The following is a 72,089-nucleotide window of genomic DNA, read 5'->3' on the forward strand; positions in this document are numbered from 1 at the left end:
GCCACTTGGTCCCTGTGGGGTACCCTCTGCTCGGCCTTGTAGGATCGTCGATTCAATTCGGCTTCACCTACTTGCTGCTATTGGGTTAGAGGCTTAGTCCCCATATGGAACGAGAATGCGATCCACCCTACTTAAATCTTTTTCCATTTCAGCATTATTGCTTCTCGGCCTTTTGACTATGATCAAGTGTCACATCGACTTTAGCCCTTAGGGGTGTCCCTATTTCCCAGCTGGGACGTTGATAGGCATTTTGATCTGCCCAAGTCACTTGGTCCCTGTGTGGTACCCTCTGCTCAGCCTTGTAGGATTGTCGATTCAATTCGGCTTCACCTACTTGCTGCTATTGGGTTAGAGGCTTAGTCCCCATATGGAACGAGAATGCGATCCACCCTACTTAAATCTTTTTCCATTTCAGCATTATTGCTTCTCTGCCTTTTGACCATGATCAAGTGTCACATCGCCTTTAGCCCTTAGGGGTGTCCCTGTTTCCCAGCTGGGACGTTGATAGGCATTTTGATCTACCCAAGCCACTTGGTCCCTGTGGGGTACCCTCTGCTCGGCCTTGTAGGATCGTCGATTCAATTCGGCTTCACCTACTTGCTGCTATTGGGTTAGAGGCTCAGTCCCCACATGGAACGAGAATGCGATCCACCCTACTTAAATCTTTTTCCATTTCAGCATTATTGCTTCTCGGCCTTTTGACCATGATCAAGTGTCACATTGACTTTCGCCCTTAGGGGTGTCTCTGTTTCTCAGCTCGGACGTTGATAGGCATTTTGATCTACCCAAGTCACTTGGTCCCTGTGGGGTACCCTCTTCTCGGCCTTGTAGGATCGTCGATTCATTTCGGCTTCACCTACTTGCTGCTATTGGGTTAGAGGCTCAGTCCCCACATGGAAGGAGAATGCGATCCACCCTACTTAAATCTTTTTCCATTTCAGCATTATTGCTTCTCGGCCTTTTGACCATGATCAAGTGTCACATCGACTTTCGCCCTTAGGGGTGTCTCTGTTTCCCAGCTCGGACGTTGATAGGCATTTTGATCTACCCAAGTCACTTTGTCCCTGTGGGGTACCCTCTTCTCGGCCTTGTAGGATCGTCGATTCATTTCGGCTTCACCTACTTGCTGCTATTGGGTTAGAGGCTCAGTCCCCACATGGAACGAGAATGCGATCCACCCTACTTAAATCTTTTTCCATTTCAGCATTATTGCTTCTCTGCCTTTTGACCATGATCAAGTCTCACATCGACTTTAGCCCTTAGGGGTGTCTTTGTTTCCCAGCTCGGACGTTGATAGGCATTTTGATCTACCCAAGTCACTTGGTCCCTGTGGGGTACCCTCTTCTCGGCCTTGTAGGATCGTCGATTCATTTCGGCTTCACCTACTTGCTGCTATTGGGTTAGAGGCTTAGTCCCCACATGGAACGAGAATGCGATCCACCCTACTTAAATCTTTTTCCATTTCAGCATTATTGCTTCTCGGCCTTTTGACCATGATCAAGTCTCACATCGACTTTAGCCCTTAGGGGTGTCTCTGTTTCCCAGCTCGGACGTTGATAGGCATTTTGATCTACCCAAGTCACTTGGTCCCTGTGGGGTACCCTCTTCTCGGCCTTGTAGGATCGTCGATTCATTTCGGCTTCACCTACTTGCTGCTATTGGGTTAGAGGCTTAGTCCCCACATGGAACGAGAATGCGATCCACCCTACTTAATTCTTTTTCCATTTCAGAATTATTGCTTCTCAGCCTTTTGACCATGATCAAGTGTCACTTTGTCTTTAGCCCTTAGGGGTGTCCCTGTTTCCCAGCTTGGATGTTGATAGGCATTTTGATCTACCCAAGCCACTTGGTCCCTCTGGGGTACCCTCAGCCTTGTAGGATGCTCGATTAAATTCGGGTTCATCTACTTGCTGCTATTGTGTTATAGGCTTAGTCCCCACATGGAACGAGACTGAGATCCACCCTACTAACTTCTTTTTCCATTTCAGCATTATTGCTTCTCGGCCTTTTGGCCATGATCAAGTGTCACGTCGACTTTAGCCAGGCATGTACTGGCCATTGGGACTACAGGGAGTTTCCCGGTGGGCCGATGGCTCAATGGGCCGGTTTCAATGACAAAGTAATGGCTGCGCGGCTCGCCCTCAACTTCACGCAGTGATGTGAGAAAGATGAGAAAAATACAGAGGAGAATAAGTGAAATAATATAAGAGGTTAGTGAGGACTCCTTATGTTATGCTACTTATGTTATTTTGCACAATAGCGTATAGTTTTATATAAAGTTTTTGCGCTTGTTTGAAAAATTAAAGTGGGCTGGTCTGGATGAAGCCCAGGGCCAAATTTTTGTCCCAGTTCAGCCCTGACTTTAGCCCTTAGGGGTGTCCCTGTTTCCCAGCTGGGACGTTGATAGGCATTTTGATCTTCCCAAGCCACTTTGTCCCTGTGGGGTACCCTCTGCTCGGCCTTGTAGGATCGTCGATTTAATTAGTATTCACCTACTTGCTGCTATTGGGTTAGAGGCTTAGTCCGCACATGGAACGAGACTGCGATCCACCCTACTAACATCTTTATCCATTTCAGCATTATCGCTTCTCGGCCTTTTGACCATGATCAAGTGTCACATCGACTTTAGCTCTTAGGGGTGTCCCTGTTTCCCAGCTGGGACGTTGATAGGCATTTTGATTTACCCAGCCACTTGGTCCCTGTGGGGTACCCTCTGTTCGGCCTTGTAGGATCGTCGATTCATTTTGGCTTCACCTACTTGCTGCTATTGGGTTAGAGGCTTAGTCCGCACATGGAACGAGACTGTGATCCACCCTACTTAAATCTTTCTCCATTTCAGCATTATCGCTTCTCAACCTTTTGGCCATGATCAAGTGTCACGTTGACTTTTTCCCTTAGGGGTTTCCCTGTTTCCCAGCTGGGACGGTGATAGGCATTTTGATTTGCCCAAGCCACTGGGTCCCTCTGGGGTATCCTCAGCCTTGTAGGATCGTCGATTAAATTCGGCTTCATCTACTTACTGCTATTGGGTTATAGGCTTAGTTCCCACATGGAACGAGACTGAGATCCACCCTACTAACTTCTTTTTCCATTTCAGCATTATCGCTTCTCGGCCTTTTGGCCATTATCAAGTGTCACCTCGACTTTAGCCCTTAAAAAAATACCAAAAATTTTGAAAAAAAAAATGTTTTTTTTTGTTTCAGTTTCAAAACTTTGTAAATAAGTACGTTTTCTCCTTCACTGATGGGCACTAATGGGGCTACACTGATGGGCACTGATAAGGCGGCACTGATGGGCACCAATGATGTGGCACCAATGAAGTGGCACTGATGAGGTGGCATTGATGGACAATGATATGTGGCACTGATAGGCGGCACTGATAGGCGGCACTGATGGGCGACACGGATGGACGACACGGATGGGCGACACGGATGGACACTGATAGGTGGCACAAATTGGCACTGATAGCTGGCACGGGTTGGCATGGATGGGCGGCATGGATGGGCGGCACAGATGGGCATGGATAGGCGGCACAGATGGGCATGGATAGGCAGCACAGATGGGCATGGATAGGTGGCACAGATGGGCATGGGTGGGCACTGATAGGCGGCACAGATGGGCACTCATAGGCGGCACAGGTGGGCACTCATAGGCGGCATTGGTGTTATACTGTACTAATGGATGCCAATTAATGCCAAACAATAATGCATGCCAATCAGTGATGCCCATTGTGGGCACTGATTGGCATCCATTATGGGCACTGATTGGCATCCATTGTGCTGACTGGCATCCCTGGTGGTCTAGGGAGGATTACCTTTTCCCTGGTGGTCTGGTGTCATCCCTGGTGGTCCAGTGTGGGCATCCTCGGGGGTCTGTGCTGATAATCGATCAGCACAGACCCCCCCCTGTCAGAGGAGCAGCCGATCGGCTCTCCTCTACTCGCGTCTGACAGACGCGAGTGAGGAAAAGCCGATCACCGGCTCTTCCCATTTACACTGTGATCAGCCGTGATTGGACACGGCTGATCACGTGGTAAAGAGTCTCCGTTGGAGACTCTTTACCGAGATCGTAGTTGACGGGTGTCAGACTGACACCCTGCAACAACGATCGCCGCGATGCGCGCCCCCGGGGGTGCGCAGCGGCTCATAATCCTGATCACGTCATATGACGTCCGATCAGGATTATGAAACCACTTTGCCACCGTCAATTCCCTATAGGGCGGGCGGCAAGTGGTTAATGTTTCACTTGAAACATTATTAAAACCCCTTCATCCTGTTGAACGGAATGTTTTTTTTTATTGCATTGGCACATATCCCTTTTGGCACTTGAAAATGGCCAGAATTGATTCAGCCCCCATTGACGTCCCACTAAACAATCCTGGACCCATTGTATTATTCAGAACCAAAATGTCTCCCAAATAAAAAATGCTTGGTAGATTACAGAGAGAAAAAGGCTCAGGCGGTTAAATTATATTAATGTCCCTTGTGCCCCATCCCTTCCCCCAAAACCTATGAGTTCCTTTGAAAACGTTTGTTGTGGAGCTGCCATAATTGAAGGACAATGCCTTTGGAGGCAGACAGAAATATGCAGCAACGGCTTGGGATGGAACGGGGTTGACCTCTCATATGGCCACCAACGTTGAACAATCCAAGAAGTCGGTTTTAGAAGTTTAGCAAGCTCTATAATGCCAAAATGAAGTGGGGGGGAATCAGCATGACAAAGGTCAAGTTGTAAACCCTCTACTTACTTCACAAAAGAACTAAAAATGTAAAGTAGATCTACCAAGAACTAATAGAAAAAAAAAAGAAAGAGCCACCACCCACCAGAATTTAGCCCTCAAGCAGAACTTCAGGCAGATAACCAATTTTCTTTGTCACCTAGCCCATCGAACAACAAATAGAAAATGGCTAGCTGCTACCGAAGATGAAGAGGTGACACAGGATGCCGCAAGGCATCACAATGAAAACAGCAGTGTCACCTCAGCAGTAGTGATGAGTGAATTTTGATGCTTCAGCTTAAGCACCAAAATTCCCTTTGAACTTTTCATCTCTTTTAAACTGTTTTTATTTTCTGAAACTGAAAAAAATTTCTGAAGATTTCTGAAAGATCTGAAGATTTCTGAAAAATGTAATTATCTTTCTTTAGCTTTTCCAATAACTCAAAGAGGGAAAGGAGCTTTGTTCGGTGATAATCAGCTCTTTAACTTTCATAAAAGACCTGTGTGAAGTCCAAACTCCTAAACTAAGACTCCGAAAGTGCAGAGAAGTTGGCGGAACTCAGTGAGGAGAAAAAAAAAGCAGATCACCAGCATATGATGTGTCCATCACTACCCCCTGCCAGTGCCACCTGCCATTGCCACCTGCCAGTGCCCACAGTGCCCACCAGTGCCACCTATCAATTCCCATGAGTCCCACCTATCAGTGCCCACAAGTTCCACCTATCAATGCCCACCAGTCCTGCCTATCAGTGTAATCGATCAGTGCCCATCACTGCCACCCATCAGTGCCCATCACTGCCACCTATCGGTGCCCATCAGTGCCGTCTCATCAGCATACATTAATGAAGGAGGAAAATTTTATAACAAAATATAAAAAATATATATATATATATATATATATATATATATTTTATTTTTTTAAATTCAATGATTTAAATTTTTTAACAAAAAAGAAAAACCGCAGAGGTGATCAAATACCGCACCAAAAGAAAGCTCTATTTGTGGGAAAAAAGTTATAAAAATTTTAATTTGGGTACAGTTTAGCATGATCGCGTAATTGTCATTTAAAATGCATCAGCGCTGAAAGCTGAAAATTGGTCTGGACAGGAGGGAGCTTTAAGCGCCCAGTAAGCAAGTGGTGAAAAATGTACATATAAACTTGGATGTATATTTTAAAATATAAGCAGCATTTCAGATATAAGCGGGTTGGACTATATTTCAACACATTTCGTAAAGCAATGTTCACTTCTTCAGGAGATAGTCAAATCCAGTATATACACCAACATAGGAATCAAGGGGGAAACAAGATCCATAGGATTGTTCCCAGATAGGGCAGAGGCATAGAGGGGCACCCAAGGACACGCTCAGTTTGGGTGTTGAAGATAGGGTGGGCCAGCCAGTCCGGGCGCAAAGGGGGACCCAAGAAGACAGGACTGAAGTAGGTAAAGGGCTGTGTAAGAGCCTGTAGTACAAGTAACAATTGAGAAGTGACATCAGAATAGTGTGTCAGCAGCCCAAAGTAAAAATGTTTAATATCATGACATATGTTATGTTCATTGTGTCAATTTTTAACTTGAATATTTGAATATTTAGAATTTTATGGAAAGTGGTATTAACTTTTTTTTTTCCTAGGCGCAACTCTAAAAAGTCCCATTGGCACATTTTTTCCTCTTGCTATTTTGAAGTCTAAACTCATCTCTAGAATAAACTGTGCTGAGAAAAAAAAAACATTGGGGGATATCTCCCGGACTGCCTATTCAGTTCAATGAGCATCAAGGCCATACCTTCTCTAATAACCAGTTTGTCTCAGATAAAGCCTCAAACTTTAAACATTTCCATAGCTCTTTCATAAAGGTTGAGGAGCTAAGTCCCATAAACCAGTGGTTTGCAACCTCAGTTCTCAAGTACCCCCAACGGGCCATGTTTTCAGGTATTTCTTTACTTTGCACAGCTGCTTTAAATCAATATCAATGACATGGTATTGATAAGAGCTATTTTATCTAAGGGAAGTTCCCAAAACTTGGGGGTGCTTGAGGACTGAAGTTGAGAACCACCTCCGTAAACCGCAGTGTGTAAATGGAAAGAAAATAAGTAATTACATTGAGGCCTTTATAATTCTAAAAACACGTTTTGCACTTTTAGATATAAGACAATTAAATATTAGTACCCCCTGGTCATTGTCAAAAATAATGAGTTACGTATAGTGCTGGTGATTTTCACTAGGAACTATTTTCAGACAATACTTTAGGTTTTATTCATACTACAGCTCATCCATGAAAGGTAAGAACCAGTCTGTCCTGGATAAGACCTCAAACTGTACACATTTTCACAGCTCTTCCATAAAAGTTGACAAGCCGAGTCCTGTAATTCACTATGAGTCTACAGAAAAGAAGTATTCGTGTTAAGGTCTTCTTTAATCCAGAAGGATTACATCATGCAACTTCTGGTATTTAATGATAAAATATGGGTAGAACTGGTCATTGTCAAAAATAATGAATATTGTTGGGTCTTTAGCTTTGTTCACGCAAGAGTCATAGAGAAGGCTTGAAGCACACTCTTCATCTAACGGTGGTGGTCGGGTGTAAGAGTTATTACCCAATGTTGTACGCCCCACCAATACCTTGGCAAGAAACATAAAGTGGTGACCTTCGGGGGAGGCGGGAGCATAAGTGTGAGAGTAACTGGCATCCTTGGCAAAGTAGCTCCCTTTACCGTAAAGGGTTCCGTTCTTGCCTGACACACGTGGATCGAAGTTCTGATTAAAAATGGCCTCTATGTGGTTTGATTTTGTGCCGTGGAACAGGTAGCGCTCCAAGCAATCGTCTTTGGTTTCTCTAAGCATGCTTTGCATGAATTTTTTCTTCCTGTAAAATTTAAAAAGATAAACATATGACTGTTTGTATTAATGAATTTTACAAACAATGTATTCTCTAACGAAACTGCCCAAAAACTACATTTCAGTTTTTGGTAGATGCTGTGGATTTTAATTACGGCAGACATTTCTATGTTAGTGTTGTTTCTGGTGGTAAGGTTTTAAATTGCTATCTTTGTCTTCCTGCCGATAGAGAAGCACTTTCACTTTTGCTCACTTCATTAGCTGAGTTAACTGTGTTTTGTGTACTATTTTCTCCACTGCAGTGTATGGAATAAAAAGAACCTTTTTCTTGTTATCAATTTGTACTCACTGTCTCATCTGAAAGGTCTAGATTGAAGACTCCCTAACATGATTAGCCGCTTGCCAACCAGCCGCCGTATAGCGTTCGTTATACGGCAGCAGGCCGGCACTCCTGTGAAAATCGCCGCAATATACACCTATTGCAATTTTTTTTTACCATAAATATGTAGAAGAATTAATATCGGCATAAACTGATGAATACATTTGTTTTTTTATTTGTTTTTTTTAGATGTGTATTATAGCAAAAAGGAAAGAAAAAGTATTTGCTTGTTTATAGCGCAAAAAATAAAAACCGCAGAGGTGATCAAATACCACCAAAAGAAAGCTCTATATGTGGGGGAAAAAAAAGTACATCAGTTTTGTTTGGGTACAGCGCTGCACGAATGCGCAATTGTCAGTTAAAGCGACGCAGTGCTGAACTGCAAAAAATGGCCTGGCCATTAAGGGGGCAAATCTTTCCGGGGCTGAAGTGGTTAAATAATACCAATTACCGATACCTACCGACACTTTTTTGTTTACACTTCAGCTGTCAACAATGGAGAAAAGCGTTGAAAACTTATTTGCAAATTAAATAAATTTAATTTTTTTGTTAATTTTGCACTTTTTACATGTGAAACATGTAAATATATGTTAAAAAGGAAGTAAGTAAAGACAACAAAAACATAATGAGCTAGTATGCATAGCATATTAGCTCATTATGTATTACTTACCTCAGATTGAAGCCCCCGAAGCTGTCCTCGTCTCCCCCTCCCGCTGCTGACATGTCACCCCGGAGTTACTTCTGGCTAATCACAGCGCCGGAGCCACAATGATGTCACTCCTGCACATGCGTGTGGGAGACACAGGTAACGGCACGCAGACTGATGCAGCGGCACATAGGTGCCATTGTGTAACTTTGCTCTAGTGCGCATGTGCCGATGTCATCGGCACATGTAGGGGACATCTCCTAAACCGTGCAGGTGTAGGAGATATCCTGGTTAGCTACAGGTAAGCCTTATTATAGGTTTACCTGTAGCATAAAGATTAAAAATAGGGTTTACAGCCACTTTAAAGGTTAAAAAATATTAACAAAGCAAACAAAAAAATACATTATTATTAATTATTAATAGTTTATGAAATAGAAGTGAACAAAAAATAAATCAGCAGCAAAATAATAATTAAATGGAGAAGGAGAATAAGGAGTTAATTCGGCTAATTCAAGTAAATTAAGTGTTAATAAGGGGTTAAACAAAGGAACAATTTAAGAAAAAAATAAGAAAAAAACTGCTTGCCGACCACCCCATGCATATGTACTGTGGGGCGGCAGCTCCTACAGGCAAAATCACGTACCTATACATTATCTATAAGAGGTTCTTTCACACAGACCGTGAACTCTTTTATTCATATTTATTTCATGAAACACTGCAGTCAATTCTATTTATGTGCACTATTGCCTCTTGTTAAATAGTCCAATACCTCCTTTACCCACTCCCACACCCTATTTTCCCATATAGCGCAGCACTATTCTATTCGTTGTGCGATCGGATCGTGTTGTCGGAAAATCCGATCGTGTGTGGGCTCCATCTGACTTTTTCTGTCGGAATTTCTGACACACAAAGTTTAAGAGCTGGATCTAAAATTGTCTGACAACAAAATCCAATCGTTTAAATTCCGATCGTGTGTAGACAATTCCGACGGACAAAGGGCCACGCATGCTCAGAATAAATTACGAGACGAAAGCTATTGGCTACTGGCCTGTTTATAGTCTCAACATACTTGGTTTACGTCACCTTGTTCTGAACGATCAGTTTGGGCCAAAATCCGTAGGAAAAAATCAGACGGATTTTGTCATCGGAATGTCCGACCATGTGCACAGGGCATAATAGTTCTCCTTGTATAGTGACCAAGCATCTTCACAGACTGATAAGAAATGATAAGACGGACATACTGTGAGTATTTTATCCACTGGAAGTAGTTCTGTATTCGGAAGACCTCCAGGATGATGTACTTGGATTCTGCCATTGTCTTGTGGAAGTAGGTGTAGATGTATGCGTACTCACTATCTGTGTAGGTTACAAGGCTCTTTTCGTAGATAATGTTTCGATTGGTAATGATCCAGGTCTTGGGGTAGTCATTAGCTTCATCAGGATGGCTTCTAAACATTTCCAGCGGATTCCGAGGCCAGAGAGAATGAGATAAGTTTCTATAAAAGAACAATAAAAAAACGTGCTGAGACATGGAAATACCTGTTTTCTTCTTCGTTCAGCTGGTCATATTGTAGGACCAAAAAAATAAACCAACCTGAATGATCTTTTTATGAGCAATATACAGTGCCTTAAAAAAAGTATTCATACCCTTGATATTTTCCACATTTTGTCATATTACCACCAAAAACGTAAATGTATTTTAGGCTGGGTTCACACTGCTGCGGCTACGAGAACTGGATGTGATTCGCACCGCACTGCAAATCACATGCGATCTCTGTGCGATGCAAGTTCAGCCATACAGATAGTATGGCTGAATTCGCATCGCACCCGCCCCCAAACTCGCACAGGACCCTTTTTTTGGTTCGCAGCAGAATCGGATCGCGTGGGTGTTCACACCATGCAATCCGATTCCTGTCCGAGTTTGCAGATCGCACTGCGATATGTGAACTGATCTGGGGGTGTCATTAACGTTTCACTGACACTCCCAGCAGTTCGCATAGGGCAGTGTGATCTGCCGCCGGGAGGTATGCGATGCGGGAACCCGCCGCGGATTCGTGGCGTTCCCGCATCGCTGCAGTGTGAACCCAGCCTTATTGGGATTTTATGTGATAGGCCAACACATAGTGAATAATAACACTATACTAGTCCCCTTGTATTTCTACATGCTCACGAGTAATGAGGAGATTATGCTGAAAGACCCAGTATATACAGGTCCATTTGCAGAGGTGTTCTGGTAAGTGGCCATCTATGTGGGAACGCACGCTGGTGGAAACGGTGATGGCGTAGGACAGTCATCTACCACTTCTGAAATATAATCTCACGGGGAAAGACGTTGCTCTATTTATATTACTTTCCGCTAGAAGGACTCTTTTTAATTGAAATATGATAATCATGTTTGGCATGTGATGTATATTGGTATAACAAGAGTTTTTTTAGTTGTAAGCTCTTTTAGAGATCTGAGTAACCACTCGGATTGTGTAATGGAGCGCTGTTAGTGTTTGATTCGTAGGGTCAACCACATTGTATAGTATTGTCTTTGTATTTATAACATCTGCTAAGCACTAAAGAGGAGAGAGCACCTTATGGTGCTAATTGTTTAGAGTTTGCAAGTTCAGCTGAACCCATAGGTGCGCTGGGTTCAGGTTTATATTTTATATATTATATTTTATATTTTAGAAATCCCTGAAAATGTGTTTAACACTAACAACAACTTACTAAGCCATCCACAACTCGGCCCCCAGCTACAACACTAACCGTGTCTCAAAATATCAACCTACTTGTTCTTTTTGTTTCTCCCAAGACCTTCTGCTCTCTAGTTCCCCTTATCACCACCTGCCATGCCCGCCTCCAAGACTTCTCCAGAGCCTCTCCTATCCTATGGAACTCCCTACCCCAGTCTGTCAGACTATTTCCTACTCTGTTTACTATTAGACGATCCCTCAAAACCCCTCTATTCAGCCTATTCTGCCTTCACCTAACAACTGTACTTTCATTTTCTCCATCAGCTCATCCCCCCAACTACCTTTTCTATCACTTGGGGGGGGGGGGGGGTGTTGTGCTCGAAGAGGAGATGTGGTAGAGGCTAGGAAGGAGGATGGGGGAAATTTGTGCTGGGGGGTGGGGGAGGATTTGTGCTAGGAAGGAGGATGGGGGGAAATTTGTGCTGGGGGGATTTGGAGTTCGTGCTAGAAGGAGTGATTTTTTTTTGGAGGGGGGGTGAAATTTGTGCTGGGGGATTTGAGGAGAGAGAAGATTTAAGCTGGAAGCGGGGATGGGGGGGGGGGGATTTTCGCTGAGAGGGGGGATTTCAGCATGGGGGCGGATTTGTCCTTGGAGGAGGTATAATGCCCATACATCTTGAGGGGGGTGGCAGTTTCACATGTTCTCCCTGGGCTCTAGATGACCTTGTCCTAGCACTGAGTACATTGTAGCCAATAACGGTCAGTACAGGAGGTTATTAGCTGACAAGATGTCGGGCAGGATCAACAGGTATTTTTTTGCATTTATTAAACAAACATAACAAAATGCTTTCAGTGGTATATTTAACAGACCAAAAGGAAGCCAATAAGGGAAGCTCTTTTTTTAGCGTTTACATATAGTGGAACCTTGGATTACGAGCATAATCCATTCCAGGAGAATGCTTGTAATCCAAAGCACTCACATATCAAAGCAAGTTTCCCCATAGAAGTCAATGGAAACGTTCCGCATTGACTTCTATTGCATGCAATACCACATGTGGCCAGAGGTGGGGGGGGAATCAGAGAGCCTCGGAAATACTCGGGGACAGCTCGGCTGAACTCGGAAACCCTCGGAAAGGCTCGGAAACACTCGGGAATGGAGCATTTCCGAACGGCTCCGAACCGTCCCCGCACCTCTGGCCAAATGCATAACTGCACACCACATTAGCTTAAATTCTGCTCGTTTTGCAAAACAACACTCGCAAACTGAGTCAGAATTAAAAAAAAAAAGTTGCTCGTCTTTCAAAATGCTTGTTAACCGCATTACTCATTAACCAAGGTTTCACTGTACATTGTGAAGTTTGTATGTTACAAAAGGAGACACTATCAAGGAAAAAATTGTTTTGATGTGTGTTTTCACCCTAAGGGCTCATTTACACTTGCTTCAACTTTAACACGCATTGACAACTTCCCACCCAAGGCCATCATATGATGTTTGGTAATTTGAGTGGAGATATCGGTATGATGGGTGCAGCTGTAGGCATCATACAGATATCTTCTTTTTTCTGCCGGCGATTCCCTACACGGTAAAAACAATCATAGTAGCTGTTTAGCCGGGTGCTTGTTTTTACAGGCGGCGGGAGGGGACTCCCCCCTACCACCACCCTCCAGTGCTTCTACCATCTCGACTGTGCAATCGGTGAGCCGGAAAATGAATCAGCTGGCAGGGGCCGTTTACCATAGAAAAGACTGAGGACCAGATGGTGCCCGGCAGTCTCTATGACCTTCGGGGGCCAGCGTGATGTTATGATATCACACATAGCTCCCAACTGTCCCTGATTTCGAGGGACTGTCCCTGGTTTGGAACAAAGTCCCTCTTTCCTCTTCATTTGACCCTCATTTTGGTCTGATCTATATAGTTGTATATGAAAGTATATAAAATGCACTTTTTATCTTTCAAAAAGGGTTTCCCAGTGCTAAACCTTTCATTTAATTTCTAAATTGTTGCATTTGTAAAACCCAGTATAAAGGAATAGCAGTGGTAAAAAAAATACATTTGTGGGTATAACTAAGAATTTTTATTTGTATTATTCCCCTTTAAGGGGCCGTGGCAAGGGATGTGTCCTATCCTATGCCTACATACAGTACTTTTTCTCAGGGCCGAGATGGGGGGGGCAGGAGGGGTGGCTGCCCTGGGCACTGTAGTATCATATAAGGAGGGGAGGTGCCACAAGGAGATTGGGGGGATTGTGCTGGGAGGGAGATTTTAGGGGCAACAGGGGGTATGTATTGTTGTAGGAAAAGGAAAGGATGATGGGAGAAAGAAGATTTGTGCTAGGAGGGGGGATTTGAAGTGGGGGAGAAGATATGTCCTAGGAGGGGACATGTTAAGGGTAGAAGTTTTATGCTAGGAGGAGATACACCTGTATCTACCCTTTATTGCTGGTGTTCTCTAATACAGGCATCTGCAGGTGTTAAAGTGGGCGTTGTGTTCCTCCAGCACAGTATACACCTGTAGCTACCATTTATTGCTGGTGTTCTCTAATACAGGCATCTGCAAGAGTTAGTGTGTGTTGTGTGCCTCCAGCACAGCACAGTGTACACCTGTATCTACCCTTTATTGCTGGTGTTCTCTAATACAGGCATCTGCAGGAGTTAGTGGGTGTTGTGTGCCTTCAGCACAGCACAGTATACACCTGTATCTACCCTTTATTGCTTGTGTTCTCTAATACAAGCATCTGCAGGAGTTAGTGGGTGTTGTGTGCCTCCAGCACGGCACAGTATACACCTGTATGTACCCTTTTTTTGCTGGTGTTCTCTAATACAGGCATCTGCAGGAGTTAAAGTGGGTGTTGTGTGCCTCTGGCACAGTATACACCTGTATCTACCCTTTATTGCTGGGGTTCTCTAATGCAGGCATCTGCGGGAGTTAGTGGGTGTTGTGTGCCTCTAGCACAACACAGTGTACACCTGTATCTACCATTTATTTCTGGTGTTCGCTAATACAGGCATCTGCAGGAGTTAGTGGGTGTTGTGTGCCTCCAGCACAGCATACACCTGTATCTACCCTTTATTTCTGGTGTTCGCTAATACAGGCATCTGCAGGAGTTAGTGGGTGTTGTGTACCTCCAGCACAGCACAGTATACACCTGTATCTACCCTTTATTGCTGGTGTTCTCTATTACAGGCATCTGCAGGAGTTAAAGTGGGTGTTGTGTGCCTCTGGCACAGTATACACCTGTATCTACCCTTTATTGCTGGGGTTCTCTAATGCAGGCATCTGCGGGAGTTAGTGGGTGTTGTGTGCCTCTAGCACAACACAGTGTACACCTGTATCTACCATTTATTTCTGGTGTTCGCTAATACAGGCATCTGCAGGAGTTAGTGGGTGTTGTGTGCCTCCAGCACAGCACAGTATACACCTGTATCTACCCTTTATTTCTGGTGTTCTCTAATACAGGCATCTGCAGGAGTTAAAGTGGGTGTTGTGTGCCTCTGGCACAGTATACACCTGTATCTACCCTTTATTGCTGGGGTTCTCTAATGCAGGCATCTGCGGGAGTTAGTGGGTGTTGTGTGCCTCTAGCACAACACAGTGTACACCTGTATCTACCCTTTATTGCTGGTGTTCTCTAATACAGGCATCTGCAGGAGTTAGTGGGTGTTCTGTGCCTCCAGCACAGCACAGTATACACCTGTATCTACCCTTTATTGCTGGTGTTCTCTAATACAGGCTTCTGCAGGAGTTAGTGGGTGTTGTGTGCCTCCAGCACAGCACAGTATACACCTGTATCTACCCATTATTGCTGGTGTTCTCTAATACAGGCATCTGCAGGAGTTAAAGTGGGTGTTGTGTGCCTCTAGCACAGTATACACCTGTAGCTACCCTTTATTGCTGGTGTTCTCTAATATAGGCATCTGCAGGAGTTAGTGGGTGTTGTGTGCCTCCAGCACAGCACAGTATACACCTGCATCTAACCTTTATTGCTTGTGTTCTCTAATACAGGCATCTGCAGGAGTTAGTGGGTGTTGTGTGCCTCCAGCAAAGCAAAGTATACACCTGTATCTACCCTTTATTGCTGGTGTTCTCTAATACAGGCATCTGCAGGAGTTAAAGTGGGTGTTGTGTGCCTCCAGCACAGTATACACCTGTAGCTACCCTTTATTGCTGGTGTTCTCTAATACAGGCATCTTCAGGAGTTAGTGGGTGTTGTGTGCCTCCAGCACAGTATACACCTGTATCTACCCTTTTTTGCTGGTGTTCTCTAATACAGGCATCTGCAGCCTTTACAGTGGGTGTTGTGTGCCTCCAGCACAATATACACTACCCAATTGCTGGTTTTCCTATCTCCCTGAAGGCCATTACTATGTCTGGAAGGCCAACAAGGAGAGGCAGACAGTCATGAGCCAATAAAAGAGGGCAAGCGGGCTCTGTGTCTAGAGAAAACAGTGCTGGTCGTGGACGCGGTGCATCGTCATCAGCACGTGGCCATGGGACACGCTTGTCCTTATTTTCGGCAGCTGGACATGTTGAGCCGCATCATGCTGAAGACTTGGTAGAGTGGATGACCAAGCCCTCCTCATCCTCTCTCACCCAGGCTCAGGGTACTAGCAAAGCAGCTGCCAACGCGTCCTCTTCCCTCGTCTCAATGTCATCAGTCACTCCTTCCCTAGACCCACCATGTCCTCCTGAGGAGTCCCCCAAACTGTTTGAGCACAGTGTTGGGTTCATGCTCCAGGAGGATAGGATGCCCAGCATTTTGAAGGCTCTGATGATGATACCCAGCTAGAGGAAAGCAGTAGCGTGAGTGCAGAGAGAGGGGATGCTCAAGAAGGACAGCAGTCTGGAAGTCATGTTCCACCAGCTGCATCATACTGCCAGGTTTTCTCCAGTGATGAAGAGGGAGCGGATGATGAGGTCACTGACTCCACATGGGTGCCTGATAGGAGAGAGGAGGAGGAGGCACATCTCCAACTAGGCAGGATGCCCTCCGGGGGCCAGCCTAGGGGCAGCACACCGACTGAATCACACCACAGAGCTCTGCCTGTGCAGGGCGCTGCCTCTGCTTGTTATTCCAAAAGTTCTTTGGTGTGGGCCTTTTTTGAGACCAGTGCATCAGATCGCACATTGCTATTTGCAACATATGTCTCAAGCGTATCTCATGTGGCCAAAATATCAGCCGCTTGGACACCACATGCTTGACCAGACATATGTTGACCTGCCATGCAGCTCGTTGGCAAGCGTACCTTTAAAGACCCACACCAAAGAACAGAGCGGACCTCTCCTTGCTCCTCATCAGCTGGGATCTCCACCCCACTAGAACTTCAGTCCTCTCTGAAACCTGCACTGAGAGGAATGAAGGTGTAGAATTAGGTGTGTCACAGCCAAGTACTTGTGGGCACTCTGCTAGCAGTACACCCACGTCCGATTGTAGCAGGCAAATTTCCCTGCCCAAGCTGCTGGACCATTGAAAGAAGTTCACTGCCAGCAATCCACATGCCCAGCGGTTGAATGCTAGCTTGGCTAAATGGCTAGCACTTCAACTGCTGCCTTTTCAGTTGGTAGACTCGGCCCCCTTCCGTGAGTTTGTGCAATGTGCGGTTCCTCAGTGGCAGGTCCCCAAATTCCTTTATCTCACGGAAGGCGATTCTGGCTCTCTACCGGCATGTGGAAGGCAATGTCTTTGCTTCGCCGGACAGGTCAGTCAGCGCTAAGGTGCATATTACTGCTGACTCATGGTCCAGCAGGCATGGACAGGGAACTTACCTACCTTTCACGGCTCATTGGGTCACTCTTCTCGCAGCTGGGAAGGATGCAGGACAAGGTGCAGTAGTGTTGGAGGTTGTTCCGCCACCACGCCTCCAAAGTGCTACTGCTGGTTATGACACACCTCTCTCCTCCACCCCCTCCCCTTCTTCTACCTCCATGGCCTTTTCCAGTGCTCTGTCCTCGGAACCAGAGGTGCTTCGTAGGCGTTCAAGGGGCTATGCAAGTATGCAGGCAAAAAGATGACATGCCGTGCTTGCGCTAGTTTGTTTGGGGGACAGGAGCCACACTGGGGCAGATATTTTGTCAGCTCTGCAGGGGCAGGCCAAGAGGTGGTTGACCCCATGCCAGCCTAAGCCAGGAATGGTGGTTTGCGACAATGGCACCAACCTCCTCTCCGCCCTCCGACAGGGACAACTGACTCATGTGCCCTGTGTTGTTCACGTCCTTAACCTGGTGTTGCAGCAGTTCTTGGGCAGGTACCCGGGCTTACAGGATGTCCTGAGGCAGGCCAGAAAAGTCTGTGCATTTCTGCCGATCATTTGATTTTTGTGCTCGGCTGGCTGAGCTCCAAAAGGAGTTGAACCTGCCCAAGAACCGCCTTATATGTGACATGCCCACCAGGTGGAACTCAACGTTAGCCATGCTGCAGCGGCTGCACATGCAGCAGAGGGCCATCAATGAGTACCTGTGCGACTACATCACCAGGACAAGGTCAGGGGAGCTCAGTTTTTTCCCCACGCCAGTGGGGCATGATCAGGGATGCATGCACTGTATTGTCACCATTTGAGGAGGCCACGAGGATGGTGAGCAGTGACAGTGCATGCATCAGTGACACTGTACCTCTTGTCCACCTGTTGGAGTATACGCTGCGTGGAATAATGGACAGGGCACCAGAGGCAGGAAGAGGAGGACTTCCTTGCCTCTCAAGGTCCCCTTTATCCAGACAGTGTTCCTGCTGTCCCACCCATCACACAGGAAGAGGACGAGGAGGAGGAGGAGGAGGAGGCTTGCGTCAGCATGGAGGTGGAGCCTTATATGTGACATGCCCACCAGGTGGAACTCTACGTTGGCCATGCTGCAGCGGCTGCACATGCAGCAGAGGGCCATCAATGTTTTCTTGTGCGACTATAGCACCAGGGCAGGGTCAAGGGAGCTTGTTTTTTTTTTCACCACGCCAGTGGGGCATGATCAGGGATGCATGCACTGTATTGTCACCATTTGAGGAGGCCACGAGGATGGTGAGCAGTGACAGTGCATGCATCAGTGACACTGTACCTCTTGTCCACCTCTTGGAGCATACACTGCATGAAATAATGGACAGGGCACCTGAGGCAGAACAGAGGCAGGAAGAGGAGGACTTCCTTGCCTCTCAAGGCCCCCTTTATCCAGACAGTGTTCCTTCTGTCCCACCAATCACACAGGAAGAGGAGGAGGAGGAGGAGGCTTGTGTCAGCATGGAGGTGGAGCCTGGCACTCATCATCAGCAGCAGCAGTCTTTTAGGGATGATTTACAGTCCCAAGAAACATGTGGACTTGTACGTGGCTGGGAGGAGGTGGCTGCGGATCATGTTGTCCTTAGTGACCCAGAGGACTCCGGACCGAATGCCTCAGCTAACCTACGCTGCATGGCCTCCCTGATCCTGCAAAGCCTGCGGAAGGATCCTCATATTCTTCGGATCAAGGAGAGGGACCATTACTGGCTGGCCACTCTCCTTGATCCACGGTACAAGGGTAAGGTTGCGGACCTTATCTTGCCACCGCAGAGGGAGCAGATGATGAGACATCTCCGGGAGGCCTTGCAGAAAGGTCTGTGCAATGTTTTCCCAGAGACTGGGAGGTTACAAACTCCTTGTCCTGGACAACATTTTGCTGAGACTTCGGTCAGTCAGAGAAGGAGCGATGGAGAAGGTGGCCGTCTGACCGATGCGTTCAGACAATTTTTTACTCCACAGCCCCAAGGTATGATTGGTTCCAGCAACCATCGCCAGCGTCTGATTTACATGGTGCAGGAATACCTAGGGACAAGGTCAGACTTGGACACCTTTCCCACCGAAAATCCTCTGGCTTACTGGGTCTTGAGGATGGATCACTGACCAGAGCTTGCACAGTATGCAATCGAGCTACCAGCCTGTCCTGCATCCAGCATTCTATGGGAACGCACCTTCAGTGCTGCTGGTGCGTCTGTCCACCGCCTCGGTTGATCGACTGACCTTCATAAAGATGAATCAGTCTTGGATCACCACCAGCTACCAAGCACCTGAAGCTGATGTAACCGAATAATTTTTTTTGAAATGTCACATCCCTTCAAGACTGCCTATGCTGATGTTAAATGACTGTCCTGTTATTTTTTGTTATCCTCTTCCTCCTCAATGATCCTGCTGATATCTTGGAAGAACACTTTTGGTTCTGGGTGATGCCACCAGTCCAATTTTTCAGCCCCTGTTTAACAAGGGCATGTAATTAAAATTTTTGATGCAATGCTATGCAGCAGGACTCATTCCTGCACTCCAACTAGAGTATATGGGAGAGGTTGCAGTTTTATGGCACCAGCACCAGTGCCTAAGGCCCAATTGTTCAGCCCTTGTTTATCAGGGGCATGTAATACAATTTTTGATGCAATGCTTTGCAGCAGGGCTTATTCCTGCACTCCAACTAGAGTATATGGGAGAGGTTGCAGTGTCGTGGCACCAGCGCCTAAAGCCCAATTTTTCTGACCCTATTTCACAGGGGCATATAATTACAATTCTTGGTATAATATTTCACAGCAGGGCCCGTTCCTGCGCCCCCACCGAGAGTAACTGTGAGGACTTATAGTGTTGTGGCACCAACACCGCAACCACCAAAGGCCCAATTTTTCTACCACTGTTCAACAATGGCATGTAATTACAATTCTTGATATAATCGTTCACAGCAGGGCGCTCCAGCGCCCACCAAGAGTCACTTTGAGGGCTTACAGTGTTGTTGCAACACCAACACCTTAGGCCCCCATTTCTGCAGAGCATATAGGGCAGGCCCCTACTTTCAAACATCCAACTTACAAATGTCTCCTACTTGCAAACGTATGATGAGGGCTTACCACCCTCTCAGTACACAGTACAACATTTTAATCCCCATACTCCCAATAGGCCACAGAGGGGGAGAGGTAATCATCGGGGGAAAAGAGGTGGAAGGGGGTCCAATCGAGGACGTCCCTTCAACCGCGACGATTACCATCTTAGAGATTACAATGAGACATCATATTACTCTCCGTCACCTAGACGTGCCCCCCCGAATTCGTATTATGTGGGGTCTCAAAATCATAATGTAGCTCCAATTTCTACATATAACAGGTTTTCTCCACTAAGAGATCAGAGAGACAATGAAATTAGAAACAATGCCTATACACCATCCACATACAATCCACCCAATAGTAATTTTAGAAATCAGGATTTTTGCGAGGATCCATATACCAAAAAAAGAGGCCAGGATCTAAGAGAGGGTGCAGAGGGGGGAAACGACTACAACGGAGGAAAAAGAAGGCGAGTTTGATAGGAAAGGGTGTTTTCAATCTAAGTAAAAAAACTTTTTCTCAAGCAGAGTTATCTGTATTGGATAAGGGATTAAAATATGCACCCCCCAAACGTCTTAATAAATTTAACACCTTCATAGATGTACACAAATTTATTAGGAAAATTAATGTTCAAAGATATCTGACAACCAATCCATTTAGAACAGGGTATACAGTAGCCACGTTTGGCACTGTACATTCAGGATTATCTAACCCGTCTTTATTTGTACCCCCTGTACCTATAGCTCCGGCGGTAAAAAATTTTAAGGACCTTGTACTCGGTGACCTGGAGAAACTTCCTATTAAACATGTGAATAGGTCCACCCTCTCACAGGCCGGTTTTAATTCTTTGTGTGAACAAAAGGAGGTAGTCGTGCGCCCTGCTGACAAAGGGGGTGGGATTGTTATTCTGGACAAAGAACAGTATAAGGCTGAAATGTGCAGGATACTAGAAGAACCGGGGACATATAAATTACTCCCTAACAATCCCACAAGTCTTTACAAAAGACAACTTAAGAGCCTTGTCGAGAAGGGATATGACTCGAAAATTTTGAATAAGAAAGAAAAATCGTTTTTGATCCCTATTGCTCCAAGAATTCCCACTATATATTATCTGCCAAAGATTCATAAAGATGCGATTAACCCCCCCGGCAGGCCTATAGTGAGTGGTATCAATTCTATCACCTCACGTATAGGTCGATATATAGATTTTGACCTGCAACCTTTATTGAAAAAAACTCCTTCGTATCTTAAGGATACAGGAGCGACAATTAGGAAATTGGCAAATATAACTCCCCAGGATGAATGCATTATCGCCACAGCAGATGTGGCTTCTTTATATACTTGCATTCCACATAGAAGGGGTATAGAAGCTGTCCGCTATTTTTTGGATCAAGAAGATTCTCTAGCGTCATTTCAACGTGACTACCTTATTGAACTGCTCGAGTTTGCAACCGAGCATAATTATTTTTGGTTTAATGGGAATTACTACTCACAGCAGAGAGGTGTAGCAATGGGGGCCAAATTTGCCCCCAGTCTTGCCAATTTATTTATGGCAAAGTGGGAGGAGGATGTCGTCTATGCCCACCATAACCCTTCGTTGGCTTTATGGGCAAGATACATAGACGACATCCTCCTCCTATGGAATGGCACACCTGAATCGCTAAGAGAATTTTTTGATATTTTGAACCACAATGATAGGGGTATTTTATTATCATTAGAGATGAGTACCTCTAAGATCAACTTTTTGGATCTAGAAATTGAAATAGTAAACAATAAATTTGTGTTCAAAACACATTTCAAGGAAACAGATCGGAACAGCTTCATTCCCCTAGATAGCTGCCACCACAGAGCGTGGCTTAATTCCGTTCCACGAAGCCAGTTTCTACGTCTTCGGAGGAACTGTACAGATCTAGAGACATTCAGAATACAAGCTAAAAACCTTAGGCAGAAATTTGAAGATAAGGGGTATGATAGAGCAATTTTGGATAGGGAAATATGTAAAGCTGCGGAAATCAATAGAGAGGACCTCATTGCTGAGAAAACACAAAATGTACCTGATGATACTTATAGATGGTCTATGTTAACAACGTTTTCATCACAGCATAGACAGATCAAGTCTATTATAAACAAACATTGGAGTATACTAAAAAGTGATTCTGTGTTGGGCCCCAAGCTACCCGAACAAGCCAAGATACTTTTCAGGGGAGTTCCATCCCTACAGAATAGTATAGCCCCCAATATCCTAGATCCACCTAATCATCCATCCTTTTTCCACAACATGACGGGTTTCTACCCTTGTAAAAAGTGCAGTGTATGTAGATACAATACCTTGGGGAGACGTAAGGCCACTGAATTTACTTCTACAACCACTAATAAGACACACAGTATTAAGCCCTTTTGCACCTGTGATACCAAGTATGTGGTATATTTAATCACCTGCCCATGTGGCAAGCAATATGTAGGAAGGACAATCAGGACATTTGCAATCAGGGTAGGCGAACATATATCTCTTATCAAAAGTAAAGATTCAAAACACACTGTCCCTAGACACTATAAGCAGTGTCACAACAGTGATCCTACAGGAACAGAGTTTTTGATTATTGATAAGTATACGCCACCCTGGAGGGGGGGTGCCATGACCAGGGGCGTATCCAAGTTAGAGACGTATTGGATATACACTATCAAGTCCTACTCCCCGTTTGGTCTAAACGTGGAGTGGGACATCAATGCATTCATCGACCATGGTTGATGCATGGCGTTGGGTCCCACTCCCCGTTTGGTTTGGACTTGGTGTGCAATATGGATGCATTCATTGATGATAGTTGAGGTTTGTCCATCTCTTTTATCTATATCTTTATTTTATTTTATTTTTCTCCTCCTTTTTTGGTATATACGGTAGAAATATGTGGGGAAAATGTACTTTGTGCGTACTCGTAGATGGTTAAAGGTGACTTGGGTTTGGTCCACCTAATATGTCAGCACATATTACTTTCGGTCTCCTTTTGATTAGGCCATTATATCAATAGAGCGCCATATTTGAGCATATATATATACACCTCAAAACTTATGACTATATTTAATTTTACTAGTTTTTATATATTTTTAACTTTTTTTCAATTTTTAAAATTCGATTAAAAAACCCCTTTTTTGCGTAGGCCATCGTTTATATAAGAGTGTTACGATGTAATAATCGCCTATCCGATTGGATTCGGTCATATTTTTCTATTCATTTTTCCGGTAATACCTTTAGGTAGATTTTAACAACTTCTTTGGGTAAAATTACTGGAAAAAACATTTTCTTCGAAATTTGCCTTCTTAATTTACTTTTCCTGTGAAATATGGCTATACAAGCTAATATGCGATTATAGGCACTGTGTTCCTATTGGATGCAGCGTCCGAATGTTTAATGTTTTTCATTTATATATATTTTTTATCTATTTTTTACCAATTTTTCCTACTAGATATATCCCTCAGCTCAGAGTATATACTCTATATTTTCCCTATTTAATATATATAAGAGATTTGTTTTTGCACCGATCTGTATATCACCTTAGAGATGGCGTTTTTTTACACGTCTATTTATGTTTTGAGTACGGGGACACGGAAGTGACGTTATGGCGCCGGGATGTTGACCCATGTTCGCACTCCATTGGATAAGGTTGGTGCGTTCCAGGCTGACCACTTCCGTTCGTGAGATACGCGGGGGGGTCACGTTTATTTTACTTCCGCTGAGGTTAAAAGATCGGCTGAACATTTCAGTGTTTATGCCTGCGTTCCATTTGGACGTTGCTGGCGTACGTTAGGACGTTCGCTTTTGTTGTTTAGATACACGGAAGCGATTCGTCCAATATACATAAGAGTATGGGACGTACCAGTTGTTTGACTAGACCCTTCACATTATTAAAAAGAGGCGTGAAACGCACGCCGGCTGCCATGTTGGATACCGGAAGTGATGTGTGGTGACACTGATGGAGGAAATCCAGGCCTGATTGGGGGTCTGGCTATATAAACTGGAGGGCTGCCTTGAAGTTGTACCCCAGATGATGTCTGCTTAAGACGAAACGCGTCGGGACTTCACTGCAGCCTGAGATTTTATTGAAAAAGCGCTTATGTTCTTTGTACACGTGAGTTTGATAATTTTTTATTAAATTACTTGAAACGAAAAATGGAGTTACACTATTGTGGTCCCTGCTTTCTTCCTCTATATCTATCCCATTACCTATGATGATTTATGTGGATGGAGACACACCGCAGAGGAAATAGCCACACTTGAAAGTCTTCCAGAAAAGGACAACACCCCAAAAATAGCCTATGTATATCTACAAGCATATATGATCCTCCAAATATAATTTTGAGTAGGATCTATTAAATCTGGTAAGCCCCCATTTTATGTGGTGGAGGGTTCACGCGGTGATTGTGTGATCATTCCTTGGAGAAGGTGTAGGACTATTTTTCACTTCATCGTATCACACACAGAAAATCTGAAAATTTGGAGAACTCTTCACTTGTTTCCATGCTGTTTTTCCATTTTTGGATATATTTTTTCATATATTTGTTTGGACATTCTAGCTTTACATACTTAGCAATGAGTGTTTAAATGTTTTTTTTTTTTTTTTTTATTTTTTTTTTGCACAGTCCAATACATATATTGATTACATTGGTCACATTGTAATGTGGTAAAAACAAATAAGCGCTACACTGTTTTTTACAAAATCCTACTTGCAAACGGAAGGAGACAACAGGAAGTGAGATGAAAAAAGGCGGACGGCCAAAAACATTATACAGGGATGATAACCCGTCCCTATGGACGGGTTAAAAAAAGCTTAAAAATAGATTTTTTGACTGGAGCTACACTTTAAAAATGTACCAGTTCAAAATTACAAACAGATTCTACTTAACACAACAAACCTACACAGTCCCTGTCTTGTTTGCAACGCCTGTATACTGCTGTTCTGAGTATATAGGGCCTGGGAGCCCCACCCCTTTCTTTTTTTTTATTTGGGTACGGGGTTCCCCTTAATATCCGTACAAGACCCAAAGGGGCTGGTAATTGGCAGGGGGGCTACCCATGCCATTTTTCTCAATGATTTTCATCTGTATTGCCGGAACCAGATATTACATTAAAACCGCAAGCAGTTTTAAATTATTTTTTTACGCTAAATGTCATTTTGTGAAATAAACATGGGAAACATATGGCACTTCACAGGCATACTATAGACACCCCCCAGGCATGACATTTAAAGGAATATTTCACTTTTTTTTCACTTTAATCGTCATTAAAATCAGTGCTCCTGAAAAAACAGCCGTTTAAAAAAAATTTAGGCATTGACCCATTTCCCCTGGGGCAGGAGCCAGGTCTGCAAACACTTTTTAGGACAATATTTTGCATATTAGCCATTAAAATTAGCACTTTTTATTTTGAACGTTTGAGTCCCATAGACTTCAATGGGGTTCTAAAGTTCGCACAAAAGTTCTGGTGCGAACCGAACCGGGAGGGTGTTTGGCTCATCCCTAGCTGGCAATGCTATTGAGAATTTAATATTTCTCTTTGTTGTTCATCACCACTATATACTTTAGTGAAGTCTGCTACATCATGTGTGATCCTCTTACCGCAGCTTATGACCGATTACGATGGGAGATTGGAACACTGGCCGTTTTCTCATCCTCCTCTTGGTTTTGGTATCCATGTTAGTTTGCACCATGTTGACCAGGTGAAGGGAATAAACAAACTGGGCGTTTTTGCAAAAGACCTCTTCTTGATGCTCCCGGAGGCCTTCTTCTATGCATTTCACAAACTCCTGCATGGAAACAGTGAAAAAAAAAAAAAACGCTCAACCAAATCCCAGTAATTTTTTTATGTTCACGATATTTAAATGAGCTTTTCATTCTTTTATTTAATATAATCTTTTAATAATATTTTTAATTTTCACAGTTGCACTTCTTATTTAACGATTTGCTGTACCAAAATGTAAGCATTAAACATTAGCCGCCTTAACCAGTTGTAGACGTCTGAAGCTGGGCATTTAAGTTTGTTGTGATGCCCAAGGCCAGTAGCAGGGTCTTTTGATTAGTGCTGACATCATCAGTAGCCCATCCTGTGTCCTCCCCATTGTTGAAAGTTGTCTGTAAGTTGGAGACAAGTTGGTCATGGTTCTAGGAGTGCTGATGGAGCACATTCTAGAACAATGCAGCATTGTATATACACTAGATTACCAAAAGTATTGTGACGCCTGCCTTTACACAAACATGAACTTTAATGGTATTCCAGTCTTAGTCCATAGGGTTCAATATTGAGTTGGCCCACCCTTTACAGCTATAACAGCTTCAACTCTTCTGGGAAGGCTGCCCACAAGGTTTTGCTTTGTGCACTGGTCCAAAACATTTGGTGGAGTGGGGGGATTATGGTGTGGGGTTGTTTTTTCAGGAGTTGGGCTTGACCCCTTAGTTCCAGTGAAAGGAACTCTTAAGACGTCAGCATACCAAGACATTTTTGGACAATTTCATGCTCCCAACCTTGTGGTAACAGTTTGGGGACGGCCCCTTCCTGTTCAAACATGACTGCGCACCAGTGCACAAAGCAAGGTTCATAAAGACATGGATGAGCGGGTTTGGAGTGGTGAAACTTGACTGGCCTGCACAGAGTCCTAACCTCAACCCGATAGAACATCTTTGGGATGAATTAGAGTGGAGACTGCGAGCCAGGCCTTCTTGTCCACATCAGTGCCTGACTTCACAAATGCGGTTCTGGAAGAATGGTCAAACATTCCCATAGATACTCCTAAACCTTGTGGAAAGCCTTCCCAGAAGAGTTGAAGCTGTTTTAGCTGCAAAGTGTGGGCCAACTCAATATTGAACCCTACGGACTAAGACTGGGATGCCATTAAAGTTCATGTGTATGTGTAAAGGCAAGTGTCTCAATATTTCTGACACTGGCTACTAATCTTTAGTGGGGCCATCAGCTTTTAAACGCATTCACAGCACAGAAACATCAGCCACCTTTTGGCGTTTGGACATTAAAGCCGGCCCCTTTTCTGCTGCACATATGTGTTACACAGGCAGCAACAGGGTAAACTTGGAAACTCATTAATAGAAGGTTTCAAAAATCGTGGGCCTTTAATTGGGCTGTAATGCCAGAGGCCGTTAGCAGGGGCTTCTGATCATGCAGGACTGTTATTGGCTGAAGAGTGGTGATGTCATCGGGAGCCTATTGCTACCAGCTTCCCATCATCAAAAGTTAACTGTGAGTTAAAGGTGACAGCTTGGCCCCAGTTCTGGGGGTGCCGATGGAGTACATCTTAGAACAATACAGCGATGCATATGAAGCCGGGTAAAGCCCCGTCCTGGGAAGAGGGAGAGATAGTGGCATGGGAGCATGTGAGGGCTAACTGATCACCAATGGAGTAGGCGTTAACATTTTCAACAATACAGGAGGGGGGGGGGGGGTTAACACCTTTTTCTGCCATGACCACCAATATGGGGGTGGTTGTTAACACCTATACTGCCATGACCACCAATACAGAGATGGGAGGTGGGGTTAACACTTTCACTGCCATGGCCACCAATACTGGGAAGGGATGGAGGGGTTAACACTTTAATTGCCATGACTGCCATAATAGAGGATGGGGAGTGGTAACACTGTCACTGGCATGCCCATCAAAATGGGGGGGTTAACTTACCCTGCCAGGACCACCAAAGTACAGGTGGTAAAATATTACTGTCTTGAACATGAATACAGGGAGGATGGGAGAGGGGGGTTAACACTTTCACTGTCACGACCACCAATACGGGGGGGGGTTAACATTTTGACCGCCATGACCAAAAATATAGGGGGAATGGGAGAGTTAACTGCCATGACCACCAGTGTGGGGGAGGCTTAACTTTCACTGCCATTGACTATCAATTTAGGGTGAGTGTGGTTAAATTTCACTGTCACTGACCACCAATGCAGGATAGGGATGAGGGGTGTACCTTTCACTGCCACTGACAACCAATGTGTGGTCATTTTATTAGTACTGACACCAATGCTGGGGGTTATTATTACTGTATCCACTGACATCAGTGCTGGGGGTTATTATTACTGTATCCACTGACATCGGTGCTGGGGGTTATTATTACTGTATCCACTGACATCGGTGCTGGGGGTTATTATTACTGTATCCACTGACATCAGTGCTGGGGGTTATTATTACTGTATCCACTGACATCAGTTCTGAGTGTTATTATTACTGTATCCACTGACATCAGTGCTGAGTGTTATTATTACTGTATCCACTGACATCAGTGCTGAGGGTTATTATTAGTGTATCCACTGACATCAGTGCTGGGGGTTATTATTACTGTATCCACTGACATCAGTGCTGGGGGTTATTATTACTGTATCCACTGACATCAGTGCTGGGGGTTATTATTACTGTATCCACTGACATCAGTGCTGGGGGTTATTATTACTGTATCCACTGACATCAGTGCTGGGGGTTAACAAAAATGTTATACTCACCTGCTCTTTGTAATGGTTTTTGCACAGAGCAGCCCCAATCCTCCTCTTCTCGTGTCCCCCGCAGGCGCTCCTGGCCCCTCCTTGTTACCGAGTGGCCCCATAGCAAGCTGCTTGCTATGGGAGCACTCATGTGTGCAGCTCACTATAGAACGGGCTCTGGGAGTCCATAAGACACACAAAGAGCGTCCCCACTCCCTTCTCACTGGCCACAATTGACAGTAGCAAAAGCCAATGGCACCCACTGCTGTGTCTCAGCCAATTAGGAGGAAGAGATCCAGGAGAGAAATTGCTCTTGTGTACATTCCTGGATAGAGATGGGTCTCAGGTAAGTATTGGGGGAGTCTGGGGTTGATGCTACACACAGAAGGTATATAGAATGCATGTAGGTAAAAAAACATTCAGCCTTTACAACCATTTTTAACCATTTTCCAGTCTCCCTTACCGGACTATATTCCACCCATTTGTTCTCTCCTTCTTCATAGTAATATTTGTAGTTAGTGTGGAACTCGGTGTGGGACAGGCTGAGGTAGAGAGACGTCGGATACGATCAAACGCTTGGCTGTTTTGGATGGACATGGTGGTGACGTCACTTAGAATTGGCATTTCAAACCCACTGCTAGGAGAAAGAAGATCAGCGTGAGATTGACAAGAGAGCAGACAAAAATTAAATCAAAGTAAAAAGTAGATGTGATCCCAATCGTATAATCATATAAAAGCTATAAAACTGAAATTTAATCTGCTTCTTTTTTGCCTTCCGTGCTTTCATTCCCCTCCCTCAATGAGCAAATTTTTTATTTTTTTTATTTTAGGCCTGTGTCCTTGTGCATCATCCCAACAAGGACACAGGCCGCAATAAAAAAATTTTTTTTAGTTTATCTTCTATGCCCCTATTGAATGACCCTCACTTTCTGTCCCACTGATGGTGGTCAATAAGTCAGGAAGTGAAGGTAAATCTCCCCAGTAGATATACACAAACAGCATTAAAAAGAAATTGCAAGCAGTCTGGCCTCTATCATAGGAGGATGTAGCCAGGGCCGGTGCTTCCACGAGACCCTAGGTGCTGCCTAGGGTGCCCGGACACTGGTGTTCCTACTCTCTACTCTCTGCAGCAAGCAACTAATTCTCTGCATCAGCAGGCAGCCGCCGCTCCATTCACACATAGTGTCAGAGGCGCAGCGGAGGACTGTGTCTGGGTCCCGACTCCTAAATGAATGGAAGCCAGCAAACATTCATTGATGGGTGTTGGTGAGGCTGCATTGATGGGCGCTGGCGAGACTGCATTTGATGGGCACTGGTGAGGCTGCATTTGATGAACACTGTTGAGGCTGCATTGAGGGGCGCTGGTAGGCTGCATTTGATGTGTGTTGGTGAGGCTGCATTTGATGGAAACTGGTGAGGCTGCATTGAGGGGCGCTGGCAGGCTGCATTAAGGGGTGCTGGTGAGGCTGCATTTTATGGACACTGGTGATGCTGAATTGAGGGGCGCTGGTAGGCTGCATTTGATGTGTGCTGGTGAGGCTGCATTTGATGGACACTGGTGAGACTGCATTGAGGAACGCTGGTAGGCTGCATTTGATGGACACTGGTGAGGCTGAATTGAGGGGTGCTGGTGAGGCTGCATTTGATGGGCACTGGTGAGGCTGAATTTGATGTGCACTTCATTAAAAAGGTGGGGTATACATGGGCAGGTCAAAGAGAGTGGAGTCAGGGGTGGAGCCAGTGGGGGGGGGGGGCAGCAAAATTAGGTTTTCGATTAGGGTGCCAAAAATTCTTGCACCAGCCCTGGATGTAGCTCACGGAAAGGGAGAACAGGGCGCTAACAATATGCTGGGCTGGAAGGGTTAAGTGGCCACGCCTTTGTTCCCTATTAATTGTAGTCCCCTCCCACCAGATGACATCTGTGGAATACAAATACGCCCCCCCAAGCCTTTAGCCTGGGCTGGTAGTAAAAATATAGCAGCGGGAAAGGGAAGGGGGTAATTGTCCATTCCTACAGGAAAAAAATGAGGGGTTATTTCAATATGAGTGACTCAAAAGATAAGGCAGCAGCAAAGAGGGCTTCCACAGAGGAGACTGAGAAGTACGGTAGAGGTCGTCTATGGAAGAGGCCACAAGCACAAACTAATGCAAGAGCCAAGTGGTTTTTCCACCACCACACAAAACGTCCAGGTGGTTGCCCTAAAGGCAGTACAAAGAAAGGCAGCAATGAGACCTCAAATAGTAAGAAATCTAAAAGTGGGAAAACCAGTGGTATAAACGAAATTGCTAAGAAACAAGGAGAGGAGGATGAGGAGGAAGAAAAAGAGGGGGCACAGCAGAGTTATCAGAAGACCAGAGACCTCAATAATAAGGCAAAAGCCTACTATGTGAATATGAATAGTGTAACAATACAAACGATTCTATTGTATCTCCAACCAAATGGAAAAAATAAACCAAAATGCATAAACAAATAATGTAAAAAACCCTTAAAGCGGGAGTCCGCCGGGAGTTCCGCCGTTTTTTTTTTTTTTTTAAAAGCCAGCAGCTACAAATACTGCAGCTGCTGACTTTTAAAATAGTGACACTTACCCACCCAGCACGCCCGCGATGTCAGCACCCGAAGCCGATCTCTCAATCGTCTCTCGGGTGCTGCCGCCGCCATCTTGGGTATGGGAATCAGGAAGTGGTCATTTCCCGGTTCCCTACTGCGCATGCGCGAGTCGCGCTGCGCAATAAGGATGGTCCCCGCTGTCTCTGGGATCCATGTGTTTCCCAGCAGGCAGCGGGGGACTTTCGGAAAGGGGCGTAGATTCTGCGGAAAGGGGCGTACCTTCTGCAAAATTTACGCTGGAAGTGGGTGCAGATTTTTTTTTTCTATTGAAAAAGCCCATGGCGTGCAAACACACCCAAAAAACTTCTACCCGGTGCATAAAAAAAGTGCACACACATAAAGAGTGACACACTAAAAAGTGCAGACGGGTGTCTGATGTCCTCCAAAAGAAGGACCATACCCTGATCCCCCGGAGCGTTAGGCTCCAGACAGGGACTGAGGTACCAGACTCAACATGTGGGCCCCGGACAAAACCGGAAGCCCTCCTTTCCCCGGGAGGACTGCCGAAACAGAACCTCCTAGGTACTTGGTACTGTGGGGGCTTCGCCGAAGGAAGACCCCCCCTCATGGAGATTGGACCAAGCCAAAAGGCCTATGTCCGCTCTCCCAGAGACTTTCAGGATTGGTCCGAGGACCGACACCCTACTCATCAAACGTGCAGTGACAAACAGTGACAATACATACAATCAAAAAAAAAGTGAGGAAAGGGATAGTGAAGGAGTGAGTGAAAAAGGTGGCCATTGTGTAATACAATGACCGGCCCTCCGGCCAGGAATCAAAAATTCCTCTGGTCCTAGCCAAAAGGCCGGGCCCTAGAGGCAGGTGTAAAAAAGCGTGTATCTGGTGACGTGACCTAGGTGCCTAAATCAAAGTGCAGGACGCACAGTGAAAGAAGGCACCCCTGGACTGCCACTCCAGGGGCACATCACCATGGGCTTTCTCACAGAAGCGTCCCTGGCCCCCAACCCAGACCACAACAGCCCCCACCCTAGTCAGGAAGATATGGAGATCCAGGAGCTTAGTGAGACCCGGATACTTCAGGTCGCACATCACTCCCCCTAATTATATTCGGGACGTACTGGCCGCTCCCCCCCCCCCCCTCTAGAGGGGAACAAACGTTCCAATCCCGAAAGACTGACCCGAGCTAAAGCTGCCACAATCCAGGCCAAAAGGCCAGGGTCCCCTCCCCTGGCTTCGACCAAGCGGTTCTCCGTCCCCATCAGAAGGCTTCCCTTTCGGCTACGAACCGCTCCAGGTCACCTTTACACCAGCAGGCTTTGCATAGCAACCGCCAACCCTGCTCCACCTCGCCGTAGAGACAGGGACGGAAGCAAGCGCCACCTCCCGGTAACTGATAAGAACAGATACTACACTTGATCTTAGCCAAAAGGCCGAGAAGTGGGTGCAGATAATGTATCCAGCCTTTTATACCTGAAAATGGTGATCCAGACGATCAATAAAGTATTCCTTTGGAGTGGGGGACAATCACATACCTAGATGCTCATTGTGACCCTCTGTATTGGGGGGGTCATTAATTTCTGGTAAGAAGTGAATTCAGACATATGGATTGAATATTGTTCATCTATGGAGGATTTTGTGTAATCTATTACAGCAGGACTTTTTTTCTATTCATCAATTTTTCTGTTTATCAATTTTTTTATAGAGACTTTTTTGTGTTTCACGGGGTGTTTTCCCAATTGAATTAATTAAAACACGCTGTTTGTATCACTCTTCACTTAGGTGGTCTCCTGCCCACTTAAGGGTAGGATAGAAAGAATTTTACATTATTTGTTTATGCATTTTGGTTTATTTTTTCCATTTGGTTGGAGATACAATAGAATCGTTTGTATTGTTACACTATTCATATTCACATAGTAGGCTTTTGCCTTGTTATATAGTGCACTTTAGCGCAGCTTATTTTCTTTTTTATGCAACACTGTACCCAAATCGATCTTATCATTTTGTTCACACAGATAGAGCTTTCTTTTGTGGAAATTTGATCACTGTTTTATTCTTTTATCATATAAAGGAAAAAAGACCAAAGATCTTGAAAAAAAAAAAGGATATTTTCTACATTCTGTTATAAAACATATCCAATAAAATAAAAACATCTAATTTATTTATACATTAAGGCAAAAATGTATTCTGTTACATGTTTTTGGTAAAAAAAAAAAAAAATCACAATAAGTGTATACTGCAGGGGTGGCCAACCCGTGGCTCTCGAGCCGCATGCGGCTCTTTGCCCATTTCCATGTGGCTCTTAGACCCCATTCACACCTGAGCGTTTTGTAGCTTGAAGCCTGAAGCTACAAAACGCTGGAGGGGAAAAAATGTATTCTCAATGGAGATGGTTCACATCTCCACTCCATGTCGCCTGAAGCCAAACGCCTGACGCTCAGACAAGTTCCGTACCCTTTTTTGTCGCTCGAATTGAGCAGATTTGGGCGTTTTTCTTCTTTTAACATTGACCTTTTGCCCTGCACAAAAAACGAATCGCGGTAAAAAACGCAGCAAAATCGCGTGATTTTCTGCTTGAAAACGCTACGCTCTGTGTGTGCTGCATGCTTTCTGTGATGTTTTTTTGAAGAATTTACTGCTAGTTCAGGCTAGAAGACCCATTAACTGTTTATTGTTATCCTGACCAGTTCACTGTTTGTAAAGCCGCGTACACACGGGCGGACTGTATGGCCTACTTAGTCCTTCATACAATCCGACGGACAGTCCGTCATACTTTCGAATGAACGGACTTGACCACACACGGATGCACAAACAGTCCGTCGAAAGCTTGTGCGATGACGTGTACAGCACGTACGACGGGACTAGAAATAGGAAGTCCAATACACAGCAATGCACCCTTCCGCCGTGTAAATCCTTTCTGAGCATGCGCCATTCTTAGTCCGTCGAACTAGCCTACTGACGAGTGGATTGTCCGCTGAAACCAAAGTATGACGGACAGAATTTCGAAAAATCCGAAATACTTAGTACGCCAGACTGCACGCTGAAAAAGTCCGCTGAAGCCCACACACGAGCGGACTGTCCGCTGAAATGTGTTTCGACGGACTAAGTAGGCCATACAGTCCGCCCGTGTGTACGCGGCATAAGACAATTTGTATTTTGGAAATTAGATGAGCTGCTGTCTTCTGTCACATGGATGTACTTTCAAAGGAAGATTACTGACTTGATGAAAATGACTGGCCTGTGGTCTTTGTAGTGTTAAAACAGTGTGTGACATTTACAATAAATCCAGCTGAGCAAAAGTATGTTTGTATGAGGAAGGGATGGGGTGATGTTCATGTGTGCCCATGCGTATGATGTGGCTCTCTGCGGTAACTCGGTAAAAAATGTGGCTCTTGGTCTTTGTCTGGTTGGCCACCCCTGGTATACTGTATTGTCAAAAATATTGGGATGCCTGCCTTTACACGCATATGAACTTTAATGGCGTCCGTAGGGTTCAAAATTGAGTTGGCCCACCCTTTGCAGCTATAACAGTTTCAACTCTTCTGGGAAGGCTGTCCACAAGGTTTAGGAGTGTGTCTATGGGAATGTTTGGCCATTCTTCCAGAAGCGTATTTTTGAGTTCAGACACTAATGTGGACAAGAAGGCCTGGCTCGCAGTCTCCTCTCTAATTCATCCCAAAGGTGTTCTATCAGGTTGAAGTTAGGACTCTGTGCAGGCCAGTCAAGTTGCTCCACCCCAAACTCGCTCATCCATGTCTTTATGGACTTTGCTTTGTGCACTGGTGCGCAGTCATGTTGAAACAGGAAGGGGCCATCCCCAAACCGTTCCCACAAAGTTGGGAGCATGAAATAGTCCAAAATGGCTTGGTATGCTGACATACTTTAAGAGTTCCCTTCACTGGAACAAAGGGGCCAAGGCCAACCCTTGAAAAACAACCCCAACCCATAATCCCCCCCTCCACCAAATGTATGTTAGAAATCATGGGGCTCCACAATTTCTAACAGCAGACCTGGTGCCTGTACCTGCTGCCTACTCGCAGTATATTTACTGTGTGTGGTCGGAAGGTAGTTAAACTGAATTGGCAAGGACAGTCTCAAATGCATGATGTGTTATGCCCATTAGTCTGTGTTTGTGTTTCTTGTTTTTAAATTGTAGTCATCTCAACGGTTTAAGGCTGGGTTCACACTGATCCAACATGGACAAGCGCCCTCCTCCTGGACAATACCAGGTCACATGCCCTCAACATTGTTGGGTGCCAAAAATGTGTCAATAATAAATAAAACCAGTACACAAGGTCCTTTATTAAAGTAGCTCCAATGTGTCTCTCCCTCCGATTAATTATCCTTCCAGTTCTTCTCTCTCCGGTGATGTCTTCATCCTCCAGGTCTTCTCACTGCACTGATGTCTTCTTCCTCTGATTCTTCCCCCAGTTCTTTCTTGCTGCACTGATGTCTTCTTCCATTGGTTCTTCCTCCTGGTTCTTCTCTCTCCGCTGTCTTCTTCCTCTGCGGTTCTTCCTCCAGTTCTTCTCCCAACACTAGCTCCCGCTGTAGTGTTAGCTCCGCCGAGGAAGAAGACTGCGGAGAGAGAAGCACCAGAGGAAAAAACAGCGGAAGAAGACAGCAGCGCAGCGAGAAGAACTAAAGGATGAAGACATGATCGGAGGGAGAAGACACGTTGGAGTTACTTTAATAAAGGACTTTGTCAAAAACCTGTGTACTGGTTTGATTTATTTCTGACACTTTTTTTTTTGGGGTGAATGAGTAGGGGTACTATGTACCCCATACTCTTTCACATAGGGTGAGAGGGCCGGGATATGGGGGAGCCCTTGTTAAAGGGGCTTTCAGATTCCAATAAGCCACCCGCACGTAGACCCCCACAACCACCACCCAAGGTTGGAAAAGTTTGTATTTAAGGCTGGTGGACTTTAATGGTGCTGTAACAATTACGATACACGTATATAAACAAATATTGTTTTATTGAATTTACATCAACAAATTTAAAACAAACAAATTTAAGAGAGCAGCTCTGTCTATCTAAACAGAAGAGGTGCAACTGAAAGAGGTGGTAATTCCAGTTTACCAAATCTCAATTATGCTGACAAGCTCGACATGTTTTGAGGAAATTCACTGCTTCTTCAGGAACTTTTGTTTGCATAATAATGTATTAAAGGAACAGAGACAGCGTATAATGCAAACGAAAGCTCCTGAAGAAGCGGTGGATTTCCACATAACATGTCGAGCATGTCAGCATAATTGAGATTTGGTCAACCTCACTCAGTCAGCCTCAAATACAAACCTTTCCATTTTGATAGGATGTATGTACTCCCTTTTTACTGCTTATACATTGGCACTGTATCTAAACACCACCCAGGGTTTTTCAGGAAGAGCCCTTGTCCCCATCCACATGGGGACACGGTGCTTTGGGGGTGGGTGTGGTGCGCAAAGCCCCCCTGCCCCAAAGCACCCACCACCCCATGTTGAGGGCATGTGGCCTGGTAGGGTACAGGAAGGTGGGACGCTCGCTCCTCCTCCCCCCCCCCTTTCCTGACCTGCCGGGCTGGATGCTCAGATATGGGTCTAAAATCGATTTTGGTGTGGGCCACACGCAATTTTTTTTTTTTATTTTGGCGTGGGGTTTCCCCTCAAGATCCATACTAGACCCAAAGGGCCTTGTATGGAATTGGAGAGGAGGGGCTGAACAACGTTTTTTTAATTTAATTTTGGCGTGATGTCCCCCTTTAAGATCCTCAGCGCACAAGTCGTTTGCCAAAGTCAGATAAGTTAGGATGATGATCTGACTTCAATGATATTGAATGGGCTGAAGTTGGACCAAAGAAGTGCAGGAATCTTTTTTTAACGTCGGACCGACTTGTGTCAGACCAGTTAAGACGGCTCTCGTAGGGAACCATTCATTTATACACGTCATGTGCTCCCAAAGTCAGAGCGTATGTTGTACCAGTGTAAAGACTATCAGTATTTTAAAAAGGCTTTTGGCACAAACACTTGAGATCTGGATAAGAAAACACTGTACTAGGTTCTTTACGTAGAATTGACAATAAAGTTTGCAGTATTAATGTAAAAATGTATTGCTTTTCTTTGCTTCTCCTACTTACTGGTGGAATCCGGTGACTTGGCACGTAGCTGGGTCACTGTATAGCCTCTCCAGGACCAGTTGAGCTCCTAGGTCAATGTTAAACCAACCCACTGTGGCTTTATACCTCAGCTGCCATACATAGGGCCATGCAGTGTGGTGCTTTGGGCACAACAAACCCTGAAAGCATTGACCAATCAAAAAGTTTGAACATATATCTATGTCATCGTCTAGGTGGATATTGTAGTTATTATAATTTAATGGCACCAGTTCTCCATTATACAGTGTGACCTCACTGGGCAAGTTAACTGCTCTAAAAGTATTCTCAGTGCAAAATTCCAATTTTTCTAAAGCTATTTCTTCTTCTATGGGATCCAGTCCAATGATCTCTTCTGATGATGATATCTTCCTCCTCTTCCCTTTAATTAGATCCATGTCCCATTGAACAGCTGGCGGCCTACTTTGGAACTACTATTTATTCTGAGTTAAATATATAGAGGGTGATGCATCCTCTTGATTGTATATTGATACATATCCAAGAAACTTTTCTGGAAATGTTGTGGTGAGCTAGTTGCATAGAGCGTTTCTTTCTAATGCTCCTAAGTTTGGTGGGGTAGCTCTTTAAGGGCAGAGGGGTTGTCCTTTGGCTCTATCACAATCACTTTTAGCGGATACCATTTATCCAGAAACCTTTGCTAGCAAGCTTGGACACAGTGGATGTGACAATGAGCATCTGGTATGGCTCTTTCCACTTGAGAAGATGAGTTCTTGGGGTTCTGTTTTTTTTTTCCTACCATAACTCAGTCTTCAGGCTGAAGTCCATGCGTCTTTGGATCAGCTGCAGGGTCTTGCTGGGTGAGCTTTGATTTCTGTGAAAAAGAAAAAGACTTTGGTCAATTTGGTAACATAAGTGATTAGTTGGTCTTGGCCTTTTTGTAACAAACATTATTTTCTTCACTAAGGGAATCTTATGAAAAAGGGGACTAATAAGAAAATAGACCTTGTTTAGTGATGGGGAGCAGGGATGGACCAAACACCTCCCGTTCAGTTCGCAGAAGAACTTCAAACAGGGCAAGTGTTCTTACCCGAACAGCGAACCCAAATGAAGTACCCATTTTGAAGGCTTATATGCAACTAATAGGCCATAAAAAAGGTATGGGGGTCTGGGTACTGCCCTGGGGGACATGTATGAATACATTTTTTTTTTTTATAAAAAAAACGGAAAATTTATGTCAAATACTTACCGTAATTTTCCTTTCCTGATGGACTCCATGGCAGCCTACGTGTGGGGTTTAGTCCCGCCTCCATTATCCTATAGGACGACACTCCCATAAATCTTTGCTTCCTGCCACAGGCTGTGTTCGGTAACTATCCTTCTCCAGCCATTTGGGAGGGAACTCCTGCTGCCATGGAGTCCATCAGGAAAGGAAAATTACGGTAAGTATTTGACATAAATTTTCCGTTTTCCTGACAGACTCCATGGCAGCCTACGTGTGGGAAATAACTCGCCAAGACACACCCGGGTGGGCAAGAAATGCTGCTTAACAAAGATTTATTTGACACCGTCAACTGACAAAACTTTAACTCCAAAATCAACTGAGGATAAAGCCGCTGGCTCAACACAATAATGAGACATAAAGGTGTGAATGGAAGACCATGAGGCTGCCCTGCAAATCACGTCAGGAGCCACATGGCGAGAAGCTGCCCACGAGGTAGAAAGACTTCTGGTCGAATGTGCCGTCACCGCCTGAGGAGGAGCCAAGCCCTTTTCTCTGTATGCCCACTGGATCGCTTGAACTATCCATGCTGCAATTGCCCTGACTGATGCTCTAGTGCCCTTGTTCTTCCCACAGAACAGAACGAACAGGAAGTCCGACTGTCGGAACAGAGCTGTAGCTTCCAAGTAGAGCTTTAAAGAGCGTCCAACGTCAAGAGGATGAATATCTGAGGAATCCGAGGATCTGAATAAGGGTAGAGAGATTTCTTGATTATCATGAAAAACCGAAGTGACCTTAGGGTTTGACCCCAACATTGGAACTAGGACCACTCTGTCCGGAAAAAAGGTTAGGAAAGGCTCCTTGACTCCCAGAGCTTGAATTTCCGAAACTCGTTTCGCTGAGGTGACCGCCACCAGGAACGCGCTTTTCAAGGTAAGTTCTCGGATGGAGAGATCCTTACTGAGCAGAGAAAAGAAGTCCAAGACTAGGGGTAGATCCCATTTAGGGAACCTGGATTTTCTTTGGGGTCTCAATCTTACAGCACCCTTAAAAAACTGCTGAATAAGAGCGTGGCTGGCCCACTGAACCCCTGTAAAAGCAGAAATAGCTGAAACTTGAACCCGAAGGGAGCTAACTGATAACGGTAAGTCCAGACCTGATTGCAGGAACCCCAACACATCATGAACTGTGGGTGAAACATAGGAACTGGTTCTGGAGGACATATAATAAACGAACTTGGCCCCGATTCGTTCATACACTTTATTAGTGCTTCTTCTCCTTGCACTTAGGAGAGTGGGAATGGCTTCCTTAGGACACCCTAGAGCTTCCAGCCATCCCCTCTCAAGAACCAGACCTTCAACCGGAGCTGAGCCGGACATGGATGGAGAACCGACCCTTGGGAGAGAAGGTCCCGCCTGGACAGAAGAGGAACCCGGTCCCGAAAGCTGAGCAGGGACAGGAGAGGAAACCAGGGCCTGTTGGGCCAGTACGGAATTATTGCCAATACTTCTACTCCTTCCCATCTGAGTCTCTTCAGAAATTGGAAGATGATTGGTGTTGGAGGGAAGGCATATGCCTTGTGGAATCGCCATTGTTCTGTTAGGGCATCTATCCCGTAGGCCTGCGGATCCTTGAACCTTGAATAGAACCTTGTTAGCTTCTTGTTGAAACGAGAGGCGAATAGATCCACTTCTGGAGACATTCCCAGGGATAGAACCCACTGGAACACTTCTTCGTGAAGGGTCCACTCGTTGTTGTCCAAGTGGACTCGTGAAAGAAAGTCCGCCTGGACATTGAGGACTCCGGGTACATAGGCTGCTGTTAGGTTGGACAGATTCCTCTGGGCCCAACGCATTATTGGATCCACTTCCTTCAGCAAAGACCGACTTCTGGTGCCCCCTTGCTTCCTCACATATGCGACCGCAGTCGTATTGTCCAGCCTGAGGACTACGGATGCACCCACTATCAGATGCGGAAATGCCAACAGCGCTAGGAAGGCTGCTCGTAGTTCCAACACATTCGACACTATTCCCCGAGAGGGAAAGTCCCAAATGCCCTGAGCCACTTCCGACAGACAATGTGCCCCCCAGCCTTTGTTGCTGGCATCTGATGTCACTGAGATCCATTTGATTGGCAGAAGAGAATGACAATTCAGTAGATTCTCCCGACGAAGCCACCAAAGGAGGGAACCTCTCATGGTCTGAGTAACTTCGATGGACTGGGCCTTCTCTCCCGACCATTGACGGAGAAACCCCACCTGAAAGGGGCGCATCCTCCATTGTGCCCACTTCACCATCGGTATAGTAGACACCATGGTGCCAATGATCTTTAGGCAATGAAGAGCACTGAGACGAGATGAGGAGAGAGCTAGGTGGATCCTGTCTCGTATTACTGCAATCTTCTCCTCGGGTAAAGAGATGGTACCTCTTGCCGTGTTGAACAGAGTGCCGAGGAACACGAGAGACTGTGTAGGAACCAACTGGCTCTTCTCTAAATTTAGGAGCCAACCGAATTCTTTGAGGGTTGCAATGACTTGATCCCTGTGGCTCAAGAGACAATCCTTGTCCTGAGCGAGAAGAAGCAGATCGTCTAGAAAATGATGAATCCAGATCTTTCTGATTCTCAACAAGGCTACAACTGCCAGAAGGACTTTCGAGAAAGTGCGAGGGGAGGTTGACAGTCCAAAAGGAAGGCAAGTAAACTGTAAATAGAACTGACCAATGGAAAAACAAAGGAACTGTTGGAACTCTGTGGCCACTGGGACGTGAAAATAGGCGTCTTTGAGGTCTATTGAGACAAGCCAGTCCCCTGGCTGAACTGAATGTTGAATTGTGGAAAGTGTTTCCATCTTGAACTTTTCCTTTTTTATGTAGCGATTTAGATGCGTCAGGTCTATTACGGGTCTCCATGTACCGTTCTTCTTCTGGACCAGGAAAAGAGGTGAATACATTCCCCTGCCGCGCTGGACATCTAGAACAGGAATAGCGGCGCCTTGATCCAATAAAGATTTTATGTAAGCTAAAAGAATTTGTCTTTTTTCTTCCGATTTTGGAATGGATGTGGGAACACATTTGAGTTTGGGTATACTGCTGAACGTCCACGTGTGTCCGGAGGAAACCGTCTTGACGGTCCAAAAATCCTGGATCAAGGCCTCCCAAACGTGCCGAAAGTGGAACAAACGTGCTCCTACCCGGACAGCCTGGACGGGCTTGATCTCAAAAGGACTTAGTCGGCTCCTTCTCCCCCATTGAACTGCTTTTCGCAGACTTCTTGAGAGATGTCTGCCTGGACCTCCAAGATCTGGAAAATTCTCGTCCAGGCCTGTAAGTGCGTGCCTCCCTAGCACGATCTTGAACCTCCTTCCTAGGGAACGATCTTCTTTGACTCTGCAGGCGTCTATCCTGGGGCAGAAACCCCGACTTTCCCCCAGTGGCTCGAGTTATGGCACTATCCAGCTTATTGCCGAAAAGGGAAGAACCGTCAAAAGGAATACGACACCAAACCTGCTTAGAGGCAGGATCGGCCAACCAAGGACGGAGCCAAAGGGCACGCTTGGCAGTTACAGATGAGAGCATAACTCGAGCCACCAGACGGATAATGTCGATCGAGGCTTCTCCCAGGAAAGCCGAAGCCAATCTCATCTCCTGAATGGGAGAACTCCTGGCCAGATCTTCAGAAACATTCCTGAGTGAATCATCAACATTATTGGACCAAACCTCCATTGCTCTAGACAGAGCCGCTAAGGCCAAAGCCGGCTTACAGGCCATGCCAGCCGTAAGGTAGATTCGCTTTAGGTCGGAATCAATTCTCCTGTCCAGAGCGTCCTTAAAGGAGACTGTGTCTTCCAGGGGAAGGGTCACATGCCTGCCCAATCGCATTACCGCTGCGTCCTCTAGAGGGGGAGACTCCAAATTCTTAACCTCATCTTCCTTGAAAGGATAAAGTCTCTGAATTTTAGAAAGAAGAGAATTCTTTTTCTCTACCTTACTCCATTCGTCTGAAATCACTTCTCCCAGTTCTGAGAGGAAGGGGAAGCTAATACGCTCTTTCCTCAATTGTCTGAAAAATTTTCTTTGTTTTGCTGGGGCCACTACCGGCTCTTCCCAGTTCAGTGTTTCCTTAATGGCTTTGACCAAGGGAGGGAGCAGGGCAAAGTCAAAACCTGAACCAGACTCTTCCTCCTCAGATTCCCTTTCTGAAAGGACAGCAGATGGATGGCTAGGCAACGAGGAATCCCAAGTGTCCTGGGCCTGAGCCTCCCTCCCCGGAGACCTTGGAGACTCTATGGGAGACAACTGGGGGGCTTCAAACTTCTTAAGACTGTCCTTAACCAATCTTTCCACCATAGACCTTAGCTGTTGGTCAGAGTCGCTCCTTTCACCTGTCGCTTTGATATAACAGTCATCACAAAGGGACTTGTCAGCAGGAACCTGCGTCTTGCACCCCCAGCATACACCTTCAGCTTCGAGACTTGGGCGAGCTGTTGAAGGGCGGGAAGATTCCCGGCTACGGAGACTGGTTCTCGCAGGAGAATCATGTCGTCTGGACCTGGAAGAGGAATGCCGGCGGTGGGATTTAGACGAATCACTTCCTCGGTGAGAACTTCGTCGTTGAGTAGACCTAGAAGGGCTGTAGAACAAACCAGCAGTGTTAGTGGAACATTCCCTAATGTTCCACTGCTTCCCCCCCCCCCCCGGCAGGTAACAACCCCAAACAGAAGTACCTTCTCCGAGGGGGCTGGCCACTAGCAGGCGGTGAGGCATCCACAGGATCCATCAGGGCTGGAGAAAAAACAGCCTAATTTAAATACAGAAAAACAGCAAGGAGGCAGAGAACAAACTGATCCCATAAAGACACATACCTTGAAACAGAAGAATCAAAGCTCAGGGATGATGCTGCAGGCTTCACAAACATCCCAGGGATACTACCAGCTGTTTTCCGTTTTTAAATTCGCCGCCATAATGACGTAACGATTTTCGTCACTAAAACGCTAGTGCGCATGCGCGAAGCCCGCATCGCGCATGCGCAAACCAAGCCTCGTCCTCGCTCCGGTCCCGCGCATGCGCAGAACGAACGAGCGGCGGAACGAGGAAGTAACTGGGCGGCTGGAACGCACGGAAACCAGCCGCCCAAACAAGCCAGATACAATGCACGGCGCTGTATAGGGAAAGAAAAACCGAAGGGACACTGCACACAAAAAGAAAGAAAAAGAAACAAATACAGGCTGCCATGGAAAGAAAACGGCTCACCACTCCAGTAGACGGACACCAGCCGAGGTAGGTCCCCACACATGCTGGACTTCTGAGAGGAGGAGGAGGGGAAGATGGGGCAAACAGTCACCTGCTAGTAGCAAGGTTCACGACTTCAAACGCGGTTTCACCTGTCAGTGACTAGGCATACACCTCTTCAGCGCCTCTTCCATATGCCCCTTTTCCATACTCCGCTAGTAGCTAGAGCTTATTGGAAATTTGCGACTTCCAAGTCGCACGGCCGGTCCGTAATGCAGAAAAAAGTAAGTCTTCAGGGTAAAAAGACACATGTTAAGTCCTATGGAGGAGGACAAAAAAAGAACACAGCCTGTGGCAGGGAGCAAAGATTTATGGGAGTGTCGTCCTATAGGGTAATGGAGGCGGGACTAAACCCCACACGTAGGCTGCCATGGAGTCTGTCAGGAAATATATTTTTTGCTTAAAGTGAAACAATTTATATTTTTTCCTTAAAATGAAACAATAAAAATGAAAAATTCCTTTAAATACAGTGCGTTGTGGGTCTCCTTAGTCTGCCTGTAAAGTGGCGCATCTGTGCGATGTGTAGAACATTGCCGCAGCAATAGTGACATTCCTAAACGAAAAAATTGAATCCAGACTTGCTTGCAGCTGTAATGTATTCCTGGCTTTAGGTAATACAGATTTGAAAAAAACGGCATAGGGTCTGGTATGGATTTTAAGGGGGAAAATGTTATGGAGTCCTCCCCAAAATCCATACCAGACCCTTATCCGAGCATGCAGCCTGAAAAGCCAGGAAAGGAGGGGCAATCGAGCGCCGCCCCCCTGAACAATAACAGGCCATATGCCCTCAACATGGGGGGGGTGGGTGCTTTGGGGCAGGGGGGCTCTGTGCCACCCCACCCCAAAGCACCTTGTCCTCATGTTGATGGGAACAAAGCCCTCTTACCGACTAACCGGGCTGTGGTTGTCGGGCCCCCTACCATGTGAATGGTTATCGGGTACATTGGCCACATGACATCACTTGCTGTCAGGGGGGCGGGGCCACCGTGTGACGTAACTGGGTGGCCCCACCCTTCCCTGTTAAAGAGCCGTCAAAGCTCAAAGAGCACTTATGGCGGGCAGCCTCCTATGGAGGCGGAGCATTTTTGACAGTTTTCTATTTTTCGGGTCCGCCGGGCGTCGTGATTGACAGTGGATTTACATTGAGGGACACTTTTTTTTTTTAATAAAGGATTTGTCAAAAACTGTCTCTGGCATTTTTTGGTAAATGGGTAGGGATACAAAGTACCCGATACCCATTCACATAGGGGGGCCAGTATCTGGGGGTCCCCTTGTTAAAGTGGGCTTCCAGATTCCCATAAGCGCCCCACCTGCAGGCCAGGGTTGTCGGGAAGAGGCCCTTGTCTCTACCAAAGAATCCCACCAATCTGTATTGCCGGGAGTCGACAATACATTACAGCCGCAAGCAAGTTTAACCTCCTGGCATGCGCGCTATGGGCGAATGACGGCCACAGAGCGGATGTGAATTTCCGGGAGGCCGTCATATGACAGCCTCCACTGCACACGCCCCATGCAGGGCATGCGCGGAGCGCGCTGTGATCACTGAGTCACTGAGACTCAGGTGATCACCGATCCGAGTAAGGGGCCGGTCCCGGCCCCTTACCATGTGATCAGCTGTCAGCCAATGACAGCTGATCACATGATGTAAACAAAAGCTCGGTGATCGTTTTTTTTTCTCATGCTGACAGCGGAGGAGGAAAAAAAAAGCCAATCACCGGCTTATCTTAAAGGGACATCAGTCTCGAAAAGGAGGAGGCAATTCTGCCTCATTTATAACAGTAACAGTGCCCACAAGTGCCACCTATCGATGCCCACAAGTACCACCTATCAATGTAACCGATCAGTGCCCATCACTGCCACCCATCGGTGCCCATCAGTGCCACCTTATCAGCGTACATCAATGGTGGACAAAAATTACCTGTTTAAAAAAAAAAAGGCGTGGGGCCCCCAGGCCCTATATACTCTGAATAGCAGTATACAGGCGGTCCCCGGGTTACAAACAAGATAGAGACTTTAGGTTTGCTCTTAGGTTGAATATGCTTGTAATTTGGAACAGGTACATTTTTTAAGTGTAGCTCCAGCCAAAAAATGTATTTTTATGCTTTTTGGATAGCATAGGGAAGGGTTATCATCCCGGTAACATTTGTTTTGCTGTCTGTGCCCCTGCTCAGAAGATTTCACTTGGCTTTCTGTCACAATGACAATTTGATTTTGAAAATTTTGGGTTATCAGGGAAACAAGGATTGATGATAAAACATGAGTGGAGATACATTTTTCCCATACTAACCCTTACAGAAGAGAATTTCCCTTCCTACGGGTACATTTTCTCTCACTTTCTGTTGTCTCCCTCCGTTTATAAGTAGGAGTGGTTTGTAAGCCGGAGGTATGAAAGTAGGGGACTGTCTGTATATACTATATGGTCTGCCCTATATACTCTGCAGAAAATGTTGCCTTAGGTGTTGGTGGTACCAGAACACTGTAAGCCCTCACAGTTACTCTTGGTGGGCGCTGGAATAGGCCCTGCTCAGAACTATTAGATCAAAAATCATAATTACATGCCCCTGTTAAACAGGGGCAGAAGAATTGGGTCTTAGGCAGTGGTGGTGCCACAACACTGTAAACCCTCACAGATATTCTTGTTGAGTGCAGGAACGGCCCCTGCTGTGAAATATTAAATTAAAAATTGTAATTACACACCCCTGTTAAACAGGGGCAGAAAAATTGTGCCTTAGGCAGTGGTGGTGGTGGCACAACACTGTAAAGCCTCATCGTTACTCTTGGTGGGTGCAGGGATGTGCCCTGCTGTGAAATATTAGACCAAAAATTTTAATTACATGTCACTGTTAAACAGGGGCAGAAAAATTGGGTCTTAGGTGGTGGTGGTGACACAACACTGTAAAGCCTCACAGTTACTCTTGGTGGGCACAGGAACGGGCCCTGCTGTGAAATATTAGAACAAAAATTGTAATTACACACCCCTATTAAACAGGGGCAGAAAAATTGGGCCTTTGGTGGTGGTCGAATAATTCGGGGGACTCTTCTGTGCATGATGGTGGGGCTAGGGAAGGACTGACTTTTGACAAGGAGCCGATGGAATAGGCCACTTTGGTAACTGCATTGGCAGGCAAACTACTCTGAGCCTGGGTGACAGAGGATGAGGATGGCTTTGTTATTCATTCCACCAACTCTTCTGCATGTTGTGACTCAATAACACGGCCAGCTACAGAAAAAAAGGACAAGCGTGCCTCACGGCCACGTGCAGAGGATGCACCGTGTCCACGACCAGCACTGTTGACTGTAGACACAGAGCCTGCTTGCCCTCTTTTAGTGGCATGTGAGTGTTTGCCTCTCCTTGGTGACCTTCCGGACATGATGTAAATTTTGTTTAGCAAAACCACACTGCACTGTATTGTGTACACCATCAGAAAAGTAGTAGAAACTGCACTATGGTTGCACGTTATTGTGTACACCACCGGAAGTGTAATAGCAACTAGGGCTGCACTGTATTGTGTACTGTGTACACCACCAGAAAAGTAATAGCAACTGCACTAGGGGTGCACTGTATTGTGTACTGTGTACACCACCAGAAGTATATTAGAAAAAGTATACCAATGGCCTGCAGTCAGATATAGGCTACACTGGATGCAGTGTGTATATATATATATATATATATATGGAAGATGGAGTGAGGAAGTTGTGTCGTGTGGCCTAGGTGGGGACTCCAGGCTGAGGGGGACTCTGCCTCCAGGCTGGCAGCTGAGAGAGGAGGAAGTACTGAGGGATCCGCGCTATCCCATGGTCTTGGTTGGGCGACACCCTGGCTTGCGGAGAAGGACCTGTACAGTAGAAGGCCCGAACAGTCGTCTGTTCTGGGTAACAGGATTTCCAAGGACAATGTGAATACTCCTGATTTTCCCAAGGCCAGAAAGGGTTAAAGCTGCCAGATGTAATATCAAGCAAGCTTTCTGGGGCTTTGCTAGCAAGCTATGACCTAATCTCTTGTTCTGGGACATTTCACTAAGCAAGTTCTTAGACATTGTTGCGGTTCCAGAGGGAATATAGTCAAGTGTATGTTACGTTTTTGGATTCCATAGAGAAGGAAGTTGCCCTCATCGTTATTGATCAAGTCAAGTTGGGCATCATAAATCCCATACCCTATCCAAGTTGTTTTCCCCAATAAAACAACAGAAACAAGTTCTTGGACTGTTTTCTTGTCTTTGAATGGGAGTCAAAAATGCATGTTGCCTGGCTGTGCAGGAATAGGGGGACCAGAAATACGGCAGCTCCTGCAGGGGTAGTAATATACTAGTATGTACAGTACAAAGAGAAATCATTTTACAAGATGCTTCTCTGGTACCAGAGATGAACTTCTTGGATTGCATCCCTGACAAATCCTAGAAACCAGCTGACCAGAACTATGAACTTCCCTCTCTCATTTTCTTAAAATATGGCAAGGCCCATGGGGCAAGGAAAGAGGGACTTGGAGGTAACTTGTCTGTTACCCTTCATGGACAGATGAGAATCAGAGGAGGCACTTTTTGTTATCCTGAACCCCTCCAACTGTCACTTTTGTTGGAAAGCTCAGCCTGTACACGTGTTTCCATTAGGCTTCCTATCCACTAAGAGTGAGCTGGTGACACATCACAATGGAACAAAAAACATGCATGACTCTTTTTAACAACACAGCGAGCTGTATACATGTTGTGGTGTGCTGCAGTGCATTGTTCATTGGGGTCTACCGTAAAATGCTTTGGGGTGTCATTCACAAAGAATGGTCCCGCGCATGGAGCAGCTGTGTTGCCATCTGCTGTGGTGTGTGTTTAAGTGTGCATTGCCACAACGCACAAATGTGAATGGGCTCTTCAGAATTATCAGGTTGCAAGCACCTAGTGCAGACAGTGACCAGCTCTAAACCACCCTCCTATATCCAGTATGAGAACTAGCATCAAAGATAAAGCTTTAAGGACTCAGCCACTTAGGCTCGGTTCACACAGGACGCGGCACGACTTGCAGCGCCGCGACCTTCCGCAACCTCAGCGGCGACTTGCAAAACGACTTCTGTATAGAAGTCAATGCAAGTCGCCCGAAGTCGCCGCAAAAGTAGTACAGGAACCTTTTTTCTAAGTCGGAGCGACTCGAGTCGCTCCTATTAGAACAGTTCCGTAGTACCGAACGGGGTCGACTTGTCAGGCGGCGAAGTCACCTGGACAAGTCGCCCCTGTGTGAACCGAGCCTTACTTCTCCTTTTAAAGGGCTTTTCTTACCCAATTTTATTAAAAGAAAATTCAGAAAAAAACATCATAACATAAGTTTCCCACGCAGCATTGTTTAGTATTTGTCTTCCATCCAAAACAAACATTCTGACCTTCTAACCCTCCCTTCTAGATTGTAAGCTCTAAGGAGCAGGGCCCTCCGATCCCTCCTGTATTGATTTGTATTGTAAGTGTACCGTCTGCCCTCATAGTGTAAAGCTCTGCGCAAACTGTTGGCGCTATATAAATCCTGAATAATAATAATAATAATGTACATATATATATATATATATATATATATATATATATATATATATATTCTCTATCAGAGAGGGGGGGTGGGGGGGGGGAGACCTTATTGGACACTATTTTATTTATATATATATATATATATATATATATATATATATATATATATAGTGAGAGAAGTCATAGAATATCACATATAAGAACACAGGGACAGCTCATTCTCTCCGTCATAACTACTATAACTACAATACAGAGGAGTCCCTTCACCCAACATAAACAGATATGAACAACGGTCACCCCGCACTCACAGCCAGCATCGCCATGGTGACCAGCTACAACTCAGCGGACCGTTACACGTGAGGTCACAACAGTAGGAGGAGTCCCTTCATCCAACATACACAGGACCCAATGAACAACGGTCACCCCGCACTCACGTTCAGCCAGCATCGCCATGGTGACCAGCTACAACTCAGCGGACAGTTACACGTGACATCACGATAGTAGGAGGAGTCACAAGGGCCCGCAGGGATATAAATAGAGACAGCCGATAAGGGCACGCTCAGTCTTTCCCTGGCTCTTTATCGTTGAACACCTCTCTCTGTTAGCTCCAGGCTGTGTTGCAAGTCGTATCCACCGCTATCCCTGATCACTGATCACGTGGTGTTCTGTGAGGCCCCCCTCCCGTGTATATATATATATATATATATATATATATATACATACCTACATACACACACACACACACACAGGGCCGATCCCAGGCGAGGTGATCGGTGTTCATTGGGTCCTGTGTATGTTGGATGAACGGACTCCTCTGTATTGTAGTTATTATGATAGAGAGAATGAGCTGTCTCTGTGTTCTTATATGTGATATTCTATGAGTTCTCTCACTATAGAGAGATAGATATAAGATAGATAGAAAGATAGATAGATCTATCTAAGATAAATAGATATAAGATAGATGGATATTAGATAGATATATCTATCTATCTTATATCTATCTAGCTTATATCTCTCTATCTTATATCTATCTATCTAAGATAAATAGATATAAGATATATATATATATATATATATATATATATATATATATATATATATATATATATATATGATAGAGAGAGAGAATCTATCTATCTACCCTGATAGAGAATAAATATATATATATACTGTATATACACACACACCTCATAGAACACCCTTTTATATATTTATAACAGTGGGGAACCTCATAGAACACCCTTTTATTTATATATGTATATATACACAGTATCTTACAAAAGTGAGTACACCCCTCACATAAATATAATATGATATATATATATATATATATATGAGAGAGATGTGGACCTTACCCAAATATCAGAAAGGCCAAGATCATGGTTAAAGTTGTGAAGAGTCTTCAGAAGAATTTTGGGGTACGACGATCCATGGATCAACTGAGGAAACGATGGTCAGACCTGAAACTGAGGGAGAACGATCAGTACAGAAAAATCAAGCGAATTCTTCAAAAAAGTAAGTAGTTGCATTGTGTTCATATTATTATTATTATTATTATTATTATTGCTTGCATACTGCTCCATGTGCTTTGATTTAATGTTGTACAGTTTAAAATGGGCACTTTCAAGTTCATGGGTTCATTCGTTCGTAGTAAACATCGTTCGTCGCCCACTTCAAATTGATGTTTTGGAAAGTTGCCGTTAACTACATTTGTTCAGTCCTACTTCTAGTCAAAGGAAGTTTGTTGTGTAGATGTGTTTGTAACTAGAAATGACATTAAATTGCAAGAAAAAAAAAATTATAAAAACAATTTGTTTGTATTTTAGCCACTTAAGCCCTGGACTATTTTCCAGCTAAAGGACCAGGCCCCTTTTTGTGATTCGGCACTGCATCACTTTAACTGACAATTGCGCGGTTGTGCGACGTAGCTCCCAAACAAAATTGATGTCCTTTTTTTCCCACAAATAGAGCTCTCTTTTGGCGGTATTTGATCACTTCTGCGGTTTTAATTTTTTTGTACTATAAACAAAAATAGAGCGTCAGTTTTGAAAAAAAATGCAATATTTCTTACTTTTTGCTATAATAAATATCCCCAAAAAATATATAAAAAACATTTTTTTCCTCAGTTTAGACCGATACGTATTCTTCTACATATTTTTGGTATAAAAAAAATGCAATAAGTGTTTATTGATTGGTTTGCGCAAAAGTTATAGCGTCTACAAAATAGGGGATAGTTTTATGGCATTTTTATTAATAATTTTTTTTTTTGTACTAGTAATGGCTGCGATCAGCAATTTTTATTGTGACTGCGACATTATGGCGGACACATCGGTAAAAATGGTGCTGCCCTCTAATAAATTAGCGTATACGGTATACTGACCAAATTCCTCTACCTAGGTATATTGTCCTTAAATTAGATTAAAATGGTAAAAATTTGTTTTTTCGAACTTAAAACCAAAGTGCTGTGTTTGACCCTCTGTCAGGTGTTGTTAAAACTGTGTTGTGTGTGATCCTTTAAAATTATAAATAACCCTTGTGACTTCTCAGTGCCTTTTATGTTTTTCCAAAAAGTGTACTTTGTGTAAAAATATGTTTGGTGTGTTAGACCCCCTGGTGGGTTTTTGGAGATCAGATCAGGAAATATTTAAATGAGCCAAACAGGTTCTGATAAAAGAGACCTATGGTAACATGACAAATAACCTTGGTTTTGTTACCCAACCCAAGTGTGCTGTAAACAGTAAACCTCAAACAGTGCCAAGTGCCAAAAATTAAATAAAAAGAAAATAAATAAATTGTATATGACATTTAGTGCAAATAAATAAATTAGATATATAAATTAAACAAGCTTAAAAATATATTTATAGTCCATAAACGTGAAGAAAGTGATTCATGAACAATATGACGGGTGCTCTAACTGATCCTTAATAGCTGAAAGAAGGTGCCGGTGCGTTTTTTCGTAGTGATTTTGCACTCGCCACATGCCTTACCCCTACAGGGGCAGTTGCGCCTTCACAGTGTAAGCCCCTGTGTCGCTATGTGGTGTTTCTCTGGGACCTTCGTATTTCAGGATGTGACACCTCATCAGGTTAATCCATATAGAAAAGAGGAGTATCCATAGTGCACTATATATATATATATATATATATATATATATATATATTGCAGGACATCTACTTGATAATCTATTTGATGAACATGTGCATTCGTTTTCGTCCGAATGCATTGTTGTCCGAATTTCAGGTATTTTCGTTATCGTTTTAACAAACGATAACGAAAGTGCAAAATCCGTAAAACGAAAGATCTGACATAAATGCTTTATTTTCGTTATGACAATAGTTCGATATAGAATAGGAGATTCAACATGATGCTGATAATAACAATCTGTGCCTATCAAACCTGTGATCAAATGTGACTAACCTCTTAACTCTATTATTCCAGGATTATTCGACATAGGGAAAAAAGATTCGACATAGGGAAAAAAGATTTGACATAGGGAGAAAAGATCGCTGCTGGATTTGGGTGGAGGAAGTAAAATAAAAATGATTGTGATGATGATGATGACTGATTGTCTCATTGTCTGATTGTAACCAAAGAGGAGGAGCAGTAAAATAGCTAAAACTAAATACACAAATACAGCCAACTTACTTTCACTTACGATTGCTAGCAGACACACACACTGAATCATTTCAGATGACAGGGTGGAGATGAAAAAGGATGAGGAGGAATAGGGGAGGGTACGGAAAAGGGAGGACATATAAAGTCCGCGGATTGAATACACCTGCTAAGCGACATAAAATCCTTAGAGAGTTAAAGCGCTATGGGGCAGAAGTAGTATTCCTACAGGAGACACATCTCCTACAGGATACAAATGTTAAATTACTCTCTAGGGATTTTCCATTATGATACTACGTGGACTCGCCACAAAGAAAGCTAAAGGGGTGGCGAATGGATTTGCTGCAGGGATATGGTTTAAATTAGAGGAAAGTGTGACGGACCCTGATGGCAGATACCTCTTTCTGAGGGGCAGCTTAGGGGAAATGGAATGTACATTGGCAGATATATACGCCCCTAATAAGAATCCAATAAATTACCTGAGGGGAATGCAATGTTATTCTGGCTAGAGACTTAAAGCGGAGGTCCACCCTAAAGTGGACCTTCCGCTCATTGGAATCCCCCCCCCCTCCGGCGCCACAATTGGCACCTTTCGGGGGGGGGGGGGTGCAGGTACCTGTACAGTACAGGTATCTGCACCCACTTCCGGCATAGCTATTTGCGGAAAGGGGCGTAGATTCTGCAGAATCTACGCCCCTTTCAGAAAGTCCCCCGCTGCCTGCAGGGAAACACACCCATCCCAGAGACAGCGGGACCATCCTTATTGCGCAGCGCGACTCGCGCATGCGCAGTAGGGAACTGGGAAATGAAGCCGAAAGGCTCCACTTCCAGATTCCCATGCCCAAGATGGCGGCGGCAGCACCCGAGAGACGATCGAGAGATCGGCTTCGGGTGCTGACATCGCGGGCGCACTGGGCGGGTAAGTTTTCTTATTTTAAAAGTCAGCAGTTGCAGTATTTGTAGCTGCTGGCTTTAAAAAAAAAAAACGGCGGAACTCCCGGCGGACTCCCGCTTTAAACTTCTGTATGGACCCTAGAATAGACAGTACGTCCCGTGTACAGGGGACAAGGGGACAGTACGTCCCATGTACAGGGGACGTAGCTCTAAAAGCAATTAAACCAGGGGGCGCATGCACGGCGCGGAACAGGCAGGACGCTAAATCCAAGAGCTCCGGGGACAGCGGAGATTCTACAACACTCCCCGGGACGATTCTGCTCTCCTATCAACCCCAAACTAACCTCTTCATCCCGAGGGATCATTCGTGCATGCCGACATCTAAGAAGGGCAAGCGGAAAACCGCTCAACGCTCTCTTACGAACTATCTGCTGCGGGTCACTGAGAGACAAGAGATGTCCCAAGATGGCGCCCAGGCCTCCACAGACGCGGAGGCCCTACGTACGGTGAGCTCTCATACAGGTACGGGGGATGCCCAACTAACGAAAGCAGACTTGGAAGACAGTCTAGCTAACATGTTTGACAGGCTAGCTAGGAAATTCCAGGCGGAATTACAAAAATCAACTAGTACACTGTCTCAAGAGTTAGTGGCCCTGGGAAACAAGACGGATCTCTTAGAAGTGAAACATGATGAGCTTCACTTAGCTTATGCGGACCTCCGGAGGGACCACAAGGTGTTGGGAGACACAGTTGTCCAGCTCCAGAATCATTTGGAAGACCTGGACAACCGCAACAGAAGGAACAATGTTAGGGTGCGGGGGTCCCTGAATCGGTGACCGACCTCCCAGCTACGATCATAAAGTTGTTCCAACTCCTTCCTAACCAGCCAAAGGAATCATTTATCTGCGATCGCCGGCATAGGGCTCTGAGACCTAAGCCCCCCCCGGAGAAACCCCCCCGGGACATTGTTATGTGTCTTAAAGATTTCCTTATTAAGGAGGAAATCCTCAGAGCTTCCCGTAATACCCCGCGTATTCATCTGGATGGGATTGCTGTTCAAATCTTCCCTGACATAGCACCCGCTACTCTGGAGAAGCGGCGACAAATGAGAGAAATCACCTCTGCGTTACAGACAGCTCAAATACGTTATCGTTGGGGCTTTCCATTTAAGCTTATCGTTCCACATAATGGATCCACACAGGTTGCCACCACAGTTGCGGAGGGTAAAGAAGTTTTAATGAAATTAGGCCTACTGGAGAGACAACAAACGCCCAGGCACCCGCCAACACCTCGCCCGTCACCCATTTGGGCCACCCCTTCGCCTCACAGGGATAGACGTTCCCGAAGACTACAACCACTACCCGAAATATGATTGCACAATGGACTGCCCGGACTTCTCGCCGATGTCCAGGCATATGCACAGGGATTTCAGTTGTCATCATTGGGACATGCAGTCAGATTTATTCAGTTGACTTACCTGGATCCCTGGATCCCTTGACCCCCCCGCCCCCTTTTTTTTTTCTTCTCCCACCTCCTTCCCCCCCCCCCTACACTTTAGCCAATCGGGCATGTCTACAAAGATGTCCAGGAGTCTCCCTGTCCCCGGAGATGTTCTCTTTTTACCTGTTCTTCCTCTTTTTTTTTCTCATCTTTTTCTCGACCTCGCGTTCCCCCCCCCTCCATACTGGTCCTCCACTCCCTGCTCGGTCCCCTCTTTTGACCGGGGTTATTTTTTTAAATTTTTTACTGTCTTTTAGTGGGGAGTGGATGGAGCAGGTGGATGTAGGGGCCGTAGGGCCCTATGTGTACACTTTATTGGTCCGGATGGGTTTTCCACCCCGACCCCACAGTTATTTTGTTTTTGTTGCTGTTTATTTGTTTTTATGTTATACTGACCTTAATGATTGCCCTGGAATGTGGATAGATATGCTTACTGCTTATAACTTTTCTAACTGGTGGAGGCCTGGCTCTGACCACATCCTGATAATGCTATGCCATAACATGAGTAGGAGTAGCTCCCTGGGTACTGGACTCTGGCATAGGGTAAAGCACTTCTCTGGTTACTTTTTCAGAGGATCATATATACTTACCGGATAGCATGGGTCTACAAATTATTTCCCATAATGTGAGGGGTTTCAACTCCCCACAAAATACATGGATGTTTATTCCACGGAATAGAGGGCTCCGTAAAACAATACAACAAAACATTAGTACCCTATATGCTCAATGCAGCAAAAAGCCTTATCCTTAAAAGATGGCAGGAAGAAGAAAGCCACAAAATGATAGACTGGGTCCTGGCTATTGAAGAAACATATTATTTGGAAAGTTTGAGATTTAGCGGAGAAGAGGGAAAGGAAGAAGCGATGGATAAATGAGAACGCTGGCAAGAATTTAAGAAGATGTGGAGGTATGTTGAAATAATAATTTAAAAAGAGAAGAGTTAATAAGCTATTAAAGAAGAAAAACATATAGAATTTAATATGACGAGAGGTAGGAGGGGAAGAGGGGAGGGTGAAAAAGGGATAACATGTACTGATTGGAAATCGGACTGTATATGTTTTCTGTCTTTTTTTTTTAAATGTGAAATTTGTAATAAAAAAAAAAAAAAAAAAATACATTTAGCCGGAGGAAAAAAAAAATTAGGAGAGCATTGAGTCAGAGCAATAATCGTTTGTCTCTATGTCAGGAAGTATTCACACTCAAAGTGGAGCACGTTAGCATGTTAAAGGCAGGTATACATCAGATTATATAGTTCAACCAAACAATAGTATAGTACACTCTAGGGCTGAAACAACTAATCGATTAATCGACAACTAATCTATTATGAAATTAATCGATTACTATTTTCATAATCGATTAATCGGCCAGTAACATAATGGGGTTAAAAAAAAAACTAAAATGAGCCCTTTATAGTAGAAAAAGAGCAAATAATCGCTAATGCAAATATTACTTTCACTGTTCTACAGTAAAAAAATTAACCCCTTACAGTAGTATCTACTTTTTTCTACTATAAAGGGCTATTTTTTTTTAACCCCATTATGTTACTAAACCTCTTAGACCTGGTTCACATCTCTGTGTTTATTGGTGCTTTTTGCAGAAATGCACTACATTTCATTTACATGGTTTCCTATGGGAGACGTTCACATCTGAAAGGGTCAGGGACTTTTAACGCAAAATGGTGCTTTATTGGTTCAATATATTTCAATGGAGAAACTGCAGAAATGCATGTAATGCGTTTTTGCTGCAATTTGTGTTTTTTAATCTGCCCAAAGAAAAGGCAAAATTGCAAACTGCCGTAAAATCACGTGCGCAAAAATCAAAATGCACAGCAAAAAGCACTGCAGACACAGATCAAAAGCAAAATGTGTACCGAGCTTTATGCTGACCACACAGATCAGTTTTCAGATGAAAATATTCAGACGAAAAATCTTTGTACATTCGCTAAATGAAAGAATTTTGTTTGAAATTTTCACTTGTTTTTAACATTCTGTTTTTAAAATGAATGTAATTTCTGAACGAAAACCACAAACACTGTCTGGAAATTCCTTTGACTAAGAAGTTTTCTATTATTTCTAAATTTTCCTGTCACTGTGATTGAAAATGAACATCGATTTGACCCACTTTTTTTTTTAAAGGTTATTAACCGATTAATCGATTAATCGAAACAATAATCGGCCAACGAATCGATTATGAAAATAATCGTTAGTTGCAGCCCTAGTACACTCTGCTCGGCCTTGTAGGATTGTCATCTAAATTTGGCTTCACCTACTTGCTGCTATTGGGTTAGAGGCTTAGTACGCACATGGAACGAGACTTTTTCAATTCCAGCCTAATCGCTTCTCGGCCTTTTAGCCATGCTCAGGTGTCACGTCGACTTTAGCCCTTAGGGGTGTCCCTGTTTCCCAGCTGGGACGTTGATGGGCATTTTGATCTACCCAAGCCATTTGGTCCCTGTGGGGTACCCTCTGCCTTGTAGGATCGTCGATTAAATTTGGCTTCATCTATTTGCTGCTATTGGGTTAGAGGCTTTGTCCCCACATGGAACGAGAATCCTATCCACCCTACTTTAATCTTTTTCCATTTCAGCATTATCGCTTCTCAACCTTCTGGCCATGATTAAGTGTCACATTGCCTTTAGCCCTTAGGGGTGTCCCTATTTCCCAGCTGGGACGTTGATAGGCATTTTGATCTACCCAAACCACTTGGTCCCTGTGGGGTACCCTCTGCTCAGCTTTGTAGGATCGTCGATTCAATTCGGCTTCACCTACTTGCTGCTATTGGGTTAGAGGCTTAGTCCCCATATGGAACGAGAATGCGATCCACCCTACTTAAATCTTTTTCCATTTCAGCATTATTGCTTCTCGGCCTTTTGACCATGATCAAGTGTCACATCGACTTTAGCCCTTAGGGGTGTCCCTGTTTCCCAGCTGGGACGTTGATAGGCATTTTGATCTACCCAAGCCACTTGGTCCCTGTGGGGTACCCTCTGCTCGGCCTTGTAGGATTGTCGATTCAATTCGGCTTCACCTACTTGCTGCTATTGGGTTAGAGGCTTAGTCCCCATATGGTACGAGAATGCGATCCACCCTACTTAAATCTTTTTCCATTTCAGCATTATTGCTTCTCGGCCTTTTGACCATGATCAAGTGTCACATCGACTTTAGCCCTTAGGGGTGTCCCTATTTCCCAGCTGGGACGTTGATAGGCATTTTGATCTACCCAAGTCACTTGGTCCCTGTGGGGTACCCTCTGCTCGGCCTTGTAGGATCGTTGATTCAATTTCGGCTTCACCTACTTGCTGCTATTGGGTTAGAGGCTTAGTCCCCATATGGAACGAGAATGCGATCCACCCTTCTTAAATCTTTTTCCATTTCAGCATTATTGCTTCTCGGCCTTTTGACCATGATCAAGTGTCACATCGACTTTAGCCCTTAAGGGTGTCCCTGTTTCCCAGCTGGGACGTTGATAGGCATTTTGATCTACCCAAGCCACTTGGTCCCTGTGGGGTACCCTCTGCTCGGCCTTGTAGGATCGTCGATTCAATTCGGCTTCACCTACTTGCTGCTATTGGGTTAGAGGCTTAGTCCCCATATGGAACGAGAATGTGATCCACCCTACTTAAATCTTTTTCCATTTCAGCATTATTGCTTCTCGGCCTTTTGACCATGATCAAGTGTCACATCGACTTTAGCCCTTAGGGGTGTCCCTATTTCCCAGCTGGGACGTTGATAGGCATTTTGATCTACCCAAGTCACTTGGTCCCTGTGGGGTACCCTCTGCTCGGCCTTGTAGGATCGTCGATTCAATTCGGCTTCACCTACTTGCTGCTATTGGGTTAGAGGCTTAGTCCCCACATGGAACGAGAATGCGATCCACCCTACTTACATCTTTTTCCATTTCAGCATTATTGCTTCTCGGCCTTTTGACCATGATCAAGTGTCACATCGACTTTAGCCCTTAGGGGTGTCCCTGTTTCCCAGCTGGGACGTTGATAGGCATTTTGATCTACCCAAGTCACTTGGTCCCTGTGGGGTACCCTCTGCTCGGCCTTGTAGGATCGTCGATTCAATTCGGCTTCACCTACTTGCTGCTATTGGGTTAGAGGCTTAGTCCCCACATGGAACGAGAATGTGATCCACCCTACTTAAATCTTTTTCCATTTCAGCATTATTGCTTCTCGGCCTTTTGACCATGATCAAGTGTCACATCGACTTTAGCCCTTAGGGGTGTCCCTGTTTCCCAGCTAGGACGTTGATAGACATTTTGATCTACCCAAGTCACTTGGTCCCTGTGGGGTACCCTCTGCTCGGCCTTGTAGGATCGTCGATTCAATTCGGCTTCACCTACTTGCTGCTATTGGGTTAGAGGCTTAGTCCCCACATGGAACGAGAATGCGATCCACCCTACTTACAAATTTTTCCATTTCAGCATTATTGCTTCTCGGCCTTTTGACCATGATCAAGTGTCACATCGACTTTAGCCCTTAGGGGTGTCCCTGTTTCCCAGCTGGGACGTTGATAGGCATTTTGATCTACCCAAGTCACTTGGTCCCTGTGGGGTACCCTCTGCTCGGCCTTGTAGGATCGTCGATTCAATTCGGCTTCACCTACTTGCTGCTATTGGGTTAGAGGCTTAGTCCCCACATGGAACGAGAATGCGATCCACCCTACTTAAATCTTTTTCCATTTCAGCATTATTGCTTCTCGGCCTTTTGACCATGATCAAGTGTCACATCGACTTTAGCCCTTAGGGGTGTCCCTATTTCCCAGCTGGGACGTTGATAGGCATTTTGATCTACCCAAGTCACTTGGTCCCTGTGGGGTACCCTCTGCTCAGCCTTGTAGGATCGTTGATTCAATTCGGCTTCACCTACTTGCTGCTATTGGGTTAGAGGCTTAGTCCCCACATGGAACGAGAATGCGATCCACCCTACTTACATCTTTTTACATTTCAGCATTATTGCTTCTCGGCCTTTTGACCATGATCAAGTGTCACATCGACTTTAGCCCTGAGGGGTGTCCCTGTTTCCCAGCTGGGACGTTGATAGGCATTTTGATCTACCCAAGTCACTTGGTCCCTGTGGGGTACCCTCTGCTCGGCCTTGTAGGATCGTCGATTCAATTCGGCTTCACCTACTTGCTGCTATTGGGTTAGAGGCTTAGTCCCCACATGGAACGAGAATGCGATCCACCCTACTTAAATCTTTTTCCATTTCAGCATTATTGCTTCTCGGCCTTTTGACCATGATCAAGTGTCACATCGACTTTAGCCCTTAGGGGTGTCCCTGTTTCCCAGCTAGGACGTTGATAGACATTTTGATCTACCCAAGTCACTTGGTCCCTGTGGGGTACCCTCTGCTCGGCCTTGTAGGATCGTCGATTCAATTCGGCTTCACCTACTTGCTGCTATTGGGTTAGAGGCTTAGTCCCCACATGGAACGAGAATGCGATCCACCCTACTTACATATTTTTCCATTTCAGCATTATTGCTTCTCGGCCTTTTGACCATGATCAAGTGTCACATCGACTTTAGCCCTTAGGGGTGTCCCTGTTTCCCAGCTGGGACGTTGATAGGCATTTTGATCTACCCAAGTCACTTGGTCCCTGTGGGGTACCCTCTGCTCGGCCTTGTAGGATCGTCGATTCAATTCGGCTTCACCTACTTGCTGCTATTGGGTTAGAGGCTTAGTCCCCACATGGAACGAGAATGCGATCCACCCTACTTAAATCTTTTTCCATTTCAGCATTATTGCTTCTCGGCCTTTTGACCATGATCAAGTGTCACATCGACTTTAGCCCTTAGGGGTGTCCCTGTTTCCCAGCTGGGACGTTGATAGGCATTTTGATCTACCCAAGTCACTTGGTCCCTGTGGGGTACCTCTGCTCGGCCTTGTAGGATCGTCGATTCAATTCGGCTTCACCTACTTGCTGCTATTGGGTTAGAGGCTTAGTCCCCACATGGAACGAGAATGCGATCCACCCTACTTACATCTTTTTCCATTTCAGCATTATTGCTTCTCGGCCTTTTGACCATGATCAAGTGTCACATCGACTTTAGCCCTTAGGGGTGTCCCTGTTTCCCTGCTGGGACGTTGATAGGCATTTTGATCTACCCAAGCCACTTGGTCCCTGTGGGGTACCCTCTGCTCGGCCTTGTAGGATCGTCGATTCAATTCGGCTTCACCTACTTGCTGCTATTGGGTTAGAGGCTTAGTCCCCACATAGAACGAGAATGCGATCCACCCTACTTAAATCTTTTTCCATTTCAGCATTATTGCTTCTCGGCCTTTTGACCATGATCAAGTGTCACTTCGACTTTAGCCCTTAGGGGTGTCCCTGTTTCCCAGCTGGGACGTTGATAGGCATTTTGATCTACCCAAGCCACTTGGTCCCTTTGGGGTACCCTATGCTCGGCCTTGTAGGATCGTCGATTCAATTCGGCTTCACCTACTTGCTGCTATTGGGTTAGAGGCTTAGTCCCCACATGGAACGAGAATGCGATCCACCCTACTTAAATCTTTTTCCATTTCAGCATTATTGCTTCTCGGCCTTTTGACCATGATCAAGTGTCACATCGACTTTAGACCTTAGGGGTATCCCTGTTTCCCAGCTGGGACGTTGATAGGCATTTTGAGCTACCCAAGCCACTTGGTCCCTGTGGGGTACCCTCTGCTCGGCCTTGTAGGATCGTCGATTCAATTTGGCTTCACCTACTTGCTGCTATTGGGTTAGAGGCTTAGTACGCACATGGAACGAGACTGAGATCCACCCTACTAACATCTTTTTCAATTCCAGCCTAATCGCTTCTCGGCCTTTTAGCCATGCTCAGGTGTCACGTCGACTTTAGCCCTTAGGGGTGTCCCTGTTTCCCAGCTGGGACGTTGATGGGCATTTTGATCTACCCAAGCCATTTGGTCCCTGTGGGGTACCCTCTGCCTTGTAGGATCGTCGATTAAATTTGGCTTCATCTATTTGCTGCTATTGGGTTAGAGGCTTTGTCCCCACATGGAACGAGAATCCTATCCACCCTACTTTAATCTTTTTCCATTTCAGCATTATCGCTTCTCAACCTTCTGGCCATGATTAAGTGTCACATTGCCTTTAGCCCTTAGGGGTGTCCCTATTTCCCAGCTGGGACGTTGATAGGCATTTTGATCTACCCAAGCCACTTGGTCCCTGTGGGGTACCCTCTGCTCAGCTTTGTAGGATCGTCGATTCAATTCGGCTTCACCTACTTGCTGCTATTAGGTTAGAGGCTTAGTCCCCACATGGAACGAGAATGCGATCCACCCTTCTTAAATCTTTTTCCATTTCAGCATTATTGCTTCTCGGCCTTTTGACCATGATCAAGTGTCACATCGACTTTAGCCCTTAGGGGTGTCCCTGTTTACCAGCTGGGACGTTGATAGGCATTTTGATCTACCCAAGCCACTTGGTCCCTGTGGGGTACCCTCTGCTCGGCCTTGTAGGATTGTCGATTCAATTCGGCTTCACCTACTTGCTGCTATTGGGTTAGAGGCTTAGTCCCCATATGGAACGAGAATGCGATCCACCCTACTTAAATCTTTTTCCATTTCAGCATTATTGCTTCTCGGCCTTTTGACCATGATCAAGTGTCACATCGACTTTAGCCCTTAGGGGTGTCCCTGTTTCCCAGCTGGGACGTTGATAGGCATTTTGATCTACCCAAGCCACTTGGTCCCTGTGGGGTACCCTCTGCTCGGCCTTGTAGGATTGTCGATTCAATTCGGCTTCACCTACTTGCTGCTATTGGGTTAGAGGCTTAGTCCCCATATGGTACGAGAATGCGATCCACCCTACTTAAATCTTTTTCCATTTCAGCATTATTGCTTCTCGGCCTTTTGACCATGATCAAGTGTCACATCGACTTTAGCCCTTAGGGGTGTCCCTATTTCCCAGCTGGGACGTTGATAGGCATTTTGATCTACCCAAGTCACTTGGTCCCTGTGGGGTACCCTCTGCTCGGCCTTGTAGGATCGTTGATTCAATTTCGGCTTCACCTACTTGCTGCTATTGGGTTAGAGGCTTAGTCCCCATATGGAACGAGAATGCGATCCACCCTTCTTAAATCTTTTTCCATTTCAGCATTATTGCTTCTCGGCCTTTTGACCATGATCAAGTGTCACATCGACTTTAGCCCTTAAGGGTGTCCCTGTTTCCCAGCTGGGACGTTGATAGGCATTTTGATCTACCCAAGCCACTTGGTCCCTGTGGGGTACCCTCTGCTCGGCCTTGTAGGATCGTCGATTCAATTCGGCTTCACCTACTTGCTGCTATTGGGTTAGAGGCTTAGTCCCCATATGGAACGAGAATGCGATCCACCCTACTTACATCTTTTTCCATTTCAGCATTATTGCTTCTCGGCCTTTTGACCATGATCAAGTGTCACATCGACTTTAGCCCTTAGGGGTGTCCCTATTTCCCAGCTGGGACGTTGATAGGCATTTTGATCTACCCAAGTCACTTGGTCCCTGTGGGGTACCCTCTGCTCGGCCTTGTAGGATCGTCGATTCAATTCGGCTTCACCTACTTGCTGCTATTGGGTTAGAGGCTTAGTCCCCACATGGAACGAGAATGCGATCCACCCTACTTACGTCTTTTTCCATTTCAGCATTATTGCTTCTCGGCCTTTTGACCATGATCAAGTGTCACATCGACTTTAGCCCTTAGGGGTGTCCCTGTTTCCCAGCTGGGACGTTGATAAGCATTTTGATCTACCCAAGTCACTTGGTCCCTGTGGGGTACCCTCTGCTCGGCCTTGTAGGATCGTCGATTCAATTCGGCTTCACCTACTTGCTGCTATTGGGTTAGAGGCTTAGTCCCCACATGGAACGAGAATGCGATCCACCCTACTTAAATCTTTTTCCATTTCAGCATTATTGCTTCTCGGCCTTTTGACCATGATCAAGTGTCACATCGACTTTAGCCCTTAGGGGTGTCCCTCTTTCCCAGCTAGGACGTTGATAGACATTTTGATCTACCCAAGTCACTTGGTCCCTGTGGGGTACCCTCTGCTCGGCCTTGTAGGATCGTCGATTCAATTCGGCTTCACCTACTTGCTGCTATTGGGTTAGAGGCTTAGTCCCCACATGGAACGAGAATGTGATCCACCCTACTTAAATCTTTTTCCATTTCAGCATTATTGCTTCTCGGCCTTTTGACCATGATCAAGTGTCACATCGACTTTAGCCCTTAGGGGTGTCCCTGTTTCCCAGCTAGGACGTTGATAGACATTTTGATCTACCCAAGTCACTTGGTCCCTGTGGGGTACCCTCTGCTCGGCCTTATAGGATCGTCGATTCAATTCGGCTTCACCTACTTGCTGCTATTGGGTTAGAGGCTTAGTCCCCACATGGAACGAGAATGCGATCCACCCTACTTACAAATTTTTCCATTTCAGCATTATTGCTTCTCGGCCTTTTGACCATGATCAAGTGTCACATCGACTTTAGCCCTTAGGGGTGTCCCTGTTTCCCAGCTGGGACGTTGATAGGCATTTTGATCTACCCAAGTCACTTGGTCCCTGTGGGGTACCCTCTGCTCGGCCTTGTAGGATCGTCGATTCAATTCGGCTTCACCTACTTGCTGCTATTGGGTTAGAGGCTTAGTCCCCACATGGAACGAGAATGCGATCCACCCTACTTAAATCTTTTTCCATTTCAGCATTATTGCTTCTCGGCCTTTTGACCATGATCAAGTGTCACATCGACTTTAGCCCTTAGGGGTGTCCCTGTTTCCCAGCTGGGACGTTGATAGGCATTTTGATCTACCTAAGTCACTTGGTCCCTGTGGGGTACCCTCTGCTCGGCCTTGTAGGATCGTCGATTCAATTCGGCTTCACCTACTTGCTGCTATTGGGTTAGAGGCTTAGTCCCCACATGGAACGAGAATGCGATCCACCCTACTTAAATCTTTTTCCATTTCAGCATTATTGCTTCTCGGCCTTTTGACCATGATCAAGTGTCACATCGACTTTAGCCCTTAGGGGTGTCCCTCTTTCCCAGCTAGGACGTTGATAGACATTTTGATCTACCCAAGTCACTTGGTCCCTGTGGGGTACCCTCTGCTCGGCCTTGTAGGATCGTCGATTCAATTCGGCTTCACCTACTTGCTGCTATTGGGTTAGAGGCTTAGTCCCCACATGGAACGAGAATGTGATCCACCCTACTTAAATCTTTTTCCATTTCAGCATTATTGCTTCTCGGCCTTTTGACCATGATCAAGTGTCACATCGACTTTAGCCCTTAGGGGTGTCCCTGTTTCCCAGCTAGGACGTTGATAGACATTTTGATCTACCCAAGTCACTTGGTCCCTGTGGGGTACCCTCTGCTCGGCCTTGTAGGATCGTCGATTCAATTCGGCTTCACCTACTTGCTGCTATTGGGTTAGAGGCTTAGTCCCCACATGGAACGAGAATGCGATCCACCCTACTTACAAATTTTTCCATTTCAGCATTATTGCTTCTCGGCCTTTTGACCATGATCAAGTGTCACATCGACTTTAGCCCTTAGGGGTGTCCCTGTTTCCCAGCTGGGACGTTGATAGGCATTTTGATCTACCCAAGTCACTTGGTCCCTGTGGGGTACCCTCTGCTCGGCCTTGTAGGATCGTCGATTCAATTCGGCTTCACCTACTTGCTGCTATTGGGTTAGAGGCTTAGTCCCCACATGGAACGAGAATGCGATCCACCCTACTTAAATCTTTTTCCATTTCAGCATTATTGCTTCTCGGCCTTTTGACCATGATCAAGTGTCACATCGACTTTAGCCCTTAGGGGTGTCCCTGTTTCCCAGCTAGGACGTTGATAGACATTTTGATCTACCCAAGTCACTTGGTCCCTGTGGGGTACCCTCTGCTCGGCCTTGTAGGATCGTCGATTCAATTCGGCTTCACCTACTTGCTGCTATTGGGTTAGAGGCTTAGTCCCCACATGGAACGAGAATGCGATCCACCCTACTTACATATTTTTCCATTTCAGCATTATTGCTTCTCGGCCTTTTGACCATGATCAAGTGTCACATCGACTTTAGCCCTTAGGGGTGTCCCTGTTTCCCAGCTGGGACGTTGATAGGCATTTTGATCTACCCAAGTCACTTGGTCCCTGTGGGGTACCCTCTGCTCGGCCTTGTAGGATCGTCGATTCAATTCGGCTTCACCTACTTGCTGCTATTGGGTTAGAGGCTTAGTCCCCACATGGAACGAGAATGCGATCCACCCTACTTAAATCTTTTTCCATTTCAGCATTATTGCTTCTCGGCCTTTTGACCATGATCAAGTGTCACATCGACTTTAGCCCTTAGGGGTGTCCCTGTTTCCCAGCTGGGACGTTGATAGGCATTTTGATCTACCCAAGTCACTTGGTCCCTGTGGGGTACCCTCTGCTCGGCCTTGTAGGATCGTCGATTCAATTCGGCTTCACCTACTTGCTGCTATTGGGTTAGAGGCTTAGTCCCCACATGGAACGAGAATGCGATCCACCCTACTTACATCTTTTTCCATTTCAGCATTATTGCTTCTCGGCCTTTTGACCATGATCAAGTGTCACATCGACTTTAGCCCTTAGGGGTGTCCCTGTTTCCCTGCTGGGACGTTGATAGGCATTTTGATCTACCCAAGCCACTTGGTCCCTGTGGGGTACCCTCTGCTCGGCCTTGTAGGATCGTCGATTCAATTCGGCTTCACCTACTTGCTGCTATTGGGTTAGAGGCTTAGTCCCCACATAGAACGAGAATGCGATCCACCCTACTTAAATCTTTTTCCATTTCAGCATTATTGCTTCTCGGCCTTTTGACCATGATCAAGTGTCACTTCGACTTTAGCCCTTAGGGGTGTCCCTGTTTCCCAGCTGGGACGTTGATAGGCATTTTGATCTACCCAAGCCACTTGGTCCCTTTGGGGTACCCTATGCTCGGCCTTGTAGGATCGTCGATTCAATTCGGCTTCACCTACTTGCTGCTATTGGGTTAGAGGCTTAGTCCCCACATGGAACGAGAATGCGATCCACCCTACTTAAATCTTTTTCCATTTCAGCATTATTGCTTCTCGGCCTTTTGACCATGATCAAGTGTCACATCGACTTTAGACCTTAGGGGTATCCCTGTTTCCCAGCTGGGACGTTGATAGGCATTTTGAGCTACCCAAGCCACTTGGTCCCTGTGGGGTACCCTCTGCTCGGCCTTGTAGGATCGTCGATTCAATTTGGCTTCACCTACTTGCTGCTATTGGGTTAGAGGCTTAGTACGCACATGGAACGAGACTGAGATCCACCCTACTAACATCTTTTTCAATTCCAGCCTAATCGCTTCTCGGCCTTTTAGCCATGCTCAGGTGTCACGTCGACTTTAGCCCTTAGGGGTGTCCCTGTTTCCCAGCTGGGACGTTGATGGGCATTTTGATCTACCCAAGCCATTTGGTCCCTGTGGGGTACCCTCTGCCTTGTAGGATCGTCGATTAAATTTGGCTTCATCTATTTGCTGCTATTGGGTTAGAGGCTTTGTCCCCACATGGAACGAGAATCCTATCCACCCTACTTTAATCTTTTTCCATTTCAGCATTATCGCTTCTCAACCTTCTGGCCATGATTAAGTGTCACATTGCCTTTAGCCCTTAGGGGTGTCCCTATTTCCCAGCTGGGACGTTGATAGGCATTTTGATCTACCCAAACCACTTGGTCCCTGTGGGGTACCCTCTGCTCAGCTTTGTAGGATCGTCGATTCAATTCGGCTTCACCTACTTGCTGCTATTAGGTTAGAGGCTTAGTCCCCACATGGAACGAGAATGCGATCCACCCTTCTTAAATCTTTTTCCATTTCAGCATTATTGCTTCTCGGCCTTTTGACCATGATCAAGTGTCACATCGACTTTAGCCCTTAGGGGTGTCCCTGTTTACCAGCTGGGACGTTGATAGGCATTTTGATCTACCCAAGCCACTTGGTCCCTGTGGGGTACCCTCTGCTCGGCCTTGTAGGATTGTCGATTCAATTCGGCTTCACCTACTTGCTGCTATTGGGTTAGAGGCTTAGTCCCCATATGGAACGAGAATGCGATCCACCCTACTTAAATCTTTTTCCATTTCAGCATTATTGCTTCTCGGCCTTTTGACCATGATCAAGTGTCACATCGACTTTAGCCCTTAGGGGTGTCCCTGTTTCCCAGCTGGGACGTTGATAGGCATTTTGATCTACCCAAGCCACTTGGTCCCTGTGGGGTACCCTCTGCTCGGCCTTGTAGGATTGTCGATTCAATTCGGCTTCACCTACTTGCTGCTATTGGGTTAGAGGCTTAGTCCCCATATGGTACGAGAATGCGATCCACCCTACTTAAATCTTTTTCCATTTCAGCATTATTGCTTCTCGGCCTTTTGACCATGATCAAGTGTCACATCGACTTTAGCCCTTAGGGGTGTCCCTATTTCCCAGCTGGGACGTTGATAGGCATTTTGATCTACCCAAGTCACTTGGTCCCTGTGGGGTACCCTCTGCTCGGCCTTGTAGGATCGTTGATTCAATTTCGGCTTCACCTACTTGCTGCTATTGGGTTAGAGGCTTAGTCCCCATATGGAACGAGAATGCGATCCACCCTTCTTAAATCTTTTTCCATTTCAGCATTATTGCTTCTCGGCCTTTTGACCATGATCAAGTGTCACATCGACTTTAGCCCTTAAGGGTGTCCCTGTTTCCCAGCTGGGACGTTGATAGGCATTTTGATCTACCCAAGCCACTTGGTCCCTGTGGGGTACCCTCTGCTCGGCCTTGTAGGATCGTCGATTCAATTCGGCTTCACCTACTTGCTGCTATTGGGTTAGAGGCTTAGTCCCCATATGGAACGAGAATGCGATCCACCCTACTTACATCTTTTTCCATTTCAGCATTATTGCTTCTCGGCCTTTTGACCATGATCAAGTGTCACATCGACTTTAGCCCTTAGGGGTGTCCCTATTTCCCAGCTGGGACGTTGATAGGCATTTTGATCTACCCAAGTCACTTGGTCCCTGTGGGGTACCCTCTGCTCGGCCTTGTAGGATCGTCGATTCAATTCGGCTTCACCTACTTGCTGCTATTGGGTTAGAGGCTTAGTCCCCACATGGAACGAGAATGCGATCCACCCTACTTACGTCTTTTTCCATTTCAGCATTATTGCTTCTCGGCCTTTTGACCATGATCAAGTGTCACATCGACTTTAGCCCTTAGGGGTGTCCCTGTTTCCCAGCTGGGACGTTGATAGGCATTTTGATCTACCCAAGTCACTTGGTCCCTGTGGGGTACCCTCTGCTCGGCCTTGTAGGATCGTCGATTCAATTCGGCTTCACCTACTTGCTGCTATTGGGTTAGAGGCTTAGTCCCCACATGGAACGAGAATGCGATCCACCCTACTTAAATCTTTTTCCATTTCAGCATTATTGCTTCTCGGCCTTTTGACCATGATCAAGTGTCACATCGACTTTAGCCCTTAGGGGTGTCCCTCTTTCCCAGCTAGGACGTTGATAGACATTTTGATCTACCCAAGTCACTTGGTCCCTGTGGGGTACCCTCTGCTCGGCCTTGTAGGATCGTCGATTCAATTCGGCTTCACCTACTTGCTGCTATTGGGTTAGAGGCTTAGTCCCCACATGGAACGAGAATGTGATCCACCCTACTTAAATCTTTTTCCATTTCAGCATTATTGCTTCTCGGCCTTTTGACCATGATCAAGTGTCACATCGACTTTAGCCCTTAGGGGTGTCCCTGTTTCCCAGCTAGGACGTTGATAGACATTTTGATCTACCCAAGTCACTTGGTCCCTGTGGGGTACCCTCTGCTCGGCCTTATAGGATCGTCGATTCAATTCGGCTTCACCTACTTGCTGCTATTGGGTTAGAGGCTTAGTCCCCACATGGAACGAGAATGCGATCCACCCTACTTACAAATTTTTCCATTTCAGCATTATTGCTTCTCGGCCTTTTGACCATGATCAAGTGTCACATCGACTTTAGCCCTTAGGGGTGTCCCTGTTTCCCAGCTGGGACGTTGATAGGCATTTTGATCTACCCAAGTCACTTGGTCCCTGTGGGGTACCCTCTGCTCGGCCTTGTAGGATCGTCGATTCAATTCGGCTTCACCTACTTGCTGCTATTGGGTTAGAGGCTTAGTCCCCACATGGAACGAGAATGCGATCCACCCTACTTAAATCTTTTTCCATTTCAGCATTATTGCTTCTCGGCCTTTTGACCATGATCAAGTGTCACATCGACTTTAGCCCTTAGGGGTGTCCCTGTTTCCCAGCTGGGACGTTGATAGGCATTTTGATCTACCTAAGTCACTTGGTCCCTGTGGGGTACCCTCTGCTCGGCCTTGTAGGATCGTCGATTCAATTCGGCTTCACCTACTTGCTGCTATTGGGTTAGAGGCTTAGTCCCCACATGGAACGAGAATGCGATCCACCCTACTTAAATCTTTTTCCATTTCAGCATTATTGCTTCTCGGCCTTTTGACCATGATCAAGTGTCACATCGACTTTAGCCCTTAGGGGTGTCCCTCTTTCCCAGCTAGGACGTTGATAGACATTTTGATCTACCCAAGTCACTTGGTCCCTGTGGGGTACCCTCTGCTCGGCCTTGTAGGATCGTCGATTCAATTCGGCTTCACCTACTTGCTGCTATTGGGTTAGAGGCTTAGTCCCCACATGGAACGAGAATGTGATCCACCCTACTTAAATCTTTTTCCATTTCAGCATTATTGCTTCTCGGCCTTTTGACCATGATCAAGTGTCACATTGACTTTAGCCCTTAGGGGTGTCCCTGTTTCCCAGCTAGGACGTTGATAGACATTTTGATCTACCCAAGTCACTTGGTCCCTGTGGGGTACCCTCTGCTCGGCCTTGTAGGATCGTCGATTCAATTCGGCTTCACCTACTTGCTGCTATTGGGTTAGAGGCTTAGTCCCCACATGGAACGAGAATGCGATCCACCCTACTTACAAATTTTTCCATTTCAGCATTATTGCTTCTCGGCCTTTTGACCATGATCAAGTGTCACATCGACTTTAGCCCTTAGGGGTGTCCCTGTTTCCCAGCTGGGACGTTGATAGGCATTTTGATCTACCCAAGTCACTTGGTCCCTGTGGGGTACCCTCTGCTCGGCCTTGTAGGATCGTCGATTCAATTCGGCTTCACCTACTTGCTGCTATTGGGTTAGAGGCTTAGTCCCCACATGGAACGAGAATGCGATCCACCCTACTTAAATCTTTTTCCATTTCAGCATTATTGCTTCTCGGCCTTTTGACCATGATCAAGTGTCACATCGACTTTAGCCCTTAGGGGTGTCCCTCTTTCCCAGCTAGGACGTTGATAGACATTTTGATCTACCCAAGTCACTTGGTCCCTGTGGGGTACCCTCTGCTCGGCCTTGTAGGATCGTCGATTCAATTCGGCTTCACCTACTTGCTGCTATTGGGTTAGAGGCTTAGTCCCCACATGGAACGAGAATGTGATCCACCCTACTTAAATCTTTTTCCATTTCAGCATTATTGCTTCTCGGCCTTTTGACCATGATCAAGTGTCACATTGACTTTAGCCCTTAGGGGTGTCCCTGTTTCCCAGCTAGGACGTTGATAGACATTTTGATCTACCCAAGTCACTTGGTCCCTGTGGGGTACCCTCTGCTCGGCCTTGTAGGATCGTCGATTCAATTCGGCTTCACCTACTTGCTGCTATTGGGTTAGAGGCTTAGTCCCCACATGGAACGAGAATGCGATCCACCCTACTTACAAATTTTTCCATTTCAGCATTATTGCTTCTCGGCCTTTTGACCATGATCAAGTGTCACATCGACTTTAGCCCTTAGGGGTGTCCCTGTTTCCCAGCTGGG

The 72,089-nt window shown here is 45.6% G+C and overlaps 1 protein-coding gene and 1 pseudogene across 1 annotated transcript; both read right to left on the reverse strand.

Moving 5' to 3' along the window:
- Nucleotides 1–6,378: 6,378 nt before the first annotated feature.
- On the reverse strand, nucleotides 6,379–38,001 carry LOC143961391 (protein mono-ADP-ribosyltransferase TIPARP-like). The gene is given in 6 exon segments (XM_077470659.1): nucleotides 6,379–7,581; nucleotides 9,820–10,074; nucleotides 25,686–25,873; nucleotides 29,015–29,085; nucleotides 29,088–29,185; nucleotides 37,237–38,001. Coding segments are annotated over 6 exon segments (1,476 nt in total). The 5' UTR covers nucleotides 37,650–38,001; the 3' UTR covers nucleotides 6,379–7,130.
- LOC143964637 (U2 spliceosomal RNA) lies at nucleotides 32,475–32,565 on the reverse strand (annotated as a pseudogene).
- Nucleotides 38,002–72,089: the final 34,088 nt, after the last annotated feature.

The sequence above is a fragment of the Lithobates pipiens genome, unplaced genomic scaffold (assembly GCF_037356315.1).
Source record: "Lithobates pipiens isolate NorthernLeopardFrog02 unplaced genomic scaffold, aLitPip1_a1.2 Scaffold_8, whole genome shotgun sequence".
Lineage (NCBI taxonomy): Eukaryota > Metazoa > Chordata > Amphibia > Anura > Ranidae > Lithobates > Lithobates pipiens.